Here is a 66,715-nt window from a genome sequence, read left to right on the forward strand (position 1 = left end):
TAAATTTCTTATTCCTCATCTGGATATTGATTTCTGACACCGTTGTTAATTAATTATGCCTGTTGCATAATATTTTTCATAATTTTGACCATCGTTTGTACTCAGATCTTCCCAAATAGTACCATCCTGTTCGTATTACAGGGTATGCAGTTAATTGTAATCGTCATGCTTTCTCCATCATGATGCACAATACCACACAGTATTCTAAATGTTTTATTCCAGTTGTGACCAAGTTGTTGAATGATCTTCCTAATCAGGTAGCTGAATCAGGGGAACTTCAAAAGCTCAAACTAGCAACGAATGTTTTCAGGCTGACATAACTCTTTTACTAAATGAGATCAATATATTGAATGCTAGCCACATGTCACTCAATACCCCACTCAAACCAGCAAACATAATTAATCAGGTATTTAGACAAGCTTTAAAGTTCATCCTACTCCTTATGACATCACAAAGACGTATTTTTGTTAATAAAAATAATTATTAGGTACAGTAATTACAATGTATCCGTCTGATAAATCATTATTAAAATATCTTATAGGGGACTGTTTCTATATATTTTGAAAAAAAAAATCTCGAATCTATTTAAAAACGTTCATATTCGGTTCCCAAAGCTAGAGCATTTAAAAACGATATTATGGAAATTAGGGTAGGTTTCTAAACAGCAACGCATAAATCCCCTGGATTCTTTTTTAGGCGGGATATTCCAGTCCCATGATTGGCTATATCTTCTCAGCTGTGATTGGTTCTTGCTTTTATTTACAAATTCACACATAAACATCTAACATCGTAGCCAGAGCTCGGTTAATTGTTCCTTCAAAAATGGCTTACTAATTCAGCTTATACGGTTGAACAAGATCCATAATGTATTGAATTAATAACTTAATAATAATATGAGTGTGTTTTCCTAAAAACTGCAATGTTTAAGTCTTGATTTATCTACAATAAGTATAGGTATTTTACCTCTGCCCAGTTGAATTCATTCATAAAATAAGATTGCATGAAGTCACCTACAGCCACCAATCATAGAAGAGGACGAATTAGCCAATGAGATTATGAGACTCCATAATTTCCCGCCAAGGAAACGCATATAATGAAAGGGTTCTTGCTTAAGGAGTGCTATTGGCAAACGAATCAAATTTACATGATATTTCATTCAAATGACCTAAGTTAAGGGGTGTTTATTATTATTATTATTATTATTATTATTATTATTATTATTATTATTATTATTATTATTATTATTATTATTATTATTATTATAATAAATACAACATTGATATCCAAGATCCATTTTATTACCAAATGATTATTTTGAGTTTGTTTCCATAAGATTGGTATTTTTTAAAGTTATAATCTATCCGAAATATGTAGGCCTACCCAGTAAAAATTTTTCATGAAATACGATAAATTATCGTATTTCATGAAAATTTTTTACATGAAGTCACATACAACCACCAATCGCACCAGAGGACGAATCAGCAAATGAGATAACAGAAATTTCCCGCTAAAATGAATTAGGGAAGAGGATCCTTCTTATCTATGGCCTGCTGTTGGCCTACAATATACGATTTATTTCCTAAAAAAAGATAATTATTTGGTAATGATCTGTTCAATTACATTATACTTGAAATGTAACAAAATAGGAACTAGTCATAAAGTTTCTTTACCATTTAAGACGATATCATAGTATTTATCACGTGTTACTCAGTACCTCACTCTCACTCAAACCAAAAGCGACTAATCAGTCATTTAGACCCGTCACCAGCTGCAAAATTCATCCTACTCATTATGACGTCAGACACCTATTTTCTCAGAACAGATTATTTGGTAATAAGAAATTATACGTATTTAAATAAAACATACCTCTAATTCACATAATAATACTAATAATAATAATAATAATAATAATAATAATAATAATAATAATAATAATGATAATAATCTTCAGTCCCGTTCCCAATAGCTAGAACATTTTAAATACGATTTTATGGAAATGTGGGTATAGGTTACAAACAGCAACTCATAATTTCTCGGATCTCTCTCTCTCAGCGGTAAATTCCAGTCCGCTGATTGGCCATGTCTTCTTCAGTTGTGATTGGTGGTTGCCTTCGCTTACTATAGCTTCACAGACAAACATACGCACATCTAACATCGTAGCCAGAAGACACTCAAGTATTCCTTCGAATATGACGTACTTATTTAAGTTATACATTTTAATAAGATCAATTATCTACTAATTACATATCAATAACCATTTAAAGTTTATTTCCATGAAAATTGTATTTTTTCAGTCATAATCTATCTGCAATAAGTATAGGTTTTTCACAACTAACCAGTTAATTCATTCATATAAATACAGTGCGTGACTCACATACAACCACCAATCAGAGCTGAGATATAATCAGCCAATGAAAAGCCAGATATTTCCCGCTCTAATCCATAAGGAGAGAGGGTTCCTCTGGTTTATGGGCTACTGTTGGAGAAAGAGTCGATTTACGCTAGGGATTTTGTTCAAACGCTCTACCTAATAGGGGTTTCCTCTGGTTTAAACGAGCTGGCTTATAGCCAAGTTAAATTTAAGGGAATCATTTCATTCAAACACTCTAACTAAAGGGTTTTTATCCAAATTAACTTTTATACATATAACGATGATATTCAAGTAGATATCTTTTAGATATCATTCAGATGTTTATCAATTGCAGACTTTCATTTTTGTAATTACACTTGTCTTTCAGAAGTGAAAAACACGTATAATGATTTTTATATAACTATTATTATCATTATTTCCATCATTGTCATATCATTATCATTTTGAATATTTTGTGAGATATGGTTGAGAATTTTGCGTTCATATTTATTGATTTTGTGATAGAAAAAAACTACCTAAGAATACATAGTAGCCTAAATAGCAATGTGTAGACCTGACTTTCCTTTTCATATATTTGTTTTGTTATAAACATTATTAAAACAATGGTTTAAATACAGAAAACAGAAGAAATGGTCTTAGCAGAAAATTAATTCATAATTTTATTTTGCCAGGGATGAAAGCTTTTTGTTTTCTTCTCAGTTTCCTTTATAAACTGGAATAATTGATATGTTAAGAAATCAAAACAGCATCAGCAAAAATGATTGTCGAATAGGGCTACTTGTAAAATTTTCAGTCTTTAACACTCAATTTCTTAACCTAATAAAGTTATAGGTGTAGGGTTACATGATGATAAGGGTCAAAAAATTTTTTTGAGAACGTCCAGACAGATTGTACTGTATTGTCATGATAGGTTCAGTTACCTAACAATCTCAAAAAGTTTGATTTTCACAAATTGATGAATTTGAGATCTACAGTCTAGCATTGGGGTCTGTGAGGTCGTTCACAGCCAGGGTGACTAGACATCTCGTATTTGATGGGTTGTCCCATATTTAGGACATTTGTCCCATGCACAATACCCTCCATGGGACGTCTTTTGACCCATATTTTCAATATCTTAAAAAAAAAAATACAGTATTCCAATGAAATTTTAAGTTATAATATCCTTCAAAGCTGCAGAACATTCTTGATACCAATAATGTAATGCTTTGACATATACCTGTATAATGAACTGTTTGTAACGAAATATACAATGAACACACTTTAAAAGTCAATGAAGAAGGTCCTGGACAGTATGGCACAGTTGAAAAGGACTTTGCACGGCGTCACTGCCTGCATAACTTCACTTGTGTTTGTGCCTGACTCTATATTGTTCAACCACTTCTTTAATTTCGATGTCTCTTATCTAAATTTTCTAAACCTGGTCACCCTTATTCGTCTGGACATGGGACTGTATCATTGCATGATGATAGGGCAGATTCAAAATCTCTGTAAATTAGAGATATGTCTCTTCTTGTTTTGATGTGAATGAAGTTGAGAGTCTTCTGAATATTGTGATACTCTCTCAAAATTGAATTACAGTACTCACTTCCAAAGGATTAGTAATATACTGATTATTACTTTTCAACACAAGCGGAGAATTTGGAGTAGGCCCATATTTGACAGCGATTTTATGATTGATTGATTGATTATGAGTCTGGCATCCTGACATCTAAGGTCATTGATGCCGAAGTAATTTTATGAACTTTCCTCCAAGTGACAGATTAGGTTTTTTTATTCACTAAAAAAAAAAAAAAAAAAAAAAAAGATCAACATGACTGATGCCAAGCTGCTTTAATTTCTCTTCAAAATTGTGCTCCACCAAGGGGCCGGTTATCCACGGATACTGTACCTGTCACGTTTGGAACGGAATGCACTCCGCCTGTGTGACAAGTTCCATTGAATAAATCAATGGCATCATCAACATTTTGAAATTCCTCTGTATTACCGTCTACTTTTATCAGTTTTTTAAATTTATGCCAGTCAGCTCTATCCAAACACTATCAAGGTGATCTTTATTCCTGTGGGCCATTGTTAGTTGTAATTACTATTGGAGCATGACCACTTGTACTGTATACCAGTTGTTCACTGTTCTCTAGTGAAAGTCAGTTAGACAGTTAGAACTCACTATTGAAAGAGCAGTATAAGAAAAAGTACCTGTCAGGATATGGAAGTAGGCTCACCAGAATTTAGAACCCTAATATCTTCCTTTTTTACTAGTAATACTAGCAGATTGCCTTTTGAGTTTACTAAAACGTCTCAAAATAACGGATGTCTGCTGTTCATATCTCTCAGAAGACATAGTTTGGGGAGTTGGTTTATCACCTCAGCCACATCATCATAGGGGATAACATTAAGAGGCAAATAAAGTGAACACATGGTATATTTCCTAATTAGATCTACTTGAATTGCTATTTCTTGTAGAGTAGTACGTAGATCTGAATGCTTTTTGGATAATGTTGCGGCAAACATACATGAGACTTCCACAACAAATTCTTCCCTGAGAATTACATGTTGTTCTATAACTTATGTATTCTTTAGGGTTTAAAGTAAAAATGTTAAGCATTGTTGCTTGAAGACATGAAATTATAGATGAATGGTTATGAATTAGGAGCTTCACTTTCAGCTCTTCATACTAAGCACCCAGACCTTGACAGTTCCATTGTAACATTGAGGAGAAAATAATAGTTTACACTTTGGAAGATTCATTTGGAAAAATCTTCCTATCAGAGTTCTTTGAATTGATAGAAATCCCTGATAAGCTCTGTAAAAGTAGGTCTTGTTAAGCTTAGTATATTTTTCTCAGCAACCTTCATATTTGGTTGTTGAGGAGGATGGTGAACCTTGTCATTGATTTTGAATACAATAAAATTTCTTAAAGGTACATCATCTATATTTTCCAATAAATATCATACAATTTTCAATAGGTATCTTTAAATTTCTCATTGGAGGGAAAAGGGATGGTGGTCTCCGTCTTTTTCGATTAAAAGATAGAGAGCTATTATGTCTATGTACCTTCTTTGTGACTGGTGCATCTGATAACTCTCTAGCAGAAGATTCTTCCCCTAAATCTGGCAATGACAGAGATGCAACCTTAGGTTTTTCTTCTGAGGTGTGGAAGATTCATCTTTGATGAGATGCACCAATTCCAAATCATAACACATAGAATTTACATTAAATAGTTATTTACAAAGTGTAAACTTTCCAGTACCAGGTCAAGGTGGTATTGCATCTCTCTCTGAATGTCCAACACCCTTAGATGCCAAGCATATTGCACTCTGATATGTTCTGCATCTAACTTTTGAACAGCGGCTTCTTCTATTTGATATTTAAGACATTCCTTATAAGTTGGCCTGTGATCCTGGCAACAATTAGTGCACTTAGCAACAAAAGTGCAGGCTCCATTCTCAAGATCAGAACAATTGTGACAGGTTTTCATTTTTGCATACTCGAGATGTCCAAATTTGAAACAGTTTCAGCATTGCAAAGGTTTCTGTTTGTAAAGGCAAACTGGTATTCTCTCACTTTCGATGTACTGCGTACATGAGAGGTACATTATGGTCTTCAAAAGTGAAATAATCATGGTGGTTCGGGGAATATTGTGAATCTTTCATATTTCTTTAGGGCACATATCTAAGATCCCTACCTAGGTAAACTCACAAAGGTCCATGCTAAAAATCACCCCTATCCCATAGCTAAAATTCAAATATGGTTTGATGTCCACCATAAGATTTTCTTTTATTTGTTATTTATCACAAAAGACTGAGTTTTAGATTTTGCATGAATTAAGATGGATTTCTTGTCAAATCTAGAAATAGGTCTATGTTCTATAGTAGCTACTCTCTATTGTAGTAACTTGCTAAATTCAAAGTAATTATAGTCCTCTCCTTTTTCTCTTATAATAACATACATTGGTGGCTAAGGCTTTCTTTCTGATAAATTTGAGGCCAACAGATTCACTCATACCAGTCAGTGAGGCAATGTATGTCCAGGTTTCTATAAGTATCACATAGTGCTCCAGTAATATGATTTATTATAGATTTTTATTATTGAAGTATCACAGCTGGCATTGAAAGCTTCCTCATGACTGCTAAAGAAGATCCATGCTGTCCCATTTTGTTATCATCCTCTTTGAGGTTCATCTTAACTTTAGTAACTTTGCCATAGGATAAAACTCTTCAAAGTGACAATTTAACGATATATCACAGATATGAAGAACTTTTAAATTACTTAGCTTTGCTATTCTGAATAGTGGAAGAGAGGTTCTTTTTAGTGCCTAGTTCATCAGCAGAATTTCCCTTAATCGAATTAGCAGGGGCTGTCAACAAGGGTAGGGGGTAACAGTGTCAGTGATATCAATATTTTTTGGGGAAGGGAATAATGATAAAGATTAACAAAACAAATGGAAACAAAATAAGTTTAAGGGAAAGAAAATTTTTGATTGTCTAACATCTTAAAAATCCCCACCAGCTTTCCATGGAATTAATTCCTCCACCAATGACACATGTAAGAGCCGACTCTCATATGTCCACTCGACTGGTTAAAGTATGAATAGAACACGCTTCATGGGACCGCTAGCATTTCCAGAATACAATCATCCCTACTTCAATCATAGCAGCAGGCAAACCAGACAGAAGCTCTATCTCAGAAAACAAGCCCATCCCTTAGAGTGCAAGCAACAATTTTTTTCATGAGATTGTTCTACATTCCAATATGGGAATATTGACACTCCTTTGCTCTAGACTTATTAGGTAGTTTGTAAGATCACCAAAGCTCCTATAATTGGTTTTGAAAAAATAAATTCCATTCCCAGCAATGGTATCCTTTCCTAAATATATAGACAGTAAAACGGGAAGAGAGATTGGACAGCAAGGTAGGTGACAGTTGATAAATATGAAGGAGGTTAAAATACTGTAATAACAAGCAATAGAAAAATTATGAGAGAAATTTCAAGTCAAACTGAGGAAAACATTATTCCCCAGTTTGAGAGCCGTATTGCTCATCACAAGGCTTCAACATGGAAATGATATTCCGTGTTGAAACCAAATGACTACATCAAGGCATTCTCTTATTAAGAGGGTATTCCTGTGAGAATCCTCTCACAAAGAGAAAAGAGGGTGTACATTTTGGCTGAGTAATTGATCCAAGGGCTTGAGCATACATTTTTCATATATCAAAAATTGGATGTAGACTGGGAAAGCCCATCAAATAATATTTCTGAGAATCTGATATGGATTTGCAGAAAAAGGAAGAGAAGTTTTCTATTTTTCAGAACATTAGATAAGGTACTACAGTACTCAGTACAATAGAACTATCAGAGAAGGTTCAATATAATCATGTGATAAAAGTTTAAAAAGGATAAAACCTCAGGATTATAAATTTTCTCCTAAAGGGACACCAGGGTAAAGTAAACACTTCCCAAGACAGGGTAAAAGCCTCTCTAAAAATTGCCTAGAGTAGCTCCTGATTTTATAAACTCCTTGACCAAACAGGTAACTTTGCCAGAATTAAGATATTCTAAACTGATCCACAAATGGAGTCAACAAAGTATCTTGTACCAGTGTAAAAGCTGGAATGGCACTTCAAGGAAGAAGATAATATAAGCTGAGATTGATAAGAAAAGAATCTACTTTTTACCTCTAAAAATTTTGTAACAAAAAAACATTTGAATTTGAAGTCACAACAACCCGAGGAAACATGACCAGATGTGCATGTCTTGCTTGCGTTTTAGCTATAATCCCTGGATACAAGTTTAAAATAATATCATTTCATGCAAAAACTAGAAATTATGATTTTTGTCAATGCATAATCCTGATACAGTATATAACCTGGCTAGAATTAATAACTCTTTGTACCACATTTTCTATATGTCCCCCAAGCAAAATTGGTGACACCACCAAGGCTTATATGGAGGAGTTTCTTTCTGATACAGGGGGTTTGATCCTCAGCACCAGCAGATGCCACAAAATTAGAGCCAGGAACAACTGCTGCGGTCTTGAGTAATGCTTGAATCTATCACCATATTTGGTAACACCAGTCTTGAGAAATTCAGGATACTGAATGCAAGCTGTAAATGCTTTTGAATCAGTAACAAAGTAGCACAATAACAATGCTTGGGGAGAGGGGTTTAAGGGTTCCAACCACCTTCCTGTTTACCTGAGTAAACAAAATCACTTTTACCCTTAGTATCATTTTAAAATGTTATTTTTATTAATAAAATAAATTTTTGAATATACTTACCCGATAATCATGTAGCTGTCAACTCCGTTGCCCGACAGAATTCTATGGAGGGATACGCCAGCTATCACAATACTAGAAGGGGGTGTACTTACCAGCGCCACCTGTGGCCAGGTACTCAATCATTTGTTGTTGACACCTCCTCAATTATTCCTCGGTCCACTGGTTCTCTCTGGGGAGGAAAGGGAGGGTCGATTAAATCATGATTATCGGGTAAGTATATTCAAAAATTTATTTTATTAATAAAAATAACATTTTTCAATATTAAACTTACCCGATAATCATGTAGCTGATTCACACCCAGGGAGGTGGGTGAAAACCAGTGTACATGATTAAAGGATAGCTAAGTATCCCAAATTTCATATAACAGTTATCTCAAATAACAATGAAATAATAAGTACCTGGTAAGGAAGTCGAATAGAACCGTTACTCTGCCTTTTATTTAAAGTTCGTCTTCCTTACTGAGCGCAGCGTTCCTCTTGGAGGCTGAATCAACCCAAAGGTGCCAAAGTACAAGGGGTTGCAACCCTACTAAAGGACCTCTACCAAACCTTTAACCCAGGCGCTTCTCAAGAATGAATAGACCACCCGCCAAATCCAAGGATGCGGAAGGCTTCTTAGCCTACCGTAACAACCATAAAAACAACAATAAAAGTATTCAAGAGAAAGGTTAAAAAGGTTATGGGATTAAGGGAATGTAGTGGCTGAGCCCTCACCTACTACTGCACTCGCTGCTACGAATGGTCCCAGGGTGTAGCAGTTCTCGTAAAGAGACTGGACATCTTTCAGATAAAATGATGCAAACACTGACTTGCTCCTCCAATAGGTTGCATCCATAATGCTCTGCAGAGAACGGTTTTTATTAAAGGCCAACGAAGTAGCTACAGCTCTTACTTCGTGGGTCCTTACCTTCAGCAATGCAAGGTCTTCCTCCTTTAAGTGAGAATGTGCTTCTCTGATCAGAAGCCTTATATAGTACGAAAGCCCATTCTTGGACATGGGTCTTGAGGGTTTCTTGATGGCACACCATAAGGCTTCTGACTGTCCTCGAATAGGTTTAGACCTCTTCAGATAATATTTGAGAGCTCTGACAGGGCAAAGAACTCTCTCTAGTTCGTTACCTACCATGTTGGAGAGGCTAGGTATTTCGAACGATCTAGGCCAAGGACGTGAAGGAAGCTCGTTCTTTGCTAGGAATCCAAGCTGAAAAGAACATGTAGCTGATTCGGTTGTGAAACCAATGTTCTTGCTGAAGGCATGAACCTCACTGACTCTCTTAGCTGTTGCAAGGCAAACGAGAAAAGCAGTCTTGAGGGTAAGATCCTTGAAGGAAGCTGACTGGAGAGGTTCGAACCTAGATGTCATAAGGAACCTTAAGACTACGTCTAGATTCCAGCCTGGAGTGGAAAGACGACGTTCTTTAGACGTCTCAAAAGACTTGAGAATGTCTTGAAGGTCCTTGTTGGAAGACAGGTCCAAACCCCTGTGGCGGAGGACTGAGGCCAACATGCTCCTATACCCTTTAATCGTAGGTGTTGAAAGGGATCTCTCATTCCTAAGATGAAGAAGGAAGTCAGCTATTTGGATCACAGAGGTATTGGTAGAGGATATTGAATTGGCTCTACACCAGCTTCGGAAGACCTCCCACTTAGACTGGTAGACTCTACGAGTGGAAATTCTTCTAGCTCTGGCAATCGCACTGGCTGCCTCCTTCGAAAAGCCTCTAGCTCTAGCGAATCTTTCGACAGTCTGAAGGCAGTCAGTCGAAGAGCGTGGAGGTTTGGGTGCAACCTGTCTACGTGTGGTTGACGTAGAAGGTCCACTCTTAGAGGTAGAGTCCTGGGGAAGTCGACTAGCCATTGAAGTACCTCTGTGTACCATTCTCTTGCAGGCCAAAGGGGAGCAACCAGCGTCAGCCGTGTCCCTTCGTGCGAGACGAATTTCTGCAGAACTTTGTTTATAATCTTGAACGGAGGGAATGCGTACAGGTCGAGATGGGACCAGTTCAGAAGAAAAGCATCCACATGAACCGCTGCAGGGTCTGGAACAGGGGAACAATAAAGCGGAAGTCTCTTGGTGATGAAGGTGGCAAACAGATCTATGGTAGGTTGACCCCACAAGGTCCAAAGTCTGTTGCACACACTCTTGTGGAGGGTCCATTCCGTGGGAATGACCTGATTCCTTCTGCTGAGGCGATCCGCTGAAACATTCATATCGCCCTGGATGAACCTCGTGACCAGTGTGAGGTTTAGACCTCTTGACCAAATGAGGAGGTCCCTTGCGATCTCGTAAAGGCTCCTCGAATGGGTCCCTCCTTGCTTGGAGATGTAAGCCAAGGCTGTGGTGTTGTCTGAATTCACCTCCACCACTTTGCCTAGCAGGAGGGACTTGAAGTTCAACAGGGCAAGATGAACTGCTAACAGTTCCTTGCAGTTGATGTGGAGTAATCCTTGTTCCTTGTTCCATACTCCTGAGCATTCCCGTCCGTCCAAGGTCGCACCCCAGCCCGAGTCCGATGCATCCGAGAAGAGATGAAGATGGGGGGTCTGGATGGCCAATGATAGACCCTCCTTGAGAAGGAGATTGTGCTTCCACCACCTGAGAGTGGTCTTCATCTCTTGGTTGATAGGGATAGAGACTGCTTCTAGAGTCGAGCCCTTGTCCCAATGAGCTGCAAGGTGGAATTGAAGAGGGCGGAGGTGGAGTCTCCCTAGCTCGACAAACAGGGCCAGTGATGAGAGGGTCCCTGTGAGACTCATCCACTGTCTCACTGAGCAATTGCTCCTCTTCAGCATGCTCATGATGCACTCTAGGGCTTGGTTTATCCTGGGGGCCGATGGAAAAGCCCGAAAATCCCGACTCTGAATCTCCATTCCCAGGTACACAATGGATTGGGAGGGAATGAGTTGAGATTTCTCTATATTGACTAATAGACCTAGGTCTCTGATTAGATCTAAAGTCCAAGAGAGGTTCTCCAGACAACGACGACTCGTGGAGGCTCTCAACAGCCAGTCGTCTAGGTAGAGGGAGGCTCTGATGTTCGATAAGTGCAGGAATTTCGCTACATTCCTCATCAGATGAGTAAAGACCATAGGAGCTGTGCTTAGGCCAAAACACAGGGCTTGGAACTGATAGACAACCTTTCCGAAAACGAATCTCAGGAAAGGTTGGGAGTCTGGATGAATGGGAACGTGAAAGTATGCATCTTTCAAGTCCAACGAGACCATCCAGTCCTCCTGTCTGACCGCTGCTAAGACCGACTTGGTCGTCTCCATTGTGAACGTCTGCTTGGTGACATACTCGTTGAGAGAGCTGACGTCCAGCACCGGTCTCCAACCTCCTGTCTTTTTGGCTACAAGAAAGAGAAGGTTGTAGAAGCCCGGGGATTGATGGTCCCGGACTATAACCACTGCCTTCTTCTGCACAAGTAGCGACACCTCCTGTTGCAATGCTAGCCTCTTGTCCTCTTCTTTGTAGTTGGGAGAGAGGTTGATGGGCGATGTGGTCAGAGGCGGTTTGAGGCAGAATGGAATCCTGTAACCGTACCTCAGCCAACTGACAGACTGTGCGTCTGCACCTCTCTTCTCCCAGGCTTGCCAGAAGATCTTGAGTCTGGCTCCTACTGTTGTCTGGAGAATCTGAGAGTCAGTGCTTTCCCTTAGATGTCCTGGGTCCTTTCCTAGACTTGCCTCTGTGAGAGTCTGGACGGGAGCTTCCTCGGCTGGGGGCTCTACCACGAAAGGGCGGTATGAACCTAGTGGCCGGGGTATCAGCCACTGGGGAGCGATAAGTCTTGGGGACAGAGGTGGTAACCTTAGACTTACGAGCCGATGAGGCTACAAGATCGTGCGTGTCCTTCTGTATCAGGGCAGCCGACAAGTCCTTAACTAGCTCCTCGGGAAAGAGGAACTTTGAGAGTGGAGCAAAAAGGAGCTGTGACCGCTGGCACGGTGTAATGCTGGCTGAGAGGAAGGTACACAGTTGTTCCCTTTTCTTCAACACCCCTGATACAAATAACGACGCTAGCTCACCCGATCCATCCCTGATGGCCTTATCCATGCAGGACATAATTAGCATGGCAGAGTCTTTGTCCGCAGGAGATGTTTTCTTGCTGAGGGCTCCCAGGCACCAGTCGAGAAAGTTGAACATTTCGAAAGCTCTGAACAACCCTTTCAGAAGATGATCCAGGTCTGAGAAGGTCCAACAAACCTTCGAGCGTCTCATCGCAGTCCTCCTAGGCGAGTCCACCAGACTTGAGAAGTCAGCCTGGGCAGAGGCAGGTACTCCCAAGCCTGGTGCTTCCCCTGTGGCATACCAAACGCAACCTTTCGAAGCGAGCTTCGTTGGAGGGAACATGAAGGAAGTCTTGCCCAGGTGTTGTTTAGACTGAAGCCACTCCCCTAAGATCCTTAAAGCCCTCTTGGAGGATCTAGCTAGGACAAGCTTAGTATAGTTCGACTTAGCTTGTTGTACGCCTAGCGAAAACTCAGATGGAGGAGAGCGGGGAACAGCAGAGACGAAGTGGTCAGGGTAAAGCTCCCTGAGTAGAGCCAAGACCTTTCGAAAATCAATAGACAATGGAGAAAGCTTAGACTCCTCCACGTCTGATGAGGGATCAAGGTGTGCCTCCTCATCATCCGACACTTCATCAGCAGAGGGTAGCGAAGCAATAGGACCAGAATGCTGAACCGCAGAGTCAGAACGGGTAGGAACAATAACAGAGGTTTCCTCATCTTGAGGGAAAACCTGAGGCTCAGACTGCATAGGCTGAACAACAGACGGAGCAGAAGGCAGGCGCATGGGTGAAGGAGGTTGACTCCTAGCAAGAGTTGAACCCAAGGATTGCACAAGCTGAGCGGAGGACGGAGGCGGAGTAGTCCGTTCCTGTTCCTGTGAGATGAGTGGAGCATGAAGAGGTTGAGGCTGCGCAGAACAAGGTAAAGTTCTCGCAAGCTGAGGCTCCTGAGGCGCAAGTCCATGGTGTAGAGGAGCTTGCCTAGATGAGGGTTGAGCTCGCTGCAGCGATGGTTGAGCAGACAGACTCACGGAGGGGAGAGGTTGTTGTACCCCAACCGAGAGTTGCACCACTGGTGGAGCAGCAAGGGGAGGAGGAGGAAGAGTGGAATAACTCTCCTGATCCCAAAGCAAGGGTTGCCTTAAAGAAGGCTGAGGCTGAACAACACTGGGAACAGCAAACTCCGAAAGTGGCTCAACATCGTACGCCTGGCAGATGGTGCTGCGACCAGGCGGAGCAGGTGCAGGCTGGGCGAGCACAGGCGGAGCAGGTGCAGGCTGGGCGAGCACAGGCGGAGCAGGTGCAGGCTGGGCGAGCACAGGCGGAGCGAGAACAGGTGGAGGGAGTGTAGGCGGAGGAGGAGGTGCAACACTCTCAGCCCGACACTCACGCATCAAGTCCGAAAGCTGAGCTTGCATGGACTGAAGCAGGGTCCACTTGGGGTCGGCAGAAACGATAACAGACTGAGGTAAAGTCACAGTCGGGGTCTGTATAGGCAGAACCTTACTCCTCTTGGGCGGAGTACAGTCGACCGATGACTGAGGCGAGTCGGAGCTGAGCCAATGACTACAACCTGGCTGAGCACTCGCTGACTGAACTCTACGTTTAAGCGGTCTCGAGACCTGAGACCAACGTTTCTTCCCTGCATGAAGATCAGCGGACGAGAAGACGGGCTCAATCGTCTGCAGGTGGGAGTGACGGTCTAAGGAAGACACGCCCGCAACCACCGAGGATAATTCTGTGCGCCTAACAAGGCCTGTCGAACCCTTAAGCCCTTCGACATTGCTTCTCCCCTGGGCATGGGAGCTTGCAAGAGGTCCCGGACTGGGAGGACGACTGGCTCGCACAGAAAAATCCTCACGCACCACACTGGCACCACTAGCACTTGGCACTGCACAGACACTAGCACTCGTCACAGCACTGGCACTATTTCCACCCACTGCACTCTTGACCTTCAGTTCTTTAACCTCGGCCATCAGAGACTTATGGTCACTTACCACTGATTCTACTTTATCTCCTAAAGCCTGAATAGCACGTAAAACAGTTGACATATCAGGCGGAGGGCACACAGTAGGTTCGGGGGTAGCCACTACAGGGGTAGGAAAAGGTAGGGGATCATGAGGTGAGGAAAACATAGAAGAGTGAGAAGAACTTCTCCTAACTCTACCTCTCTCTAACTTAGATGAATATTTTAAAAGACGTACAAAATCCAATTCCGAAAGTCCGGCGCACTCCTCACACCGATTTTCTAATAGACAGGGCCTGTCCCTACAGTCAGAACAAGCGGTGTGAGGATCTACCGAGGCCTTCGGAATACGCCTATTGCAAGACCTACATCGTCTATGGGAGGGAGCTTGCGAAACGTCAGACATCTTGTTTCAAAGAGTTAGTCAAAGGGTGATCCAAAAACAAGCAAAAATTCATTAACCGTTAATCAGTATTTATATAAAAGCTATCTAGCTAATATAAAAAGGATTCCAGTATGCGACAGCCGTTAATCTAAGAGAATACTTCACCAAATATCCATGAATAAACTCGAAGACCATGAGCGTATCCCAGAACGTCTAGCCGGAAGCACGACAGAGGAATAATTGAGGAGGTGTCAACAACAAATGATTGAGTACCTGGCCACAGGTGGCGCTGGTAAGTACACCCCCTTCTAGTATTGTGATAGCTGGCGTATCCCTCCATAGAATTCTGTCGGGCAACGGAGTTGACAGCTACATGATTATCGGGTAAGTTTAATATTGAAAAGAGGGAAATTTATTAAAAGTAGTTAGGGTTGTTAAACTAGAAATAATAATTATTTTCAAAATTTATTTGTTCATACTCAAATGTAAACCGCATGCCCTTATAAATTAGGAAACTCACCATTTGGTGTCAGACAGTCAACAGAAGGATATTTCCATCTAGGATGTGCTATTTTACCTGGTCCTGTGATAAGAGCATAGGAGATGACTCCACTAACCTCCTAATGGGTGAGTCATAGGGATGGATGTACATAGTAGCTGTTAGTGCCTGGGTAAGTTCTAGTTTGAAGGAACATTCTACTAAGTCACAGAAGAACCTTGTCTCCCCGGGAATGGGGACTACATTGGAAGCAACCCATCATGGCTTATATGAATCAAAGGGGTTTGGCAAATGCTCATCCATCCTCTTCCTTATCATAAAAGGCTAGAGAAAGTAGTTTCCAAAAACTGTCTGTTAGAATGAGACTCCGGAATGCAGCTTACCTGTATAAGTTTTCTGGTCCTACATATAACTGTCGTGGCTGCAGCAAACCCATGAGAGGGAAGGAATAAGTAGAAGAACCACTCATTCTACCTTTCATTACAGGCTTATGCCAGAATGCTCTCTTTGATGAAATACATATGTCCCTTAATGGAGCTAGGGAAACTACAAAATCTGTTGAGAAGCCATCACAGGGCCCTAGAAAAAAAAATGTCCACAGACTTGCAAGCTAATTCTTAATGATTGGAGAAAATGAAAGTGGTCTGGCATTTACAGAAATGTCTTCACCTGGTATACGTACCGGTTCTTCTTGAAAGCTAATAATGGGTGATGCCCCGGACTTCAGGTAATTCACTCTCCTCGTCAGACGATGCACATGGTTGCTTGATTGTACTATCACAAAGCTGAAAGATACAGTTCTTGGACGCTTTCTTCTTTCTGAATGTTTACAGTCCACAGCACTCAGGCTGAGACGTCAAGTCATCCTTATGAAGCAACTCATGAGTGCTCACTGGATATAAAAGAATTTTGTCATGAACACTGCCAGCAAAGGTTTAAAGGGAGAGAATTGAGAAGGACTTGAACCTAAAGTCATGGTATGAGGGGTTCTATGTCTTTGCCACAAATCTTTGACAAAAAGACAAAGGATGTAGATCCTAACTGTCTGAGCAGCTGACCTGATAAAATAATCAATGAAACTTGTCAACTCTCTTCGATGATGCTAAGGATAGCAGGAAGACAGCTTTGAGGTTGAGATCCCTGTAAGAAAACCCTCTTAAGGGCTTGAAAGGGGGCTGTGCCTGAGGCATGAGGAAGTAAAAATCATATCCTACTCCAGGGGCATGAGTTTTCAAAGAGGGCAAGATTGCTCAGAAACTCTTTACAAGCATGGACAATGCTGATGAGGACAGACCTAAACTCTTCAGTCTGAAGACTTAGCTCAAGGCTAAGAGATGACCTTTAACAGCATAGACTGAAAAGAACTACTTTTGGGCCAGGTAGACAAGGAAGTAAGCAATCAGCTAGTATAAAATGCAAAGAACCATTACATGTATTCAAACATTTCCCTTTAAGTTATGCTGCTGCTGCTGTGTCAATCCTTATGCATAGGTAGTCCGTTGCCTGTTTAGCCATGAAATCCAACTTCAACTTTGCGATGATGCCAAATCATGACAAAATGTGAGGAGGCAATCTCGATCCTGAAGCAACCTCCCCTTTGATGACTACTATTAACCTATGGTCAGGATACTTCAAAAGACTTTTTCTATGTGGATGGGCCAAATCTGTCATCAAGGAGAACACAAGTGTAATCACCTGTGGTGCAGTTATCAGTCTGAACGCATGTCTTGAACTAGCATACTGCTCCCTCATAGACGAGGAAGAGGTATCTTTGGGAGGACCATTGACGTCCCTCAAGTCCAGCGAAAGCATGAGATCTCCACATCTGATGAAATTCGGTACAAAACCAACTGTTTTTATTCAGAACGCAGTTTGATGAACAAATGTGTTCAAGGATGAGATGTTGATAACTAGCCTCCATCGCCAAGTTGACTATTAAAAGACTAGAAAGTGGATGTCTACAACTTACCAGGATCTTTTCCACCTGTTCAAGAGGGTCAGACCTTACTGTGATTATGGGAGGTAGGTCTGGAACTGGATCAGTACAGATGAGAGAGGGGGTCAACAGTCCTGGAAAAGAAGTAAGTAACCATCATGAAAAATACTCACTACCTACAGCTCTGCAACATATCCCTGCAAAGTTGCTCAATGGCCTAACTGTCATCACTTGACTTTCAGAAGGTTGAGAGAGGGACTGCATACCTTAGTGCCCCTCTCCTTTTTTTCCTTGATCCCTGGACTGACAGTTTAATGTCCTTGAACAAGGAGGGAATTGGAGCTTTCTAAAACCTGAGCTGGAAGGCATAGAAAACCCCTGAAGGCTAGGCCACAGTTCCTTTCAGTGCTAATGAAACCTCAGAGGATACTGCACAGTGGATGAGGGAGTACTGTATTCACTGTTATTCCTCCAACACTAAACATCACACTTCAGAAAGTGACACAAGTTCAGCACAGATCCATTCAAAAGAATGGTACTACATGTTGGGAGAAGTGATGTGCCACCATGTCCCTCCTCTTCAAAACAAAGTTGGCCCATAGGTTCACTGCCTGAAGAATGAGATAGGTAATAGCCTTTCCTCCAAACAGCACTAGCCTACAGAACTTTGCTTTGTCCTTTAGGGTTGCTAACTTTGTTGAAGTGCCAAAGTCTAACACTGCGAGAGACCGCTGGTCACCCCATGATACTTCCTAGAGTGAGATAATGGTAGTAGATTCCATTGCCATCAAATCCACATCAGAAAAGGATGAACCTTATGTCTTTATTCAGTCCACTGGCTAAGATCAGGGAGCACACTGATGGATCAACATGTAGAAGAGTAGCACCATTTCCCTCTGTAATGTAGATCCTACTGAGTAAGCATGGGAGGCAAGAACTTTCTAAACTAGCTGAACCAAAGTGGATTCCTATGTACAGAGATTTGAGAATCTACCCACCCCAGAACCTTCTAAAAGCTAGTTATGAACATGGAAATCTGTAAGAGGCCTCAAACCATGAAAAACACTGAAGCACTTCTCATTGCCCATAACCAAACTGAGCAAAGGTTCCTAGGTCAAAATGATACATCCAATACAGGCATGTCTTTTGGGAGGAAACATTCACACAACAAAGAGAATCATGTGCTGAGTGAAGGTAGGTCATCCTTCTCAAGCTTCCTCCCTGAGGAGTAACTGCAGATATAAGAAAGGGTCAAGGTTGAGTGGGGGAGAGAAAAGGCCCAAAAAAGTTCTTCAGCATCAAAAGGGAGTATTTCTGCTAAAGGAGTTCTTCCTCTTCCTGGTAAACTTTCCTTGCAGTTTAGACCAACTTGCACACAAGAATACCCCTATATAAAGGTACAGGTAATGAGGATCAATGGACAGGTCCTACATAAACTAGGACACTTACGCATAGCCTTCTATTCAACCATTACAAATTAAAACAATTAAAACTAATAAGTCAAAAGTAAAAGAGAAAGATCCAACAGTATGATGAGTGAAGATGATCATCAGTGCATGTCATCACTCAATGTGGCTGAAGATAAAAGTGGCTGAACTCGATCAGGCAGGGTGGGGTAACTGGTTCTCCTCACCTCTGCTGTCGTTACCCAACTATCTTATCAACGTTTCAATGACTGTGCTAGTTCTCACCAGACAATATTTCGAAATAAAATGACAAGTTTTGTATTTGCATAAGAACAACTAAAGTTTATCCAATTACAAAATAGTATTAAACTTCAATCATTATAAAAAAAATTAACTTAATCTTATTGCTTTAAAAGGAAAATCCTTTAAGCAGTATTTGCATTAAGGCTTTGAAGTCAGTTTTCTGGATAAAATACTTTTCCTGACTTATTCTGCTCATAAATCAAAATGTATCAAAATAGAATCACCAAAAGACAAAACCTAATCATAATTAATGCACTTTAACTTTTGTTAAGGGGAAATATCGAGAATACATTGAATTACCATAAAATATATCTTCAGACCTTGATAAGGAGCTATAAAACCAAATTTAAACGATGAAAGAGGATTTTATTACAAAATGTTAAAGTACGGCAAGTTATATCTAACAAATACCACCGCAGGTTAGTGAAATATTTTTGTATAGTTTTGAAATGTACAACAAAATATAAATATCAATACTGTAAATATAAAATATATAAAAATTCGTTTTCCATGTAATTTGCCAAATTATGCAGATATATAGTTCTATACTAAACCAACCCTTCAACACTGCACAAATAACTATGAAAATACCAACTATTTAGGAATTATATTTAATATTTCTAAAATATAATTTGATGGTTATCCGAGGCTTCGTCAACTTTATATTACGGAAATTAGGAATTTTTATTGCATTTTAAAGAGCTCTAATAGAATTATAAAAGTAACATAACTGTATACACAGCATAGCGGATGGCTTAGCATCCAAACTGATAAAACAAATATAGCACCCCCTTACATACTGTACGTTGTACTTAAATGCAAATAGGACGTTGCGGAAGACACAAATTATAGTAAGCATCAGTCTTCCAAAAATCTGGACCTTTCCAGCCACACCAGCCTTTACTTTGAATGGTGCTCAAGTCTTCTGATCCTGTATAATGAGGATCAAGGATTAAATAACTTATATCTCCAGTTTCAGGATTAAAATCTACGCCAATTATGGTATGAGCAAGCACTCCTCCACCAATCATTATAGGAGAACCTTGTAATTTAAAATGCATAGCTAGTTCTCTCCCTTTATAGACCAACTCGGCTCCACTACTGACATTAATGAATCTCGATGTGATGTTGAACATCGATTCCAGGACAAATCCTACTTCTGTTGAACCAATCCATTGAGTTGAGCCTATAAATGATGATGGTTTATCTCCAATATTTACAAGACATTTCTGGATTTCCCTATGAGTTGGAATTGGTTTATCAGTATATCCTTGATATCTAAACCAAGATATTAAAGTTTGCAGTGATCTATAAGCACAACCCCACTTATTGTCATCAAAGCGATCTTGCATATAGTGGTGATAACCATAAGTTCCAAGCACAATACTAACTTCACCATCCACTCCAGAGGGTTTAACGCCTATGTGGGTATTTGTTAAAACAGCATGTTTGTTGTCTGGTAAAGCTGGTATTTTGTTGAGTCTTCTCACAACTGGCCTATCAAGTGGAAGTATCAAAGATTTATGAACTTCCTTTCTATATGACTCCAATAAGGTTTCATCACATTTATCTGGGTATAAAAGACTCATCAAGTGTCCAGTAGTATAGTGCAAAGAATTAAATGTTGCTAAAGAACCTTGAAGTTTATCCTCTTGCAACTGCCTATTCATCCAGTACTCTGCTAAATCTAATTGCTGAACAATTCCTTCTGCTAAATGTTTTGCTACATTGCAAACAGGAACTGATTTTTCTAGGTACATAACAACTTCTCCATTTAAATGTGTAACCAAAATATTTGTTTTTCTGTTATCTACTCGAACCACAGGGGCATAACTATCACGTCCAACACTTCTGTTCAACATCAACTTGAATACTGCTGTTTGATACAGTGCCTTCTTTTTTCCTAACCCTTTCAGAATTTCTTCAATTGCTTCATCCACGTCACTAAACAAGCCCCCTAGATTCAGAATACCATCCTCACTATTTTGTAACAAAAGTGTTGTGTTTTGTAACCTAAAGCAAGCTGCTGGAGACTCCAAAATTTCTTTCAAATTTGTAATCACCTTTTTGATGGATGCAGCTGAATCTTTGGAAGTGAGATCTAGGTTATAAGGTACCCTGACTAAAAAATATCTATCAAAAAAATCAATTTCTGATAGAACAGAACATGTAGTTGAGAGAACAGTACCACCATCTTTGAAAAAAGTATGAAGGTCTTGTTGGTCCCAAACAATGGCCACTTCTTCATCCTAAGAAAAAAGATAATTCTATATAAGAAATTCTGATAATAATTATCTGTAATAAAAATATGTGGGGTGATTATACCAAAAGACAAGCCAATTTTAGTATTTTATGTTGCATAAATAAAAACCTCTTTCCTCAACTTTTGTCCTAATAGTCAATAGGTGCAGTTTGTGTGAGATTCCTTAAATAAATCAAGGAGAAAAAGATAAAAACACCTCTAGCTTCCTTCATTCAAGACTTTAGCATTACACAGTTGTGCTTTGCTTTTACTAAAACCTTTAATAATAAACCTCCCAATCCATACACTTGTTATAAGAATGTAATCATATTTAGAAACAAATATATATAGACTTGTGCTTGTCTACCAAACCAAAGACAAAAACTATTAACCCGAGTCCCTTAAACAGGAGAATGATAACAGCACAAGCTGAAATACAGCAGCTAAAACATTTAACGAGGTGTAAACAACTAGCCAGTAGATACCAGACCAGTAGGTGGAAGGCACTTCCTACTTCCTCACAAACAACTCACTTTAATTATAACTGGGACTTACTTCAGGGTTAGTGAAGGAGGGTAAATATGAATCAGGGAGTAACGTTTGAATAGTTAGCAAAAAATACAAATTACCTTCAAATCTGTCGTTTTTTCCCAAACATATACAGACCATCATCCCTTACACATGAGACTCATCCTTGGGTCGGAGGAAGTACTGCACCCATTTCAACTGGTTAAAAAAATTATCCTTGGAACTCAAAACATGTTATTTTTATTAATAAAATAAATTTTTGAATATACTTACCCGATAATCATGTAGCTGTCAACTCCGTTGCCCGACAGAATTCTATGGAGGGATACGCCAGCTATCACAATACTAGAAGGGGGTGTACTTACCAGCGCCACCTGTGGCCAGGTACTCAATCATTTGTTGTTTACACCTCCTCAATTATTCCTCGGTCCACTGGTTCTCTCTGGGGAGGAAAGGGAGGGTCGATTAAATCATGATTATCGGGTAAGTATATTCAAAAATTTATTTTATTAATAAAAATAACATTTTTCAATATTAAACTTACCCGATAATCATGTAGCTGATTCACACCCAGGGAGGTGGGTGAAAACCAGTGTACATGATTAAAGGATAGCTAAGTATCCCCAAATTTCATATAACAGTTATCTCAAATAACAATGAAATAATAAGTACCTGGTAAGGAAGTCGAATAGAACCGTTACTCTGCCTTTTATTTAAAGTTCGTCTTCCTTACTGAGCGCAGCGTTCCTCTTGGAGGCTGAATCAACCCAAAGGTGCCAAAGTACAAGGGGTTGCAACCCTACTAAAGGACCTCTACCAAACCTTTAACCCAGGCGCTTCTCAAGAATGAATAGACCACCCGCCAAATCCAAGGATGCGGAAGGCTTCTTAGCCTACCGTAACAACCATAAAAACAACAATAAAAGTATTCAAGAGAAAGGTTAAAAAGGTTATGGGATTATGGGAATGTAGTGGCTGAGCCCTCACCTACTACTGCACTCGCTGCTACGAATGGTCCCAGGGTGTAGCAGTTCTCGTAAAGAGACTGGACATCTTTCAGATAAAATGATGCAAACACTGACTTGCTCCTCCAATAGGTTGCATCCATAATGCTCTGCAGAGAACGGTTTTTATTAAAGGCCAACGAAGTAGCAACAGCTCTTACTTCGTGGGTCCTTACCTTCAGCAACGCAAGGTCTTCCTCCTTTAAGTGAGAATGTGCTTCTCTGATCAGAAGCCTTATATAGTACGAAAGCCCATTCTTGGACATGGGTCTCGAGGGTTTCTTGATGGCACACCATAAGGCTTCTGACTGTCCTCGAATAGGTTTAGACCTCTTCAGATAATATTTGAGAGCTCTGACAGGGCAAAGAACTCTCTCTAGTTCGTTACCTACCATGTTGGAGAGGCTAGGTATTTCGAACGATCTAGGCCAAGGACGTGAAGGAAGTTCGTTCTTTGCTAGGAATCCAAGCTGAAAAGAACATGTAGCTGATTCGGTTGTGAAACCAATGTTCTTGCTGAAGGCATGAACCTCACTGACTCTCTTAGCTGTTGCAAGGCAAATGAGAAAAGCAGTCTTGAGGGTAAGATCCTTGAAGGAAGCTGACTGGAGAGGTTCGAACCTAGATGTCATAAGGAACCTTAAGACTACGTCCAGATTCCAGCCTGGAGTGGAAAGACGACGTTCTTTAGACGTCTCAAAAGACTTGAGAATGTCTTGAAGGTCCTTGTTGGAAGACAGGTCCAAACCCCTGTGGCGGAGGACTGAGGCCAACATGCTCCTATACCCTTTAATTGTAGAAGTTGAAAGGGATCTCTCATTCCTAAGATGAATAAGGAAGTCAGCTATTTGGATCACAGAGGTATTGGTAGAGGATATTGAATTGGCTCTACACCAGCTTCGGAAGACCTCCCACTTAGACTGGTAGACTCTACGAGTGGAAATTCTTCTAGCTCTGGCAATCGCACTGGCTGCCTCCTTCGAAAAGCCTCTAGCTCTAGCGAATCTTTCGACAGTCTGAAGGCAGTCAGTCGAAGAGCGTGGAGGTTTGGGTGCAACCTGTCTACGTGTGGTTGACGTAGAAGGTCCACTCTTAGAGGTAGAGTCCTGGGGAAGTCGACTAGCCATTGACGTACCTCTGTGTACCATTCTCTTGCAGGCCAAAGGGGAGCAACCAGCGTCAGCCGTGTCCCTTCGTGCGAGACGAATTTCTGCAGAACTTTGTTTATAATCTTGAACGGAGGGAATGCGTACAGGTCGAGATGGGACCAGTTCAGAAGGAAAGCATCTACATGAACCGCTGCAGGGTCTGGAACAGGGGAACAATAAAGCGGAAGTCTCTTGGTGATGGAGGTGGCAAACAGGTCTATGGTAGGTTGACCCCACAACGTCCAAAGTCTGTTGCACACACTCTTGTGGAGGGTCCATTCCGTGGGAATGACCTGATTCCTTCTGCTGAGGCGATCCGCTGAAACATTCATATCGCCCTGGATGAACCTCGTGACCAGAGTGAGGTTTAGACCTCTTGACCAAATGAGGAGGTCCCTTGCGATCTCGTAAAGGCTCCTCGAATGGGTCCCTCCTTGCTTGGAGATGTAAGCCAAGGCTGTGGTGTTGTCTGAATTCACCTCCACCACTTTGCCTAGCAGGAGGGACTTGAAGTTCAACAGGGCAAGATGGACTGCTAACAGTTCCTTGCAATTGATGTGGAGTAATCCTTGTTCCTTGTTCCACACTCCTGAGCATTCCCGTCCGTCCAAGGTCGCACCCCAGCCCGAGTCCGATGCATCCGAGAAGAGAAGAAGATGGGGGGTCTGGATGGCCAATGATAGACCCTCCTTGAGAAGAAGATTGTGCTTCCACCACCGGAGAGTGGTCTTCATCTCTTGGTTGATAGGGATAGAGACTGCTTCTAGAGTCGAGCCCTTGTCCCAATGAGCTGCAAGATGGAATTGAAGAGGGCGGAGGTGGAGTCTCCCTAGCTCGACAAACAGGGCCAGAGATGAGAGGGTCCCTGTGAGACTCATCCACTGTCTCACTGAGCAATTGCTCCTCTTCAGCATGCTCATGATGCACTGTAGGGCTTGGTTTATCCTGGGGGCCGATGGAAAAGCCCGAAAATCCCGACTCTGAATCTCCATTCCCAGGTACACAATGGATTGGGAGGGAATGAGTTGAGATTTCTCTAAATTGACTAATAGACCTAGGTCTCTGATTAGATCTAAAGTCCAAGAGAGGTTCTCCAGACAACGACGACTCGTGGAGGCTCTCAACAGCCAGTCGTCTAGGTAGAGGGAGGCTCTGATGTTCGATAAGTGCAGGAATTTCGCTACATTCCTCATCAGATGAGTAAAGACCATAGGAGCTGTGCTTAGGCCAAAACACAGGGCTTGGAACTGATAGACAACCTTTCCGAAAACGAATCTCAGGAAAGGTTGGGAGTCTGGATGAATGGGAACGTGAAAGTATGCATCTTTCAAGTCCAACGAGACCATCCAGTCCTCCTGTCTGACCGCTGCTAAGACCGACTTGGTCGTCTCCATTGTGAACGTCTGCTTGGTGACATACTCGTTGAGAGAGCTGACGTCCAGCACCGGTCTCCAACCTCCTGTCTTTTTGGCCACAAGAAAGAGACGGTTGTAGAAGCCCGGGGATTGATGGTCCCGGACTATAACCACTGCCTTCTTCTGCACAAGTAGCGACACCTCCTGTTGCAATGCTAGCCTCTTGTCCTCTTCTTTGTAGTTGGGAGAGAGGTTGATGGGCGATGTGGTCAGAGGCGGTTTGAGGCAGAATGGAATCCTGTAACCGTACCTCAGCCAACTGACAGACTGTGCGTCTGCACCTCTCTTCTCCCAGGCTTGCCAGAAGATCTTGAGCCTGGCACCTACTGTTGTCTGGAGAATCTGAGAGTCAGTGCTTTCCTTTGGATGTCCTGGGTCCTTTCTTAGACTTGCCCCTGTGAGAGTCTGGACGGGAGCTTCCTCGGCTGGGGGCTCTACCACGAAAGGGCGGTATGAACCTAGTGGCCGGGGTATCAGCCACTGGAGAGCGATAAGTCTTGGGGACAGAGGTGGTAACCTTAGACTTACGAGCCGATGAAGCTACAAGATCGTGCGTGTCCTTCTGTATCAGGGCAGCCGACAAGTCCTTAACTAGCTCCTCGGGAAAGAGGAACTTTGAGAGTGGAGCAAAAAGGAGCTGTGACCGCTGGCACGGTGTAATGCTGGCTGAGAGGAAGGAACACAGTTGTTCTCTTTTCTTCAACACCCCTGATACAAATAACGACGCTAGCTCACCCGATCCATCCCTGATAGCCTTATCCATGCAGGACATAATTAACATGGCAGAGTCTTTGTCCGCAGGAGATGTTTTCTTGCTGAGGGCTCCCAGGCACCAGTCGAGAAAATTGAACATCTCGAAAGCTCTGAACAACCCTTTCAGAAGATGATCCAGGTCTGAGAAGGTCCAACAAACCTTCGAGCGTCTCATCGCAGTCCTCCTAGGCGAGTCCACCAGACTTGAGAAGTCAGCCTGGGCAGAGGCAGGAACTCCCAAGCCTGGTGCTTCCCCTGTGGCATACCAAACGCAACCTTTCGATGCGAGCTTCGTTGGAGGGAACATGAAGGAAGTCTTGCCCAGGTGTTGTTTAGACTGAAGCCAATCCCCTAAGATCCTTAAGGCCCTCTTGGAGGATCTAGCTAGGACAAGCTTAGTATAGCACGACTTAGCTTGTTGCACGCCTAGCGAAAACTCAGATGGAGGAGAGCGGGGAACAGCAGAGACGAAGTGGTCAGGGTAAAGCTCCCTGAGTAGAGCCAAGACCTTTCTAAAATCAACAGACAATGGAGAAGGCTTAGACTCCTCCACGTCTGATGAGGGATCAAGATGTGCCTCCTCATCATCCGACACTTCATCAGCAGAAGGTAGCGAAGCAAAAGGACCAGAATGCTGAACCGCAGAGTCAGAACGGGTAGGAACAACAGCAGAGGTTTCCTCAACTTGAGGGAAAACCTGAGGTTCAGACTGCATAGGTTGAACAACAGTCGGAGCAGAAGGCAGGTGCAAGGGTGAAGGAGGTTGACTCCTAGCAAGAGTTGCACCCAAGGAATGCACCAGCTGAACGGAGGACGGAGGCGGTGTAGTCCGTTCCTGTTCCTGAGAGATGAGTGGAGCATGAGAAGGTTGAGGCTGCGCAGAACAAGGTAAAGTTCTAGCAAGCTGAGGCTCCTGAGGCGCAAGTGCATGGTGTAGATGAGCTTGCCTAGATGAGGGTTGAACTCGGTGCAGCGCTGGTGCAGCAGACAGACTCACGGAGGGGAGAGGTTGTTGTACCCCAACCGAGAGTTGCACCACTGGTGGAGCAGCAAGGGGAGGAGGAGGAAGAGTGTAACTCTCCTGATCCCCAAGCAAAGGTTGCCTTAAAGAAGGCTGAGGCTGAACAACACTGTGAACAGCAAACTCCGAAAGTGGTGCAACATCGTACGCCTGGCAGATGGTGCTGCGACCAGGCGGAGCAGGTGCAGGCTGGGCGAGCACAGGCGGAGCAGGTGCAGGCTGGGCGAGCACAGGTGCAGCGAGAACAGGTGGAGGGAGTGCAGGCAGAGCAGGTGCAGGCTGGGAGAGCACAGGCGGAGCAGGTGCAGGCTGGGCGAGCACAGGTGCAGCGAGAACAGGTGGAGGGAGTGCAGGAGGTGCAACACTCTCAGCCCGACATTCACGCATTAAGTCCGAAAGCTGAACTTGCATGGACTGAAGCAGGGTCCACTTGGGGTCGGCAGAAGCGATAAAAGACTGAGGTAAAGTCACAGTCGGGGTCTGTATAGGCAGAACCTTACTCCTCTTGGGCGGAGTACTGTCGATCGATGACAGAGGCGAGTCGGAGCTGAGCCAATGACTGCAACCTGGCTGAGCACTCGCTGACTGAACTCTACGTTTCAGCGGTCTCGAGACCTGAGACCAACGTTTCTTCCCTGCATGAAGATCAGCGGACGAGAAGACGGGCTCAATCGTCTGCAGGTGGGAGTGACGGTCTAAGGAAGACACGCCCGCAACCACCGAGGATAATTCTGTGCGCCTAACAAGGCCTGTCGAACCCTTAAGCCCTTCGACATTGCTTCTCCCCTGGGCATGGGAGCTTGCAAGAGGTCCCGGACTGGGAGGACGACTGGCTCGCACAGAAAAATCCTCACGCACCACACTGGCACCACTAGCACTTGGCACTGCACAGACACTAGCACTCGTCACAGCACTGGCACTATTTCCACCCACTGCACTCTTGACCTTCAGTTCTTTAACCTCGGCCATCAGAGACTTATGGTCACTTACCACTGATTCTACCTTGTCTCCTAACGCCTGAATAGCACGCAAAACAGTTGACATATCAGGCGGAGGGCACACAGTAGGTTCGGGGGTAGCCACTACAGGGGTAGGAAAAGGTAGGGGATCATGAGGTGAGGAAAACATAGAAGAGTGAGAAGAACTTCTCCTAGCTCTAGTTCTCTCTAACTTGGATGAATATTTTAAAAGACGTACAAAATCCAATTCCGAAAGTCCGGCGCACTCCTCACACCGATTTTCTAATAGACAGGGCCTGTCCCTACAGTCAGAACAAGCGGTGTGAGGATCTACCGAGACCTTCGGAATACGCCTATTGCAAGACCTACATCGTCTATGGGAGGGAGCTTGCGAAACGTCAGACATCTTGTTTCAAAGAGTAAGTCAAAGGGTGATCCAAAAAACAAGCAAAAATTCATTAACCGTTAATCAGAGTTTATATAAAAGCTAACTAGCTAATATAAAAAGGATTCCAGTATGCGACAGCCGTTAATCTAAGAGAATACTTCACCAAATATCCATGAATAAACTCGAAGACCATGAGCGTATCCCAGAACGTCTAGCCGGAAGCACGACAGAGGAATAATTGAGGAGGTGTAAACAACTAATGATTGAGTACCTGGCCACAGGTGGCGCTGGTAAGTACACCCCCTTCTAGTATTGTGATAGCTGGCGTATCCCTCCATAGAATTCTGTCGGGCAACGGAGTTGACAGCTACATGATTATCGGGTAAGTTTAATATTGAAAATTAGGTATTGGAAATGCTGAAGAGCCAAGAATCTTGGCACCCCATGCACCATTGTTATTAGAAATGTTGAAGATCTAAGGATCTTGGCACCTTATGCACAATTGTTATTGGAAATGCTGAAGACCTAAGGATCTTGGCACCCTATGCACAATTGTTATTAGAAATGCTGAAGAGCTAAGGATCTTGGCACCCTATGCACAATTGTTATTAGAAATGCTGAAGACCTAAGGATCTTGGCACCTAATGCACAAATTTTATTGGAAATGCTGAAGATCTAAGGATCTTGGCACACTATGCACAATTGTTATTAGAAATGCTGAAGAGCTAAGGATCTTGGCACCCTATGCACAATTGTTATTAGAAATGCTGAAGAGCTAAGGATCTTGGCACCCTATGCACAATTGTTATTAGAAATGCTGAAGAGCTAAGGATCTTGGCACCTCATGCACAAATTTTATTGGAAATGCTGAAGATCTAAGGATCTTGGCACCCTATGCACAATTGTTATTAGAAATGCTGAAGAGCTAAGGATCTTGGCACCCTATGCACAATTGTTATTAGAAATGCTGAAGAGCTAAGGATCTTGGCACCCTATGCACAATTGTTATTAGAAATGCTGAAGAGCTAAGGATCTTGGCACCCTATGCACAATTGTTATTAGAAATGCTGAAGAGCTAAGGATCTTGGCACCCTATGCACAATTGTTATTAGAAATGCTGAAGAGCTAAGGATCTTGGCACCCTATGCACAATTGTTATTAGAAATGCTGAAGAGCTAAGGATCTTGGCACCCTATGCACAATTGTTATTAGAAATGCTGAAGAGCTAAGGATCTTGGCACCCTATGCACAATTGTTATTAGAAATGCTGAAGAGCTAAGGATCTTGGCACCTAATGCACAAATTTTATTGGAAATGCTGAAGAGCTAAGGATCTTGGCACCCTATGCACAATTGTTATTAGAAATGCTGAAGACCTAAGGATCTTGGCACCTAATGCACAAATTTTATTGGAAATGCTGAAGAGCTAAGGATCTTGGCACCCTATGCACAATTGTTATTAGAAATGCTGAAGAGCTAAGGATCTTGGCACCCTATGCACAATTGTTATTAGAAATGCTGAAGAGCTAAGGATCTTGGCACCCTATGCACAATTGTTATTAGAAATGCTGAAGAGCTAAGGATCTTGGCACCCTATGCACAATTGTTATTAGAAATGCTGAAGATCTAAGGACCTTGGCACCTAATCCACAATTGTTATTAGAAATGCTGAAGAGCTAAGGATCTTGGCACCCTATGCACAATTGTTATTAGAAATGCTGAAGAGCTAAGGATCTTGGCACCCTATGCACAATTGTTATTAGAAATGCTGAAGAGCTAAGGATCTTGGCACCCTATGCACAATTGTTATTAGAAATGCTGAAGAGCTAAGGATCTTGGCACCCTATGCACAATTGTTATTAGAAATGCTGAAGAGCTAAGGATCTTGGCACCCTATGCACAATTGTTATTAGAAATGCTGAAGAGCTAAGGATCTTGGCACCCTATGCACAATTGTTATTAGAAATGCTGAAGAGCTAAGGATCTTGGCACCCTATGCACAATTGTTATTAGAAATGCTGAAGAGCTAAGGATCTTGGCACCTAATGCACAAATTTTATTGGAAATGCTGAAGAGCTAAGGATCTTGGCACCCTATGCACAATTGTTATTAGAAATGCTGAAGAGCTAAGGATCTTGGCACCCTATGCACAATTGTTATTAGAAATGCTGAAGAGCTAAGGATCTTGGCACCCTATGCACAATTGTTATTAGAAATGCTGAAGAGCTAAGGATCTTGGCACCCTATGCACAATTGTTATTAGAAATGCTGAAGATCTAAGGACCTTGGCACCTAATCCACAATTGTTATTAGAAATGCTGAAGAGCTAAGGATCTTGGCACCCTATGCACAATTGTTATTAGAAATGCTGAAGAGCTAAGGATCTTGGCACCCTATGCACAATTGTTATTAGAAATGCTGAAGAGCTAAGGATCTTGGCACCCTATGCACAATTGTTATTAGAAATGCTGAAGAGCTAAGGATCTTGGCACCCTATGCACAATTGTTATTAGAAATGCTGAAGAGCTAAGGATCTTGGCACCCTATGCACAATTGTTATTAGAAATGCTGAAGAGCTAAGGATCTTGGCACCCTATGCACAATTGTTATTAGAAATGCTGAAGAGCTAAGGATCTTGGCACCCTATGCACAATTGTTATTAGAAATGCTGAAGATCTAAGGACCTTGGCACCTAATGCACAAATTTTATTGGAAATGCTGAAGATCTAAGGATCTTGGCACCCTATGCACAATTGTTATTAGAAATGCTGAAGATCTAAGGATCTTGGCACCCTATGCACAATTGTTATTAGAAATGCTGAAGAGCTAAGGATCTTGGCACCCTATGCACAATTGTTATTAGAAATGCTGAAGACCTAAGGATCTTGGCACCTCTTGCACAATTGTTATTAGAAATGCTGAAGAGCTAAGGATCTTGGCACCCTATGCACAAGTGTTATTAGAAATGCTGAAGAGCTAAGGATCTTGGCACCCTATGCACAAGTGTTATTAGAAATGCTGAAGAGCTAAGGATCTTGGCACCCTATGCACAAGTGTTATTAGAAATGCTGAAGAGCTAAGGATCTTGGCACCCTATGCACAAGTGTTATTAGAAATGCTGAAGAGCTAAGGATCTTGGCACCCTATGCACAAGTGTTATTAGAAATGCTGAAGAGCTAAGGATCTTGGCACCCTATGCACAAGTGTTATTAGAAATGCTGAAGAGCTAAGGATCTTGGCACCCTATGCACAAGTGTTATTAGAAATGCTGAAGACCTAAGGATCTTGGCACCCTATGCACAAGTGTTATTAGAAATGCTGAAGACCTAAGGATCTTGGCACCCTATGCAAGTGTTATTAGAAATGCTGAAGAGCTAAGGATCTTGGCACCTCATGCACAAATTTTATTGGAAATGCTGAAGAGCTAAGGATCTTGGCACCTCATGCACAAATTTTATTGGAAATGCTGAAGAGCTAAGGATCTTGGCACCTAATGCACAAATTTTATTAGAAATGCTGAAGAGCTAAGGATCTTGGCACACTATGCACAATTGTTATTAGAAATGCTGAAGAGCTAAGGATCTTGGCACCCTATGCACAAGTGTTATTAGAAATGCTGAAGACCTAAGGATCTTGGCACCCTATGCACAAGTGTTATTAGAAATGCTGAAGACCTAAGGATCTTGGCACCCTATGCACAAGTGTTATTAAAAATGCTGAAGACCTAAGGATCTTGGCACCCTATGCACAAGTGTTATTAGAAATGCTGAAGACCTAAGGATCTTGGCACCCTATGCACAAGTGTTATTAGAAATGCTGAAGACCTAAGGATCTTGGCACCCTATGCACAAGTGTTATTAGAAATGCTGAAGAGCTAAGGATCTTGGCACCTCATGCACAAATTTTATTGGAAATGCTGAAGAGCTAAGGATCTTGGCACCTCATGCACAAATTTCATTGGAAATGCTGAAGAGCTAAGGATCTTGGCACCTCATGCACAAATTTTATTGGAAATGCTGAAGAGCTAAGGATCTTGGCACCTCATGCACAATTGTTATTAGAAATGCTGAAGAGCTAAGGATCTTGGCACCCTATGCACAATTGTTATTAGAAATGCTGAAGAGCTAAGGATCTTGGCACCCTATGCACAATTGTTATTAGAAATGCTGAAGAGCTAAGGATCTTGGCACCCTATGCACAATTGTTATTAGAAATGCTGAAGAGCTAAGGATCTTGGCACCCTATGCACAATTGTTATTAGAAATGCTGAAGAGCTAAGGATCTTGGCACCTAATGCATAAATTTTATTGGAAATGCTGAAGAGCTAAGGATCTTGGCACCTAATGCATAAATTTTATTGGAAATGCTGAAGAGCTAAGGATCTTGGCACCTAATGCACAAATTTTATTAGAAATGCTGAAGAGCTAAGGATCTTGGCACCTCATGCACAAATTTTATTAGAAATGCTGAAGAGCTAAGGATCTTGGCACCTCATGCACAAATTTTGTTAGAAATGCTGAAGAGCTAAGGATCTTGGCACCTCATGCACAATTGTTATTAAAAATGCTGAAGAGCTAAGGATCTTGGCACCCTATGCACAATTGTTATTAGAAATGCTGAAGAGCTAAGGATCTTGGCACCCTATGCACAATTGTTATTAGAAATGCTGAAGAGCTAAGGATCTTGGCACCCTATGCACAATTGTTATTAGAAATGCTGAAGAGCTAAGGATCTTGGCACCCTATGCACAATTGTTATTAGAAATGCTGAAGAGCTAAGGATCTTGGCACCCTATGCACAATTGTTATTAGAAATGCTGAAGAGCTAAGGATCTTGGCACCTAATGCACAAATTTTATTAGAAATGCTGAAGAGCTAAGGATCTTGGCACCTAATGCACAATTGTTATTAGAAATGCTGAAGACCTAAGGATCTTGGCACCCTATGCACAATTGTTATTAGAAATGCTGAAGACCTAAGGATCTTGGCACCCTATGCACAATTGTTATTAGAAATGCTGAAGACCTAAGGATCTTGGCACCTAATGCACAAATTTTATTGGAAATGCTGAAGATCTAAGGATCTTGGCACCCTATGCACAATTGTTATTAGAAATGCTGGAGAGCTAAGGATCTTGGCACCCTATGCACAATTGTTATTAGAAATGCTGGAGAGCTAAGGATCTTGGCACCCTATGCACAATTGTTATTAGAAATGCTGGAGAGCTAAGGATCTTGGCACCCTATGCACAATTGTTATTAGAAATGCTGGAGAGCTAGGGATCTTGGCACCCTATGCACAATTGTTATTAGAAATGCTGGAGAGCTAAGGATCTTGGCACCCTATGCACAATTGTTATTAGAAATGCTGAAGACCTAAGGATCTTGGCACCTCATGCACAAATTTTATTGGAAATGCTGAAGATCTAAGGATCTTGGCACCCTATGCACAATTGTTATTAGAAATGCTGAAGAGCTAAGGATCTTGGCACCCTATGCACAATTGTTATTAGAAATGCTGAAGACCTAAGGATCTTGGCACCTCATGCACAAATTTTATTAGAAATGCTGAAGACCTAAGGATCTTGGCACCCTATGCACAATTGTTATTAGAAATGCTGAAGAGCTAAGGATCTTGGCACCCTATGCACAATTGTTATTAGAAATGCTGAAGAGCTAAGGATCTTGGCACCCTATGCACAATTGTTATTAGAAATGCTGAAGAGCTAAGGATCTTGGCACCCTATGCACAATTGTTATTAGAAATGCTGAAGAGCTAAGGATCTTGGCACCCTATGCACAATTGTTATTAGAAATGCTGAAGAGCTAAGGATCTTGGCACCCTATGCACAATTGTTATTAGAAATGCTGAAGAGCTAAGGATCTTGGCACCCTATGCACAATTGTTATTAGAAATGCTGAAGACCTAAGGATCTTGGCACCCTATGCACAATTGTTATTAGAAATGCTGAAGACCTAAGGATCTTGGCACCCTATGCACAATTGTTATTGGAAATGCTGAAGAGCTAAGGATCTTGGCACCCTATGCACAAATTTTATTGGAAATGCTGAAGAGCTAAGGATCTTGGCACCCTATGCACAAATTTTATTGGAAATGCTGAAGAGCTAAGGATCTTGGCACCCTATGCACAAATTTTATTGGAAATGCTGAAGAGCTAAGGATCTTGGCACCCTATGCACAATTGTTATTAGAAATGCTGAAGAGCTAAGGATCTTGGCACCCTATGCACAAATTTTATTGGAAATGCTGAAGAGCTAAGGATCTTGGCACCCTATGCACAAATTGTTATTAGAAATGCTGAAGAGCTAAGGATCTTGGCACCCTATGCACAATTGTTATTAGAAATGCTGAAGAGCTAAGGATCTTGGCACCCTATGCACAATTGTTATTAGAAATGCTGAAGACCTAAGGATCTTGGCACCTAATGCACAAATTTTATTGGAAATGCTGAAGATCTAAGGATCTTGGCACCCTATGCACAATTGTTATTAGAAATGCTGAAGAGCTAAGGATCTTGGCACCCTATGCACAATTGTTATTAGAAATGCTGAAGAGCTAAGGATCTTGGCACCCTATGCACAATTGTTATTAGAAATGCTGAAGACCTAAGGATCTTGGCACCTAATGCACAAATTTTATTGGAAATGCTGAAGATCTAAGGATCTTGGCACCCTATGCACAATTGTTATTAGAAATGCTGAAGAGCTAAGGATCTTGGCACCCTATGCACAATTGTTATTGGAAATGCTGAAGAGCTAAGGATCTTGGCACCCTATATACAAATTTTATTGGAAATGCTGAAGAGCTAAGGATCTTGGCACCCTATGCAAGTGTTATTAGAAATGCTGAAGAGCTAAGGATCTTGGCACCCTATGCACAAATTTTATTGGAAATGCTGAAGAGCTAAGGATCTTGGCACCCTATGCACAAATTTTATTGGAAATGCTGAAGATCTAAGGATCTTGGCACCCTATGCACAATTGTTATTAGAAATGCTGAAGAGCTAAGGATCTTGGCACCCTATGCACAATTGTTATTAGAAATGCTGAAGAGCTAAGGATCTTGGCACCCTATGCACAATTGTTATTAGAAATGCTGAAGAGCTAAGGATCTTGGCACCCTATGCACAATTGTTATTAGAAATGCTGAAGACCTAAGGATCTTGGCACCTAATGCACAAATTTTATTGGAAATGCTGAAGACCTAAGGATCTTGGCACCCTATGCACAATTGTTATTAGAAATGCTGAAGACCTAAGGATCTTGGCACCTAATGCACAAATTTTATTGGAAATGCTGAAGAGCTAAGGATCTTGGCACCCTATGCACAATTGTTATTGGAAATGCTGAAGAGCTAAGGATCTTGGCACCCTATGCACAATTGTTATTGGAAATGCTGAAGAGCTAAGGATCTTGGCACCCTATGCACAATTGTTATTGGAAATGCTGAAGAGCTAAGGATCTTGGCACCCTATGCACAATTGTTATTGGAAATGCTGAAGAGCTAAGGATCTTGGCACCCTATGCACAATTGTTATTGGAAATGCTGAAGAGCTAAGGATCTTGGCACCCTATGCACAATTGTTATTGGAAATGCTGAAGAGCTAAGGATCTTGGCACCCTATGCACAATTGTTATTGGAAATGCTGAAGAGCTAAGGATCTTGGCACCCTATGCACAATTGTTATTGGAAATGCTGAAGAGCTAAGGATCTTGGCACCCTATGCACAATTGTTATTGGAAATGCTGAAGAGCTAAGGATCTTGGCACCCTATGCACAATTGTTATTGGAAATGCTGAAGATCTAAGGATCTTGGCACCTCATGCACAATTGTTATTGGAAATGCTGAAGACCTAAGGATCTTGGCACCTCATGCACAAATTTTATTGGAAATGCTGAAGATCTAAGGATCTTGGCACCCTATGCACAATTGTTATTGTAAATGCTGAAGACCTAAGGATCTTGGCACCTCATGCACAAATTTTATTGGAAATGCTGAAGATCTAAGGATCTTGGCACCCTATGCACAATTGTTATTAGAAATGCTGAAGAGCTAAGGATCTTGGCACCCTATGCACAATTGTTATTAGAAATGCTGAAGATCTAAGGATCTTGGCACCCTATGCACAATTGTTATTAGAAATGCTGAAGATCTAAGGATCTTGGCACCCTATGCACAATTGTTATTAGAAATGCTGAAGACCTAAGGATCTTGGCACCCTATGCACAATTGTTAATAGAAATGCTGAAGACCTAAGGATCTTGGCACCCTATGCACAATTGTTATTAGAAATGCTGAAGAGCTAAGGATCTTGGCACCCTATGCACAATTGTTATTAGAAATGCTGAAGACCTAAGGATCTTGGCACCCTATGCACAATTGTTATTAGAAATGCTGAAGATCTAAGGATCTTGGCACCCTATGCACAATTGTTATTAGAAATGCTGAAGACCGAAGGATCTTGCCACCCTATGCACAATTGTTATTAGAAATGCTGAAGACCTAAGGATCTTGCCACCCTATGCACAATTGTTATTAGAAATGCTGAAGACCTAAGGATCTTGCCACCCTATGCACAATTGTTATTAGAAATGCTGAAGAGCTAAGGATCTTGGCACCCTATGCACAATTGTTATTAGTAATGCTGAAGACCTAAGGATCTTGGCACCTCATGCACAAATTTTATTGGAAATGCTGAAGATCTAAGGATCTTGGCACCCTATGCACAATTTTTATTAGAAATGCTGAAGACCTAAGGATCTTGGCACCTCATGCACGAATTTTATTGGAAATGCTGAAGACCTAAGGATCTTGGCACCCTATGCACAATTGTTATTAGAAATGCTGAAGAGCTAAGGATCTTGGCACCCTATGCACAATTGTTATTAGAAATGCTTAAGATCTAAGGATCTTGGCACCCTATGCACAAATGTTATTAGAAATGCTGAAGAGCTAAGGATCTTGGCACCCTATGCACAATTGTTATTAGAAATGCTGAAGATCTAAGGATCTTGGCACCCTATGCACAATTGTTATTAGAAATGCTGAAGACCTAAGGATCTTGGCACCCTATGCACAATTGTTATTGGAAATGCCGAAGACCTAAGGATCTTGGCACCCTATGCACAATTGTTATTAGAAATGCTGTAGACCTAAGGATCTTGGCACCCTATGCACAATTGTTATTAGAAATGCTGAAGAGCTAAGGATCTTGGCACCCTATGCACAATTGTTATTAGAAATGCTGAAGAGCTAAGGATCTTGGCACCCTATGCACAATTGTTATTAGAAATGCTGAAGATCTAAGGATCTTGGCACCCTATGCACAATTGTTATTAGAAATGCTGAAGAGCTAAGGATCTTGGCACCCTATGCACAATTGTTATTAGAAATGCTGAAGACCTAAGGATCTTGGCACCTAATGCACAAATTTTATTGGAAATGCTGAAGATCTAAGGATCTTGGCACCCTATGCACAATTGTTATTAGAAATGCTGAAGACCTAAGGATCTTGGCACCCTATGCACAATTGTTATTAGAAATGCTGAAGAACTAAGGATCTTGGCACCCTATGCACAATTTTTATTAGAAATGCTGAAGACCTAAGGATCTTGGCACCTCATGCACCATTTTTATTGGAAATGCTGAAGAGCTAAGGATCTTGGCACCCTATGCACAAGTGTTATTAGAAATGCTGAAGAACTAAGGATCTTGGCACCCTATGCACAATTGTTATTAGAAATGCTGAAGAGCTAAGGATCTTGGCACCTCATGCACAAATTTTATTGGAAATGCTGAAGAGCAAAGGATCTTGACACCTCAAGCACAATTCTTATTGGAAATGCTGAAGAGCAAAGGATCTGGACACCTCAAGCACAATTCTTATTGGAAATGCTGAAGAGCAAAGGATCTGGACACCTCAAGCACAATTCTTATTGGAAATGCTGAAGAGCAAAGGATCTTGGCACCTCGTGCACCATTTTATTGGAAATGCCAAAGAGCTAAGGATCTTGGCATCTCTTGCACCAACTAAATTTTAATCAACCAAGACAGCAGGAAGGCTTTAGAAGTAGAAACTCAACCACTGACTATAACCAGCTAATGGAAAAATCAAGAGAATGGCAAGCCACTATGTATGGCATTTATAGACTATGAGAAAGCTTTTTATTTTGTCACAACTTTAACAGTACTGAAAGCCCTTCCAATCCAAGCAATAAATGGATCTCATGTTGAAACACTTGAAGATATCCATATGGGAAATACAGCAATCCCAAAACTATATAAAGATAGAGAGAATATTCAAATTGAGAAAGGAGTTAAACAGGAGGCCCCAGTTCTCCTAAATTATTCACAGCATGCCAGTAGTAGTTTTTAGAATTTAGATTTTGAAAATGTAGGAATTAATATTAATGGATAATATCTTAACACCTTAATATTTGGAGATGACATATTGTGTTTAGTGAATCATGGGAAGAATTGCAAAAGAAGATTTGAAAAGAGAAAGCAGACATATAACACTGAAAATGAATATGAGTAAAACAAATAGTTCAATGTAAATTCAGACAAAAAATAAGGGTTATGGATGAACATCTAGAGATTGTTAATGAATATACATACAGTACTTAGGACAGACAGTATTTCCCCATGGACATGAGACCAAAATTAAAAGAAGGATGAGCATGTGATGGAGAGCTTTTGGTAAGCAAAATGAGATTACAATATTAAATCAGATGGTCCTACTAGTATTAACTTATGCATCAAAAACTTAAAGAGCTTTACTAAAGTCTTAGAACATAAGCTACTTGCAACTCAAAAAGTAATGGAAAGAATAATGATGGAAATAACAATTAAGAGACAGAAAAAGAGCAACATGGATACAAGAGCAAACTAAACTTGAGGATATTCTAACAACATGCAAGATAAAGGTTACATGGACAGAGAATGACAAATAATAGATAAACATTTATAATAACAGAATGGGTTCCTAGAGATTGCAAAAGAAGGAAAAGATGATAGGTTGACGAATTAAGAAAATTTGCCATTATAGACTGATATGAAAAGACCATAAATAGACATGAGTGGAAGGACATGTCTGAGGACTTTGTCCTGCAATGAACTAGTCACGTCTGATGATGTGAATCCGAGGTAAAAGTAAATATATGAGTACCAGTATATATTTGTGGTAAATGCATATGGACAAAGTGGTTGTATACCTTTATAGTAATGATATTGTGTATATATTTGCAAGTGTAATACACATGTTTATATTATCTAGAAGGGATCTTTATTAAATGTTATAATTTCTTATTTTCCTAAATGTTAATTTGTAATATACAGGATAATATATATAAAATTAGTCAGAGGAATTCTTGGCACAATTTGCTCTGAGGAGATGCAACCTGTCATATCCTTACTGTGCGGCCAGTAACCAAACAAATAAATGTAGGTTGAGATGGCCGGGGCTACACACAGAAACTCTCCCCCATTAATGATGAGACTGGCTTTACTTCCACGGAGCAAGGTGTGCCAGGAACTCATGTGTTCAACTGTACCTTGAAGTTGGTATATAATGTTATGAATAACTACAGTAATGTTTGTTAGTGTATTACCATTTTTATGGGAAGTTCGAGGCACAATCTTGAAATGCAGACAATTATTAAGTATATATTCTGTTATGAACAATTGTATATTGCTCATATTTCATGTCTGTATATTAAAGCGAGGCAAGCAAATTGGAAATGCAATCTATTTCATTTTATACATTTTTTGTCATGGTTAAATTGAGATTATGCTCTTGCACGTAAATATGGACAGAATGTTTTGCGGAGTGATTTCTATTTATTTCCAAATAGAATTGGTCAGTAGGTGTTAGTGAAATGTGTTTGTGCTATTAGTTAAATCAGTTATATGACACTAAAATACATTCATGTATGTTAAGTCTGCTGTAAACCTACATAGGAATACTTGTAACTAATTTACATTATGCTCTTAGTTGTTAATTTTTTTCTCTAATTTTTCAAGAGAAATTTCATTAAATGTAACAGATTTATGAGTCTTCTAAAGTAAATTTCTACAAATACAGTGAAACTATTTGAAAATAAGTACGTAACATACAAATGATTTTATTAGATTTTAGTTTTTTTAGATTTTTTAATTACCTGATTTTTAAAATACTTGTTAATATTTAAGCATCGTCATGAATGTGTATGCTTTTCTTCTCAAACTTCACTGCAATTTCTTTAGCAGTTGTCTTATCAAGTTGACATCAACACTTTCAAATTATCTCAAAGTAAGTCAAATGTTTGCAGCACTTTTCAAAGAAAAGCAAAGAAGAAACTGAGTACAGTACTATAAATATCAAAGTTTTGAAATGTGTTGGAGGATTAACATCTGGGTTGAAGGTACATTTAAGCAAAATACATGCTATTAATTCCAAAAGTGAAGCTGATGTTTCTGTTAATAAGAAAGAACCAATTTTAATGTGATTTTTGCCATAAAAATCTACCGAGAAAGTTATTGCAAAAATGGCATGCAGAGATGGTATTAGTTTTTGACAAATTGACTTAAGTGAATTTATTCAAAGTAATTTAGAAAGGCTCTACCGAAGTTTGTTAACCATACGAGCAACCAGTGTAGAATCTGAAAGAGCCTTTTCCTCAGCAGGGTACTTTTTTTTTTCAAAATTCGTTCATGATTGTCACTGGAAACGTTAGATGTTTAATGTTTTTAAGGTCATACTTGTCTCCTAAAAATAATTAATAATTTTTTAATTATGGTATACTGTACATGATATTAATCAAAATTGTTTTAATATGTTTCTGTGCACAATAAAAACAATTTTAAATTATTTTGTTTTTCCACTTTGCCCTCCTCGTCAAAATTAATACCATAGGAAAAATATAAAATGTATTCGTTCTTACTCTAATCTATATTTAATATATAATAGTTAACAATAAACCAGTAAAACCAGTATCAAATATACCACTTCCAGTAATGATAATTTTGGTAATGTTCAAACCCTAATCGACATAGGTACCATGAGAAGCAAAACAAACACCTTACCTTTGCAATTGGTACAAATATCACACAATTTATCCCCATACATATTATCCGGTCCACAGGAAGGGCAGCTCCAGACCGGATTTGAAGGGGTGATTGCAGTATTGTTCAATGATGCAGAAAATTTTTCAGACAAATTGCACAAAAAATTATATATCAATAAAAATCCATACAAGATATCACATACAAAAACACATAAGTTAACTGATGTTACACAAGAACCAATAAACTCCTGATGAATGAAGGCTTTCTGGGCTAAAAGAAAATTGGAAATTCAACAAAGTGGTTGAGCTGTTAACAGCCCTAGTGCTTAATTACTAATTTTCAAGGTGAGTGGAGAGCTGATTTAACAAGTAGCATTATCAACGTGGGGAAAGAATAGGAGGTAGCAGGGTTGCCAATGTGGTTAACAATTGGGTAATTTTAGGAGATTCATCGTCATCTCCTCCTACGCCTATTGACGCAAAGGGCCTCAGTTAGATTTCGCCAGTCGTCTCTATCCGGAGCTTTTAATTCAAAACTTCTCTATTCAACATTTCCTACTTTGAGCTTCATAGTCCTCAGTCATGTAGGCCTGGATCTTCCAACTTTTCTAGGCTAAATAAATTATCCTGAGGTAATGTTCATTAATACTCTTCTACTATTAAAGGATGAGAATTTGTATTACTGTAGTGTAAGAATAAATTCCGCTATTAAAAAAGGACAAAGGTTTGTATTCTTGTAAGAACAAAAAATCACAGGTTCATTATCTTATAACCAATGAACTAAATACAGTAACTACCCTTTACCCTTATTGGTTGCATATATATTACACAGATATATACCACTTATTCTTATACCATATACATACCTCTAACTCAGGATGTTTAAAGTCTCCCTTGCAAACTAAAAATTTTCCTATGGCCATAATAGGTGGTGGTAAAAGAAGAGCCACGTCATGTTTGGTGGAAGGAGATTTTGCAGATATGCCAACAGCTACTATGGTTCCATCTGTGCTACATAATCCATGAAGTACTCCTTCTGTAGGTTCAATGTGTTTTAGCCTCTGAAATACAATAGTTATTATTTAAATTTGCAAATTGAAATCTTTATTCCTCAGTTTTTCTTACACAATTACCAAAATTTCATGATGTACTTTCTTACCACTACAGTACTGTAGTTTGTGCATTGTTTTTACAAAATAACTAAGAAATATGTCAAATTTGGAAGTAATTTGTATTTTTCCTAATGATACAAACCTGTAGCTATTTATAGGGGTATTACTTTCGACGAAGCTGAAATACAAGGCATTAGAATTTTAGCAAGGGTTAACCACCTACCCGCTGGTTAGCAGGGGAGTGGGGGGTAGTGGCTATCCCTCTCACTCTCACACATGTGACTGTAACTCACTTTGCTTGGAGGTAGGACTTCAAGGGGGACTGGCACTGGCAGGCCAATCTATATAAGAAGCTACAGGTTTGTTTCCTTAGGAAAAATACACATTACTTAAAAAAAAAAATTTCATTTGTTCCATAACTGAAATGCAAACCAACGCTATCTATAGGGGTTGACTCACCCATTAGGAGGGTGGAAGTCCCTGCCAATATGGCTTTTTGGCTTTGACCCAGGGATTCCCTTCTATGTGTGTTAGCACATAGTAGGTGGAAACCCTATACCTCGCTAAAACCTTGCTACTTATGGTCTGTGGCCTACACAAGCTATGTATTTGTGACACTTGCAATGTGACTGTCAAAGTAAGAGTTCTTCCGAGTCATAGGAATTGTCCGAGGTCACCAAGACATTCCCAATACCACCTTTCCAGGGTATGGGGACGTAACAGTACTGTATTGACACAATACCTGGTTACACAGGGGAACAATGGTTTACCTGCAGTTGGTTGAAGCCAGCTATTCAAGAGAATCCTGGAGGCTGATTTTCCCAAGAGAGGGGAGGATGAAGAAAATAGAGCCAGTCATTCTTATTCATTCACCCAGACTAAAACCGGGTAACCAATGCTCTCACCCTCCTCCTACTTGTCCATAAAGGTGCTTGAGGTATTAAACCAGCTGTTGTGCAGCCACCACAAGACCGATAGAAAACATATCGAGCAGCCTGTGGGTTACATCTTGCAGGTAGAGTGCGACGCTTCCACAGGCCCGCTTGTAGAACCTGCATCACAGAGTTGTTGCTTTTGAAGGCCAGGGACGTAGAAATGCCCCTGACTCGTGTGCTCTGGGTTGACGTGTCAGAGGAAGATCTGGATTTAGTGCGAGGTCAATGACCTTACTGACCTTGCAAATCCAAGCAGAGATGGTGCTTTTCATGATCCTCCACTTGACTGTCCCCATGCTGATTAAAAGTGCAGACACACAGGGTCAAGCTGCTGCTGTTCTTTTGGGACAGTACCTCAAACTTCTTATTGGACAAAGTAGCAGATGATCTGGGTCGCCGGTTACAGAATGGAGACTCGTTATCTGGAAGGAATAAAATCTAGGATCCGCTACCCCAAGATTTTGAGTCTTTGCTACAAACTCGGGGATGAAGCTGAAGCTTACCTCTTCCCATCCCCTTGAATGGGCGGCGTCATACGAGAGACTATGAAGTTCGCTAACTTTTTTGGCCGAAGCCAAGGTGAGTAGGAACACCGTCTTCAACGTAAAGTAGTGATCTGTTGCCTGGCATGATGGTTCGTAGGGGAACCCGAACCACGTTCCATGGAGGAGGTTTCACTTCCGACTGGGGACAGCTGAGTTCTTAACTCCGTATGAGGAGAGAAAGTTCTATCGAAGAGGAAATAACTACTCCTTTCAGCTTCAAGGCGAGACTCAAGGCTGAGCAATAGCATTTCCTCCCACAGATGCACGAGGAACTCCACTAATGCTGGGATAGTGGCATCAAGGGGAGAGAAGCCCCTTCCATGAGAACAACTACAAAAGACATTCCCCTTTGCCTGGTAGACTGAAGCTGAAGATCTTCACAGATGTCCAGCCATCCTATTCACAACTTGTTGCAAAAATTCTCTAAGTGAGGAGGTGCTGGATGCTCTCCAGGTGTGAAGTCGTAACAAAGCTAAAGTTTTATGGAAGATGTTGGTATGTGGTTGTCCAAATAGATCGTATTGTGGAGGGAACTCTCTTGGAAGCTCCTCATTACCACTACTGTACTGAGTGGCCCGCCATGAACAGTTGGAACTATTGAAGGGCCAGGAAGACAGCCTTCACCTCAAAAGAGAATTATGTGTTGGTACTTTTTGAACTCTGACTATAGGCCTGAGGTTGTGTGGTGCACCATGAGGAGCCCCCACCCTTCTTTTGATGTATCTGAGAAGAGCATCAAATCCAGGGGGGGGAAAGAGAGGGTGGACGCCCTTTAGCAGATTTTTGTCTGCCACCCACCACTCGAGGTCCGTCTGATCCTCTGATCCCATGGGAATCAGAGTGTCCAGGGAATCGAAGGCCTAATTCCAGGTGGACTTTAGTTGCCTTTGGAGAGATCGTATCCTGAGGTGGCCATTGGGAACTAGACGGGACAGGGATGATAGGTGTCTGAGGAGACATAACCACGTCTGGACTGGGAGTTCTCGTCCGAGGAACTGTCTTGCAACCTACCTCAGCCTGACTACCCTGTTGTCTGAGGGGGAGGCTTTGTGAAGGTTGGTGTCTATTATCATTCCTAGGTACACCAGTCATTGAGAGGGAAGCAGTGATGTCTTCTTTAGGTTTACCATGATCCCCAGATCTTGGAAAAGCCCAAGAAGTTTGTCTTGGTGCTGAAGAAGGGTCGCCACCGAGTCCGCTAGAATCAGCCAGTTGTCTAGATAACGTAGGACATAGATGCCAATTCTGTGAGCCCAAGATGAGACTAAGGCGAACACTCATGAAGACCTGAGGTGCTGTGGAAAGACCGAAGCACAGCACCCTGAACTGGTATTTCTTATTGTCTTAGGAGTGATTCTCAGATAATTCCTTGAAGATGGATGGATTGAGATCTGGAAGTATGCATCCTTTAGATCCAGAGTGCACATGAAGTCCTGTGGTCTTACTGCTTGTCTGACTGTGTTTGCCGTCTTCATGCAGAACGGAGTTTGCTTGACAAACTTGTTCAGAGCTGAGAGGTCGATGACTAGTCTCCAGCCTCCAGACGCATTTTTCACAAAAGTTAACTGAAGAAGCCTGGGGAGTCATTGAGGACCTCTTGGAGAGCACCCTTCTCCAACATGGTCTGGACTTTGGCCTGAAGGGCCAGCTCCTTTGCAGATCCCTTTGCACAGGAGCTCTCTGGAACTGGAGTCTTGGTCAGTGAAGGGAGAGATTGAATACGAACACGACGAGATACCCTGAACGAATCATGGAGATTGTCGAAGGTTCATCCCAGAGCTGCTTCCAGGCATCACCCCACTGGTGGACAAGTGAGGGGATCGCCCATCCTAGCGGTTGCGGCCTTGGCCACACCCTCTAGAATTTTTCCCTCCACAGGAGGACTTGGTGCCTTTCCTATCCTTGGTAGGAAAGGGCTTCTTAGACATCTTTGTCTGTCGCTGTTAACCTGCTTGTCGTCAGCTTCTGCTGTTTGTTTTGTGGGTAAGAAGATGGTCTATAAGGCTAAGATGTTAAGATCCTATGGAGGAGGGAGTCCTGGTGGGACTTCCTCCATCTCTCCGCTGCTCGCTCAATGTCTCCCGGCTCAAACAGAGAGAAGCCCTCTAGAGAGGAGTTCCGAAGTTTCACAATCTCACTTTGTGGGACTTGTCAATGTAACCTCTCAATTATCGAGTCCCTCCGTCTTAGGATGGTGTTTGCCTACAAATTTACTATTTCGAGGGCAAGGAACTTGATGGTATGAGTCCCCAACAGAAGAAAAGTATTGCCTTCCTGGAGCTTTCCTTGGATAAATCCTCGGTTCACACCAGGTTTCCTACGGACCCTAACCAGAGACCTAGCCACAAAGTAGCCTGTATGGCGTACTTTGCCACCTTCGCCTGATTGAGGATCTCAGAAGTAGAGAATGACACTTGCAATGTGAAAAGTCTCTCCAGAGAGATCCCCTTTGTCAATTTCTTCAAAGAATGATGTAGAGGATGGGCCAGGAGAGGCTCATCAAGGACCTCATAGTAATTCCTCTGCTGGAAACCGGGTGGTGGGAGGAGTATAGAGGATGAGCCTGTGCGAAGGGAGCCAAAGGAGACCGTGAGCTGAGTCAACACCTTTCGTCAGGCACTCTTCAGACACTGAGACCAGGGCAGGGCTGCACTGGACTTGGGGGGCTTTTGAGCGCTGAAGACACGGTCTAGGACCATGTCTTTGCCCTCCTGAGGAGCTATCACCAGGTCTGCCAACCCATTGAGGGACCTCATACAGGCCAAAACTTACCAGAAAGTGTGCTGGGACTCTTTCTGTTCTGGTTCCGATGGTCTGAGACTGTCAGTGAACTCGTTGTCTTCCACCCACGAGACATCATCTCGGAGTGGGTAAAGGTTGTCGTTGAAGTGATGAGTAGGTGATAACTGCCTCTGTGGGTCTAGCAATCCTCGTTGAGGACTTCGGAAACATCTTGGAGATCTTGGACTCTTTCCTTGGAGGGGAAAAAGGTCTCCAATTCGGACAGTTTTGGCGGGACACCCTTATGCAGCTCAGATGTAGGAGGAAGAATAGTGTTTTCCAGGGGTTTAGAGGCTGCTCTGAGCTCTCGAGGAACCTCTTCGATGGAAAGGGGGCCAAAGGAGCCAGATAGGGATTCCTCCTTGTGTGGAACTTCCTTCTGGGCTGCTGGATGGGGAGCAATTGGACGAGGAGGAGTAGGCACGGTGATACTGAGCCTCCGCTTGGATGTCCTAACAGGAGTCAGCTTGACCCTGGACCAGACCACCTCGTCAGAAACTCATTTCTTCTTCAGGGGAGAGGAAGAAACTGAAGTCTCTTTGTGGAAAGGAACCATGGATTTTCACCTTGGGTCAGCTGAGGGCAAGGAAGACTTCTCTAGGAGGATTCTGTCGCAAAGGCTTTTGTAACAGCCCTCACAAGCGCTCCAAACCACGACTCCTGACCTATTGCAGCGCTATTGGAGAGATCCCCTAAGAGGAAAGACAAAGAGTGTTTCTGCAAGGAAGTCTTGCACGCTGTCGAAGACAACCTAGCAGGGGGGCTGCAATGCTGAAGTCTCCTTACAAGGGAATAGTAAAGGTTGTGAAGGAGGTTATCGCGGAACCTTGAACGCCTGCTGGGTGGAAGAAGCCTTGCCTTTCTCTGCTTTCCCCGGTGAACTCAATGTCCTGCACTAACAAGGAGGAGAACAAGACGAAGGAGAATGGCGAGGAGGAGACTGTCGTCACTACGGAGAGTGCCTGGAAGCTCATGAAGAAGAAGGCTTGGTAAGCCTCTCTTCACACGAACGACATTGTTGACGACGGTGAATTGACAAACAGTGAACTGGTAAATGGCGAGCACTGAGAGTCTGGTGTTGATTGCTTTTTAGTCTCGTTGGAGATCGACGAGTCATTGGCGAACAACGAGCAGAGGGTGACTGGCGATTAGTCGAAGGCTACTGGTGAGCTGGCGAGCAATCAAAGGCTGCTGGTGATCTGGCAAGCAGTCGAAGGCTCCTGGTGAGCTGGCGAGCGGCAGGCTGTCGACGAGTGGCGAGTGTCGGTGATCGGTGAGTTGGATATTGGCAAGCCAGAAATGAACGGCGAACCACTAGACAAGTTCCCGAACAGCGAACAAGCGGAGGGTGACTGGTGATTAGTCGAAGGCTGCTGGTGAGCTGGCAAGCAATCAAAGCCTGCTGGTGATCTGGTAAGCAGTCGAAGGCTGCTGGTGAGCTGGCGAGCGACAGGCTAGCGAGCTGTCGGCGATTGGTGAGTTGGAGATTGGCAAGCCGGAGATGAACGGCGAACCGCTGGAGAAGCTCACGAACGACTAACAGTTGGCAAACGGCAAACAGCTGCATGCTGACGAGTCGGCAAGGGAGGAGCGACCAGGTGATTGGAACCAGCTGGAGAACCACAAACCGAAGTTCGTTGACGAGCAGATGGAGAGGAGAGTTGGTCTGATGAACGACGCAAGGCTGGCTAACAATGAGAACGAGGGGAATCTGTTGACACAGGTGAAGGTCGGGAAACAGGTGGAGCGTAACGAGACTGACGAGCTCTAGGCAATGGAGGATCCACCGAAGGGGATCGTACTGCAGCAAATGACGACGAGCCAAACAGATGTCTCTTTGCCGAAGGCGAAAGAGCACGTCTGAGGAGAAGAAGGGCATGAGCTCTACGAGGACGACGACTGCTATGAGGGTCATTGAAAGACTGACTGATGTTCTGGTCTTGTTGAGTACCCTCCTCATCAGACAGAACGCGGGAAAGGCGTAAACGTCGATGTTGTCCCACCGTTGTTGGAAAGCATCTTGCAAGAGAGCCTTGGGGTCTGGGACTGGGGAACAGTATAGCGGGAGTCTGAAGTTCAGGGCCGTTGCGAAGAGGTCCACAGTCGGAGAACCCCACAAAGTCAGGACTTTGTTGGCTACTAGATGATCCAAAGACCACTCGGTACTCAATATCTGAGATGCTCTGCTCAGGTTGTCGGCGAGCCCATTCCTCTTGCCCGGAAAGAAGCGTGCCGATAGTGGTATCGAGTGGATTTCAGCCCATCTCAGTACGTATCTCTACTGCTAGATGGGATAGTTGCTGCGAAAAGTACCTCCTTCTTTGTTGATGTAGGCCACTACTGTAGTGTTGTCGCTCATCACCACTACAGAGTGACTTGCCAGGTACTGTTGGAATTGTTGAAGGGCTAGAAAGACGGCCTTCATCTCTAGGGGGGAGGACGAGAAGATCTACTCCCTTTTGTAGGTTCTCGTCTGCCACCCACCTCTGGAGGTCTGTCAGTTTCGCAAGTCCCATGGGATCTGGGTGTCCAGGGAGTCGTAAGCTTGATTCCACCGGAACTTGAGTCATCACTCAAGGGATCTCATCCTGAGGCGACCATTGGGAACTAGGCGGGCCAGCGATGAAAGGTGACCGAGGAGACATAACCATGATTAGGCTGGAAGTTCTCGTCTGAGAAAAGGTCTTGCAACCTTCCTCAGCCTTGCTATCCTGTCATCTGATGGGAAGGCTTTGTGGAGAGTGGTGTCTATAATCATGCCTAAGTATACCAGTCTTTGAGTGGGAAGCAGGGAAGACTTCTCGAGATTTACCATGATCCCCAGATCTTGGCAAAGTCTCAGATGTTTGTCTCAGTGTTGAAGAAGGGTTGACACCGAGTCTGCTAGGATTAACCAGTCGTCCAGATAACGGAGGAGACGGATGCCAATCCTGTGTGCCCAAGAGAATACTAAGGTGAACACTCTGGTGAAGACTTGTGGTGCTGTGGAAAGACCGAAGCACAGCACCTTGAACTGGTATTTTCTGTTGTCCTGGCTGAATCTTAAGTACTTCCTAGAAGACGGATGTACTGGGATCTGGAAGTATGTGTCCTTTAGGTCCAGTGTGCACATGAAGTCTTGCGGTCTTACTGCTAGTCTGACTGTGTCTGCCGTCTCCATGCTGAACAGTTTGTTTGATAAACTTGTTCAGAGCTGAGAGGTCGATGACTGGTCTCCAGCCTCCAGACGCCTTCTTTACAAGAAAGAGTCGACTGAAGAAGCCTGGGGATATGTGGAGGATCTCTTGGAGAGCGCCCTTCATCAACAGGGTATGGACTTCTGCCTGAAGGGCTTGTCCCCTTGCCGATCCCATGGCAAGGAAGTTCAATGACATTGGATTCGTCGTTAGGGGAGGTAGAGATGTTATGAATGGGACGCGATATCCTAGACTGATCATGGAGATTGTCCAGGAATCGGCCCCGAGTTGCTTCCACCTGTTTGAGCAACTTTGTAGGCATCACTCCACTGGTAGAAATGCAGGGAGACTGCCTATCCTAGCTTTTGTGGCCTCGGCTGCTCTCTCTAGGATTTTTGCCTCTCCTGGAGGACTTTTTGCCTTTCCTTTCTTTGATAGGAAAGGGCTTAGACACCATCGTCTTTGCTGCTGTTGTCGTCGTAGTAGTCTTGGCTGGACGGAACTGCTGTGGTGCTGGAGGCTTATAGGGCTTGGATATTGAAGCCCTATGAAAGAGGGAGTCTTGATGCGACTTCTTCCACCTCTCAGTGGCATGTTCCACATCCTTAGGCTCAAAAAGAACAGACCCCGCTATGGAGGAATGTCTGAGCCTATTGATCTCGGCGCTAGGGACCTTCTGATGGAATCTCTCAGCTACTGCATCCCAACATTTCAGAATGGTATTTGCCCACAAGTTCGAGACTTGGTGGGCCAGAAACTCGATCTTGCGAGTACCTGAGAGAAGGAAGGTTTCCATAGCTTTCCTGGTACGTTCCTTGGAGAAATCCTCAGAATGTATCAGGATATCTAAGGTCCCCAACCAGATATCGAGCCACGAAGTAGCTTGCATAGCACACTTCGCGACCTTCTCTTGATTGAGGATCTCGGCTGCCGAGAACGAGACCTGCCAGTTGGAGAGTCTCTCAAGAGGGATTTCCCTGGTTAGCTCTTCCAGCGAGTGGTGAAGTGGAAGAGCTAGACAAGGCTCCTCTAGGATCTCGAAGTACCTCCTCTGCTGTACGCGAGGAGGTGGGAGGAGCTTGTTGGTGGTACCGGAACGGTTGGAGGAGGACATCTCGGAGAGCTGCTGGGAGATCTTGTCCCTGGTACTCTTTACCCCTGGAGACCAGGGCAGGGCTGCACTGGTCTTAGAGGGCTTTTGAGTACCAAAGACGCGGTCTAAGACCGTGTCTTTGCCCTCTCGAGGAGGAATCTCTGGGTCGGAAAACCCGTTGAGAGCCCTCATTAGAGTCAGAACTTGCCAAAACGCGTGTTCTGACTCTTCCTGGTCTCCTCCTGTTGTAGGACTTGCAGTGAAGTCTCCTTCTATCCCCGAAGGCTCTTCTTGGGGAGAATCGCGGACATTCCCTGAATGGCTAGCTGGCTCCCTCCTAGCCCTAGTGGAGGACTTGGGCAATGTTTTGGAGTCTTTGGATTCCTTCCTGGGAAGGATGTAAGACTCCAACATTGAAGAGGGTGGCATGTTCCTTCCGATCCCTGACTGTGTGGAACTCTCGGCGCAAAGAGAGGTTTCCTCCACTGGTGCGATGGGGAAAGTCTCTCCTCGCATGATTCCCTTGGAGACGGGAAATCTTCGTCTGGAAGGGAAGGAGAGGCAGTCTGAGGAATAGAAGGAATTTGCCTCAAAGGTCTGCGTGGAGTAAGCTTCGCCCTCGGGGAAGTGACCGCATCTAGAACTCCTCTTTTTCTCTTCAGTGGGGTAGAGGAAGCCATGGTTCCGTGTCCCAATTCAGAGAGGACAGGCTTGAAAGCCTGAGTTACGGCTCTGATCAGGGCACCGAACCAGGGCTGTTGGCTGATAGATGCACTGTCAGACATACCCCTTGAAGGGAAAGGGACTGAAGGATCCCTGGAAGGAGTCACTGGAATAGGTGGGTTCGCCTGTGGTAGCTTTGGGATCCTGAACCCCTCTGGAAGTTTCCCTTCTCCCACAATGCGCGGTGGTATGCTCTTGCAGGGAGGGGAATGAGGCGATGGCGACCGTGCCAGACGTCGTTCCTTGTGATGAGTAGGCTCGCGCGCGGGAGGATATTGACACTCACGCGAGGGAGAATATCGGGGCTCGCGTACGGGAAACTGGTGGCGCGCACAGGAGAATCATGATGTGCGCGCGCATTTGTAATGACTGTAAGGCGCGCACGAGCAGGAGAATGTCCCATCGTGTGCATGCTGGGCGCGCGGGAGAATGTTGGCGTGCATCCCTAGGAGAGGGTTGGCGAGCGTGAGTACAGTGATACCTCGGTACTCGACCATAATCCGTTCGAGATCCGTGTTCGACCTCCGATTTGTTCGAGTACCGAATTTTTTTTCCCCATAAGAAATAATGGTATATATTCTATTCCGTTCCCAAGCACTCGAACAGGCCCAAAATATTAATAAAACGTGTACCTAAACAACAATAATTATCTAAATGTGTATGAAATTGGTCAGAAAATCCTATAAAACAATTTTAAACCATTTACTGTACTAAAATAAAACAATTTTAAACCATTTTCTGTACTGTAGTGAACATACCTTTGAGCAGCGGTTCGATGGCATACAGGGATGGATGTGGAGAGGATGGAAGGGGGAGGTTACTGCTTGGAAGGAGAGTCCCCTTCCATGATGTGGCGGGGTAGTTCTCCTTCAGGAGTTGTTTCTCTCTCCAATGAAAGGGTGGGCAGATCTATTTCAGGGGTTTCTTCTCTTCTTTGTCTCTTCTTTGGAGGAGAAACAGGCTTTGATGTAGCAGCTTTCTTTTCTTTTGTGAAAAACTGGTCTATTGTTAATTGTTTCTTCCTCCTCTGCAGTATTCTTCGAAAATGATACATGACACTATCATTAAACATATGCACTGCCCGGTTTGCTACTGCAATTTCTGGGTGGTATTTTTCAGCAAAAGCCTGCACATCTGCCCACTTGGAACAAATTTCATTGATGAGAGAACTTGGAACATCCTCCCTTACCTCATCCTCTTCTGAAGATTCCTGCTCCACAATCAGATCCTGCTGCTGTTGTTGTTGCAGGTGCAACAATTCCTCCACAGTCAACTCGGTAGAATGGCTTTCTACAAGCTCATCAATATCATCCTTGTCGACCTCAAGCCCCAAACTCCTGCCCATGACAACAATTTCCTCAACGACATCAGTGTCATCAGAAATTACAGGGGTAGCAGTGCTTGGACCCGCCTCTGGTTGGAAACCTTCAAACTCCCTCTCTGTGACACATGATGGCCACAGCTTACGCCAGGCAGAGTTCAATGTCCTATAGGTCACACCTCGCCAAGCTTGGTCAATCATGTTAACAGAGTTGAGGATGCTGAAGTGTTCCTTCCAGAATTCCTTTAGGGTCAACTTCGTGTCACTGGTCACTTCAAAACACTTTCTGAAAAGGGCCTTGGTATAGAGTTTTTTGAAGTTTGAAATGACCTGTTGGTCCATGGGCTGGAGTATGGGAGTAGTATTGGGGGGCAAGAATTTGATTTTGATAAAGCTGTATTCTTCTTTCAAGTCATCCTCGAGACCTGGAGGATGTGCAGGAGCATTGTCCATAACCAGAAGACATTTCATTGGCAAGCTCTTTTCAATGAGGTAAGCCTTAACCTGGGGGGCAAACACTTCGTTTATCCACTCAGTAAAGAATTGTCTTGTGACCCAAGATTTAGTGTTCGAGCGCCACATAACTGGTAGTGCACTTTTACAAATATTATTTCGTTTGAACACCCGGGGGTTGTCCGAGTGGTACACTAACAAGGGTTTGATCTTGCAATCGCCACTTGCATTTGCACACAGCAACAATGTTAGCCTATCTTTCATTGGCTTGTGACCTGGCATCTTCGTCTCGTCCTTGGTAATGTACGTATTGGCTGGCATTTTCTTCCAAAATAACCCAGTCTCATCACAATTAAAGACTTGTTGTGCGATCAAATTTTGTTCATTTATGTACCGATCGAATTCCCCCACGTATTTATCGGCTGCAATTTGATCCGAACTAGCTGCCTCCCCATGCCTAGTAACACGATGAATACCTGTTCTATTACGAAACTTTTCAAACCAACCCCTGCTCGCTTTAAATGTAAATGAATCACTTTCACTGGTACTCGGACTTTTCTTCACTAATTCTTCATAGATATGCAACGCTTTTTCACAAATGAACGCTTCACTAACACTTTCCCCGGCCAACTGTTTTTCTTTAATAAATATTAAAAGCAACTTTTCCATCTCCTCAATCACTTGTGGCCTTTGCTTAGTTACCGCCGTAACTCCCGTTGCAACATTCGCCTTCTTAATCATTTCTTTATGCTTTAAAAACGTAGAAATGGTCGACTTCGCCATTCCGTATTCTACCGCTAAATCGGACACTCGTACACCATTCTCATATTTCGCTATAATTTCCTTCTTCAACTCGATCGTTGTTCGCACTGTTTTCCTCTTCTCCTTCCCCTTAACACTCATTACTTTCTTGGGACTCATTATGAAAGCTAAAAAAGCAATTAAAAGCACTGAAAATCACTAAATCACAACGAATGCTGATCGCGCGTTGTCTGAGTGACGCTCTCGAGAGAACTGATGCTTCCCGAACAAGCGAGAGTGGCCGAGATGGCGCGATCATCACAAAGCCCATGCGGTCGTCACGTGTTCGGCTGGTCGAGTACCGAATTTTTGGTCGAGCACCGCAGCAAAAATTTCTCGAAAATTTTGGTCGAACTCCGAATTGTTCGAGTATAGAGTCGTTCGACTACCGAGGTATCACTGTATATATCCTTGTGGATGCGCGCAGAAGGCTGGCGCGTAGATGAGTGCTGGCGCGTTGGTAGGGGATGGCGCGTGGGTGAAGGCAGCATGGCTGACTTGTCTGTAGGCCTGCTATCAGGAGAAAGTTGGTGCGTGGGATGGTGCGCAGCATGGTGTGCAGGAGAGGATATTGTAGGGCGCGTATGCGCACGTGCAGGTGATGTAGGAGAGCGATGGCGCGCAGGAGAGCTGTTGCGCAGGAGAACGATGGCGCGCAGGAGAACGATGGCGCGCAGGAGAACGATGGCGCGCAGGAGAACGTTGGCGCGCAGGTGAGTGTTAGTGCATAGGAGATTGTTGGCGCGTAAGCGCAGGGCGCGTGGGCACAGGCGAGTCCTGGCGCGCAGGAGATCGTTGGCGCATGTGTGCATGAGGGCGCGCATGGCGCGTGGTGGAGCTATGCTCTTGTTGGAGTGTATGCGCATGTTGGCGCGTATGCTCTTGATGTCCTGTGTTAGGTTAAAAAGGACGATCAGCGCGCTGTAGTGATGGGGCCTGACGAGCTACTGATGAGCGCTTGTCAGGTTTTGTGGGCGCTTAGGTTGTTGGCACACAATAGCATGTTTAGTTGGAGCCTTGTTAGGCCCATGCAGGAACGGTGACGGCAGGTCGGCAATTCTGTCAGGTGGAAGGTCGACGTGTCCTTTAAAAGGACGACCTTCCACTGAAGGAGATCGCGAACGATCTGCAGAGAGGTCCAGGACCAATGCAGGTGCAGTGACGGATGATCGGTCTAGAGGCTCCTCTGCGGGGGACTGCATAGAAGACGTTGAACCAAAGAAGCACCTCCTCACCGCAGGTGATGGAAGGCCTCTATGGCGAAGAGGAAGGCGAGCCTTCCAACGGATGCGTCCTCTGGGGGTGGTTGGATCAGCAAGCTGACCTTCAGTCTCTGTAAGTGAACTCCCCCGAGGGAGAGAAACACTAGTAGGAGACTGACGATGGACTTAAGTTTCCCCCTCGTAGGTTGATCAGGAACGGGAGAAACTAAGCCATCAGCTACCGTAGAGTCTGGAGTGGAAGAGGAGATGGGTGAAATCGCATTGGATACCTCTGACACCACAAAGTCGACAAGAGACAGAGGATCAACTTCTGACGGTGACGACGATTGCTTGACAGCAGCACCCAATCGGATGTTGTTTAGCCAAACCTCCTTGGAGGGCGAACCTGTAAGCCCCAAGGAAGACCAAAGCTGAAACAGAGGTTAGTGACATGTCCTCCCCCGGGGAAAGAGGTGGAGCTGCTTCGCTAGGGGAAGCAACGTCATCTCTCGAGACCCGAGGTTGGTTAACAATAAATCGGTCTACGCTACCACTCAACGGTCTCTCGAAAGAGACCGACTGAGTGGGAGCTTCGGAGGAGGTTTGGGCAACGGAAGAAGAGGCCTTGGGTTTTTCTCCTTTCGAAGCAACCTTCGAAGGAGAAATATTCTGTTTGGACTTCTTCTTCCGTCGTCACGAAAACCTTTCCCACTGGGAAGCATACCACTCCCTACACTCACTACACTTGTTGACACTATCACACCGTTGGCCCCTACAAGAAGGACAAAGGGCGTGAGTATCAGTCTCGACCGCCGACATGAACGTTCCACACGGGCGGTTGGGAAAACCAAGGCAGGTGCGCATGATCGCAGAGACCAACTTCACATACACAGAAACTAGAAAAAAGAAAGAACAAAAGCAATTAAATGGCTGCCAATATGACGGCGAGGATGAGAGTGGACATGTGCGACCGCCATCCGAGCCGAGAGCAAAGTGAGCTCCAGCACAGGTGTGTGAGGGGGGTTAGCAAGCTACCCTCCCCTACCCCCGCTAACTAGCGGTGTGGGTAGTAAACCCTTGTTTTAAAAATGAATGCTCGTCATTTCAGCTACACCGAAAGTAATACCCCTATTAAATAGCGTGGTTTGTATTCCAGTTACTGAACAAAGTATAATCCCTATAAATAGTGAAAGGGTTTGTATTTAGTGTAGGAACAATCATATTTTTCTTGGGTAAAACACGTGAACATTTTTTTTTTAGATGCAGTATCTGTGCAAATGCATAATAAGATAGAAAAAAAATAATCAACCTACAGTAAGTATGGAATTTTTCTAAGTTGATTATTGAAGTTCACATCACAAATAGTAGCTCTCGTTACATTCGTATGCTTGTTCCCAGCCAAATGAATTCCTCCCCAATGCTGCTCTGTGACAATTTTCACCTAAATGTGCAGTAGCTCTACCCACCGACCTCTGTGCTTTCATGGAAATGTAGTACCTTCTCTGAATTCATTACCATTGGCTATTAGATTTTGGCAGGCTCTTCGCTTGATGATTAGTTTGTCCGTACACTGTTTATGCAGGCGCGGTAATTCCTAATGTTTTTTTTCACTTCCTTACTTCAAATTCGCTAATCAGATTCCAGATATATTTTAATCCCTCCTTTTGATTGGTTTCTCTTGAGATTCATTAAACAATATGCTTCAGTGGTTGATTTTCAAATAAAAAACCTTCAGTTCAGTCATGACTAGGTAGTAGGTTGGCCAAGGCACCAGCCACCCATTGAGATACTACCGCTAGAGAGTTATGGGGTCTTTTGACTGGCCAGACAGTACTACATTGGATCCTTCTCTCTGGTTACGGTTCATTTTCCCTTTTGCCTACATACACACTGAATAGTCTGGCCTATTCTTTACATATTCTCCTCTGTCCTCATACACCTGACAACACAGATTACCAAATAATTCTTCTTCACTCAAGGGGTTACTGCACTGTAATTGTTAAGTGGCCACTTTTCTCTTGGTAAGGGTAGAAGACACTCTTTAGCTATGGTAAGCAGCTCTTCTAGGAGAAGGACACTCCAAAATCAAACCATTGTTCTCTAGTCTTGGGTAGTGCCATAACCTCTGTACCATGGTCTTCCACTGCCTTGGTTTAGAGTTCTCTTGCTTGAGGGTACACTCAAGCACACTCTTCCATCTTATTTCTTTTCCTATTGTTTTGTTAAAGTTTTTATAGTTTATACAGGAAATATTTATTTCAATGTTGTTACTCTTCCTGAAATATTTTATTTTCCTTGTTTCCTTTCCTCACTGAGCTACTTTCCCTGTTGGGGCCTCTGGGCCTATAGCATCCTGCTTTTCCAACTAGGGTTGTAGCTTAGCAAGTAATAATAATAATAATAATACCCTTTGTGATAGATGTGAATACAGTACTGTATACCCCAAACAAAGCCATTTGAATATTTCTAACTAATAATGAAGAAACAGAAATATCTACATAATCACAGAGTTCTTCCTTTAGTATTACAAGCCGTGCATGTTACGTATAGATTGACATTACCGGCAGTGTTCCAATTAAGCTATAAAGACCAAACTAAGAAGCATGTCCTGTGCATTTTCTCTGTGACCAGTTATAAGGGTAGTTTTCTGGTGAAGTGCCATTCTGAACCCAAACCATCGATTGTTTTTACACCTGAATTGGAGTACTCAGACTCTGATTATTAGTGTAAGATATCACAGACTAAGTCTCAGCGTAAGCTATGGGGGGTCGCAGGGGTTTAAAGACTCCCTAATATGTAAGGATATAACTTTTAGGTTAGGTTTGGAACTTTAAGTTAGCTGCGGCAGTTAGACTGTAGGTGTTGTTTCATCCTCATATTTTTGCATGATGAAACATTTTTTCTGTTAATTTTCTCATTGTTTTGTGGGTTTCTGCAGTTATTTTTCTTATTGTTTTGTTGATTTCTGCTGTTATTGTTTTTTTGTAATTTGTTAGTTTTCACTTTATCTCATACAAAACCCTGATTTCCTTCTGAGATTCTCCCATTACTGCTGGGGGTTATGTTAGGTGGTACTAATCAGTAACTGATAATTTTGCAGAAGATGATAACTTCAAAACATAATTAAACAATTAAAAAACTAACAGAAAAATGGTGGGGTCAGTGTAGTTTGTTGGGACAGGTGTAAAATTTCTTTTGGTCTCAAATACGATGTATGAAGCTAGTTTTACGATTTACGAAATATTATGCTCTATTGTTAACTTGACAGGAGTGAACTGGTTGCGAAGCGAACATAGGGTCGAGACTTAGCCTTAGGGTGAGCTAAAATTTATATCTAAATGACATTTGAGATGAATTTCTTGAAAAATATTATATCTATCCTTATTTTCTTTATATCTTCAAGTTCTCCTTTAGGACTTATGAAATCCACCCCCATAATAGCAGCCTTTATCCATCTTTTAAAACATCGTCATACCTGATAAGCGTAATTCAGGAGTCATTTCCTCGTCCTTCCACAAACTTCGGTAAACTAAAAACGCAGCTGTCTAAGGGGTGCCACAGGGAGAGTAGTCTGCCCTGGTAGATAAGTAAGGATACAGTTCCTGGGATAGGTTAGGTGGCATTCTTGTGTTCGTTTCCCTTTTAAATTATGGGTTTCCAACCACAACTTTAGAAATTTTACAAGAAGTCTGTCCAAACAAAGTACATATGCTACGAAATCGTTTTTCATAAGAAGAGGGCTGGATGGGAGTCTTTCAGAATTTTACCTGGATCTAAAGCCCACTTTAAAGCCTTTACAGCTTCTGCCTTCCCCAAGCAAACACAAAGTTTCCATTACTATTCCATGTTAACAAGAGAAAGATCAACGGTTTGGTAAAGTGCTGCAGTGTGTCTGTACGTCACCGCGTTCGAAGAAAATGTGAATAGAGGACCTCTCGTTAAACATTAAAATGATCGATTCCAGCTCGGGTCGAAGTAATCTCCCTAATAGGAGGAAAGGCAAAAGTATCAAGCACTCGTCCATTTCTTATAGCAGATTCTGGTTTCGCTGGAAATTAATGTATTATATAAACAAAAGTGATTCATGGCTCAAGTATTTAGAGAGAAACTAAAGTATAACATAAAAGTTTTGGAAACAGTATGAATACAGTTGGCCCCAGTTAGGGTCTTTAATTCTGCTGGTCTTAACCTTGTAGGATGATGATTATGATGATAATGATGACGATGTAGGACTACTCGGTCTCTCCTTCCTTCTCTCTCTCTCTCTGTATTTGTGTCTTTAAGCATTATAATTTAACGTCTATAAATATCTTAGCAGAGAACTAGACATAAAAAAGTACAGCAAAATACAGGTAGCCTGCCGTTGTGCTTGGCTACAGCAGGTTTTATATACGTAAACTTACTTTACAGAAAACTCATTATTACCCATTTTAACAATAGGTTATACATTTTGTTATTATATTACCCGTAAAAGTTGGCAAAGGTAAAAGTTGTAAAATTTACCTGACATAATTGTGACAGGACTGACAGCTGCTTTTGGGATTTCATGTCGATTTGGAATCAAGAAGGTTGTAAACATTCAGTTGCATAAAGTTCAGTTCAGTTGTTGGGCGGAGGGATTCGCCTTTCTATCGGCACCTCCTCGATTTTCTTCTTTATTCTAATTCTTTTATTTTCTTCTCTTTTTTTCCACATCTGATAAATATATTACTTGCTTTTATCTATTCATTCTTTCTTAAACAGCACTTTTCCTATCATCTTTTTCTTTTCTTCTTCGTACTGCTGCTGTAATTCTTTCTCCGTCTTAGTGTGGTTCTTCTACAATGGACTCTTTAAATCTTATTTCGTGGTTAATATATCTAATTAAAAACTAAGTCTATTCAAATGTACATGGTAAATTTAATTTCCTCTCAAACGTATTAGTATTAAAACATTAGTACGTTTATCCAAGAGCAGTTTGAGCTTTATACATATGGTGACATTTCTAAGTTTCTACTTTCTAACATTAATACTCAGAACAAAATTAAAAATGTTCTCGTTACGGAACTGATGATTTGTAAACACGTAGGATTTATTTAAAGAAAATGTAATTTTAAGAAAATCAGGGAAACTATTGTAAACTATTGGTGTGATCTGTGAATTTTCCCCTATTTTACAGTGCATATGTATAAACGGATATTAATGGATATTAATTCATCTCTCTCTCTCTCTCTCTCTCTCTCTCTCTCTCTCTCTCTCTCTCTCTCTCTCTCTCTCTCTCTCTCTCTCTCTCTCTCTCTCTCTCTCTCTCTCTCGAATTAAAACTGTTTTGATTTATAAATTAGGCTTCTTCTATATAATGTAAGACCTTAATTCCATCGGGTCAGAAGAATCACAATAATATTGTGTCTTATTTTCTTATTTTGTATTTTGAATGATCTTGTTATATAGGCTATTTATGAAGATCTATAAAATGCCCTAGTATGTAGGCTATTATTCAGAAATATATATATAGCCTATATATACACACACACACACACACACACATATATATATATATATATATATATATATATATATATATATATATATATATATATATATATATATATACATATATATATATATATATATATATATATATATATATATATATATATATATATATATATATATATATATGTTTGAAATCATTTACGATGTTGATTATATAATAAAATAAAATTGCATATTCATGTTGATATACTACCGCTAGAGGTATTTGGTCCTTTGACTGGCCAGACATTGCTATGTTGGATCCATCTCTCTGGTTACGGCTCATTTTATCTTAACTGACACATACAAAGAATAGTGTTGCCTATTTTTCATACATTCTCCTCTTTAACCCTTCAGTTGGCAACACTGAAATTACCAAACAATTCTTCTTCTCTCAAGAGGTTAATTACTGGACTGTAATTGTTCAGTGGCTACTTTTCTCTTGGAAAGGGTAGAAGTGACTCTTTAGGTATGGTAAGCAGGTCTTCTAGGAGAAGGACACTCCAAAATCAAACCATTGTTCCCTAGTCTTGGGTAGTAACATAGCCTCTATACCATGGTCTTCCACTGACTTGTAGCAGAGATCGCTTGTTTGAGGGTACACTCGGGCACACTATTCTATCTTGTTTCTCTTCCTCTTGTTATTTGAAGTTTTAATGGTTTATCAATGAGGACTATGAAAAAGCCTTTAATAGTGTGCTCCAGCCAGTTTTGTGGCGAGTCCTGCGCTGTAATGGAATTCCTCTTTAATATATAATTTTGATTAATTCTGTTCATGAGCATAGCAAGTGCAAAGTTAATGTTAATGGAGTCGTATCAAATGAGTTTCCAGTGAACAGCGGAGTAACACAAGGGAATGTGTTGTCACCTATATTGTTTATCCTCCTCATGGATTTTGTAATGTGTAGAACAGTCAGAGATGGTGGAGAAGGATTGGACGGGATTGGTGATAGGAATTTAGCAGACCTAGAGTATGCTGATGATGCTGTCCTTGTTAGCAGAACACCAAAGGATTTACAATGCTTGCTTACCAAAATGCATGAAATATCCCACGAGGTTAGGCTGAAGATCAGCTGAAGAAAGACAGCTGATGAGAACGGAGTATGCAATGGAAAATGAAATATCATTGGCAGAAGAAAAGATTAATAAGACAGAATCATCTAAGTGTTTAGGAACTATGGTCTCCAATACAGGGTCTTTAGAATTAGAGTTTAGTGAAAGATTTAAAAAAGAATATCAGACAATGGCTAGGTTATGTAATATTTGGAAATCAAATCACATGAAATTACATATAAAAATCAAGCTATATATCAGTTTAGTGAGATCGGTGTTACTCTATGGACACGAGTCATGGTACGACAATGAAACAATGTCCAATAGATTTAGTAGATTTGAGAACAAAGCCCTCAGAGGGATATTGGGAGGTAAATTGCAGACAGGATTGGAAACGAAATTATATAAAGATTACTCAAGTGCCATATGTGGATGAGATCATGAAGGGGTAGATGGAGTGGGTTTGGGCAAGGTCTATAGGGTTTAGGCATGCTTTTAGCACTCCCCGAGAGAGATAAGTTCACCAAATGTTCAACTGGGCTCCCCAAGGGACTAGAAGATTTTGAAGACCCAGGCCTACATGGCTGAGGACTACGAAGTACGAAGTAAGAGATGATAAATAAAGAAGTATTGAATTAAAAGCTCAAGATAGAGACGACTGGTGAAATCTAACCGAGGCCTTTTGAGTCAACAGGTGTAGGAGGAGATTATAATGATGAATAGTTTATACATGAAAGATTTATTTGAATACTATTATTTTTTTTAACTTCTCTTGTAATTTATTTCCTTATTTTCTTTCCTCACTGGGCTATATTTCTTGTTGGAGCGCTCGGGCTTATAACATCCTGCTTTTCCGACTAGGGTTGTAGCTTGGCAAGTAATAATAATAATAATAATAATAATAATAATAATAATAATAATAATAATAATAATAATAATAATAATAATAATAATAATAATAATAATATAGAGCAGCAGCCGGGACCACTGAAATGCAACAAACGAGATAACAACTATAAACCTTGCTGGTATTTATGAGTAGACTTGCAAACTGTGTACTTTACCTGACTGTTTGCCGAAAGTATATGGGTAATATAATAATAATACCAATTCCCTAATATCGAAAGAGGGTCTGCCCCTCTCTTTTATTCTTCGCCTGTACTTCTCTTTCTCCCTATTTCCTTAATCTTTCCCATCCCGAGTACCTGCCTTTGAGCTATAAACTGGATTGTATCCAGGGGTACTCTTCCTTTCCCAATATTCCCCACTTCCCTCTTATTATTATTATTATTATTATTATTATTATTATTATTATTATTATTATTATTATTATTATTATTATTATTATTATTATTATTATTATTATTATATAATATGCTTGTGCAGTATATGGGTAGTCTACATGACAAGCACTGCTAATTGGTTATTATATGTTGGGTCTAAGATGCAAGATGAAATTGATAAATATCCGGGGAATCTCCTGGTTATAGAATGACCAGTGGCAGACATTTTGAACGTTAGGAACCCGCTGTCAGACACTGGAAAAGTGGGTTAACTAGATCCAAAGAGATTAGATCCAACTTAGGAGATATAAAGTAAAATTTACTCTGCAATAGTAATTCTTCTCTTAGAATACTCTGGTGGTAATAACATGCATTTTAGAGGGTGGTGTGGAAGATTTTGGGGAATGTGTGTGGAGACGTGCTCCAGGAAAACCTCCTTGCAACAGGCTACGAAGACCTTCCTCGGGGGATAAGAAAACAGCCACTCGAGCAGCACACCGTCAGGGAAAAAATGCATATGATGTTACAGTTCATAAACCTTCCAACTAATGTCCTGTCCAGAGAATTGCTTCCACGTGAAATATTTGAATGTCTACTTTGGTTTTCAGTACCAAAGCCACCTCACAGACTCAGGCACTATTTCGGCTCGGTCTTACAAAATTCTGTGAGATGGAAAATTAATCTACAAACAATATTACTAAAATTGAAAAGGGAAAAATAGAGTAAAATTAATTTGTATACTCTAAATTCTGTCTACTGGCTTTAATTCAGACACGAGGATCTTCACCTTCGAAGCACTTAAGAAAAAGATGCGTCAGCAGCAGAGAATTGTTTTATCTGTCATTGCGTGCATTTGTGGAGATATTTTTATGACACCTGCTGTGACAATGCTTAGTTACTTCCATTCACAACGCTGCTAATTTTAAAAGAAAACAAGGAAATCTTGAAAGATCGGATATAATCAGAAGCTGGGTTCTTGATTATCGTCTTATATATTTGAAACTACGTCAAGGAAACTTCTTCAGAATTTGGCGCTGAGCTTCATCATTATGGGAGTCACACATTATAGAGACTTATAAATCTATGGCCTGTATAACGTTTCGAATTTATGTGAGCTTTTATCAATAGCTATTTTGCGAGTCTTGTAAAATATTGAAAATATTTCCATTGATTTAAAATAGGGTAATGGTTATATGTTTACTGACTATTATTTTCTTTAGCTATTACTGTTTTCCTATTTTCTATGCTGAATTAATGGATAAGGGAATAACACATTAAAGTTGGGGCATTCCCACAGGAACTTCTTTCGCATGGTGGCGTCAAGTCCTACTGCCGAAGATAACCTTTTAGCTTCCGTTTCTCGGATGAGAGTGATAGCCATATCCAAAAGGGTGTGAACAAAGGCTAAAGATCTTGACTGGAAGGAAGAAATAAAGTAAAAAGTCGGTGTGAATATTATATAACCGGTAAAAAATAACACGTAGATTCATCTCTCTCTCTCTCTCTCTCTCTCTCTCTCTCTCTCCTCTCTCTCTCTCTCTCTCTCTCTCTCTCTCTCTCACACACACACACACACACACACAAACACACATTATATCATCATCATCATCATCATCATAAGCTTGTCCACTGCAGAACAAAGGCTTCAGACATAGTCTTTCCACTTGCGTCTGTTTATGGTCTTTCTGTGCCAGTCCACACCCGCAAACTTTCTTAGTTCATCAATCCGTAGTCTTTTCCTACTTCCCCTGCTTTTTTTATAATCTCTATTATTATTATTATTATTATTATTATTATTATTATTATTATTTGCTAAGCTACAACCCTGGTTGGAAAAGAAGGATTCTATAAGCAGAGGGGCTCCAACAGGGAAAATAGCTCTGTGAGGAAAGGAAACGAAGAGAAAGAAAATATTTTAAGAAGCGCAACAACATTAAAATAAATATCTCCCATATAAACTATAAAAACTTTAACAAAACAAGAGGAAGAGAATTATGATAGAATAGTGTGCCCGAGTGCACTCTCAAGCAAGAGAACTCTAACCAAAGACAGTGAAAGACCATGGTACAGAGGCTATGGCACTACCCAAAATTAGAGAACAATGTTTTATTTTGGAGTGTCTTTCTCCTAGAAGAGCTGTTTACCATAGCTACAGAGTCTCTTCTACCCTTACAAAGAGGAAAGTGGCCACTGAACAAGTACAGTGCAATAAGAAGAATTGTTTGGTAATCTCAGTGATGTCAGGTATATGAGGCAGAGAAGAATATATAAAGAATAGTCCAGACTATTCGGTATGTGTGTGTGTGTGTGCGCGCGTGTGTGTGTAGGCAAAAGGAAAATGAACTGTAACCAGAGAGAAGGATCCAATGTACTACTTTCTGGCCAGTCAAAAGACCCCATAACTCTCTAGCTGTAGTATCTCAATGGTTGGCTGGTGCCTAGGCCAACCTACTATCTTAATGTTCAGCTATCGTCTGCCATTCTCATTATAGTCCTGCCCATGTCCATTTCTTTTTTCTTACATGTTAAAATGTCCTCTACTTTAGCTTGCTCTCCTATCCATGTTGCTCTTTTTCTGGGTCTTAGTGTTATTCCCATCATTATTATTTCTATAGCTCGATAAGTTGTAACTAGCTTAAGTTCTAAGACTTTAGTAAGGCTCTAAATTTCTGATGCATAAGTTAATACTGGTAGGACCATCTGATGAAATACTTTTCTTTATGGAGACAGTGGAATTTTATTTTTTTTTCATAACCTCATTTTACTTACCAAATGCTCTCCATCCCATGCTTCTTCTTTCATTTCGGTCTCGTGTCCAGGGGAAGCACTTACTGTCTGTCCTAAGTATGTATATTCATTAACAATCTCTAGAGGTTCGTCCATAACTCGTATTTGTTGTCTCTCTGCCTTCTCATTGAACATTATCTCAGTTTTACTCATATGCATTTTCATTCCTTTCTTTTCTGTTTCCTCTATTCAAATCTCTATCATCTTTTGTAATTCCTCTCATGATTTACAAAAGACAACTATGTCATCTGCAAATCTAAG

At 41.8% G+C, this 66,715-nt stretch overlaps 1 protein-coding gene across 1 annotated transcript; it reads right to left on the reverse strand.

Moving 5' to 3' along the window:
• Positions 1–19,499: 19,499 nt before the first annotated feature.
• Ufsp2 (UFM1 specific peptidase 2) lies at positions 19,500–60,471 on the reverse strand. The gene is made up of 3 exons (XM_068389624.1): positions 60,321–60,471; positions 42,542–42,736; positions 19,500–21,403 (listed from the first exon to the last, which is right to left on the reverse strand). Exons 1-3 carry the CDS (start codon positions 60,363–60,365, stop codon positions 19,967–19,969), a joined length of 1,677 nt encoding a protein of 558 aa, XP_068245725.1. The 5' UTR covers positions 60,366–60,471; the 3' UTR covers positions 19,500–19,966.
• Positions 60,472–66,715: the final 6,244 nt, after the last annotated feature.

The sequence above is a fragment of the Palaemon carinicauda genome, chromosome 16 (assembly GCF_036898095.1).
Source record: "Palaemon carinicauda isolate YSFRI2023 chromosome 16, ASM3689809v2, whole genome shotgun sequence".
In the NCBI taxonomy this organism is placed as follows: Eukaryota; Metazoa; Arthropoda; class Malacostraca; order Decapoda; family Palaemonidae; genus Palaemon; species Palaemon carinicauda.

Excerpts from the sequence above, each read along its gene's own strand:
- Ufsp2 (XM_068389624.1), bottom strand. The coding sequence starts at position 60,365 with ATGAAATCCCAAAAGCAGCTGTCAGTCCTGTCACAATTATGTCAG. Across the intron at positions 42,737-60,320 it reads TCCTGTCACAATTATGTCAG|AGGCTAAAACACATTGAACC; the intron begins GTAAATTTTACA and ends ATTGTATTTCAG. Across the intron at positions 21,404-42,541 it reads TTAAACATCCTGAGTTAGAG|GATGAAGAAGTGGCCATTGT; the intron begins GTATGTATATGG and ends CTTTTTTCTTAG.